Source organism: Cupressus sempervirens, chromosome 5 (assembly GCF_028749045.1).
Source record: "Cupressus sempervirens isolate cs-2001-9-10 chromosome 5, ASM2874904v1, whole genome shotgun sequence".
In the NCBI taxonomy this organism is placed as follows: domain Eukaryota; kingdom Viridiplantae; phylum Streptophyta; class Pinopsida; order Cupressales; family Cupressaceae; genus Cupressus; species Cupressus sempervirens.
In genome coordinates this window covers 923,198,975-923,271,063 of record NC_143122.1, presented here as the reverse complement: position 1 = coordinate 923,271,063, position 72,089 = coordinate 923,198,975, and the positions used below count along the sequence as shown (strand labels likewise).

At 36.5% G+C, this 72,089-nt stretch overlaps 1 protein-coding gene across 1 annotated transcript; it reads left to right on the top strand.

The window, feature by feature from the left end:
- The first annotated feature begins 28,600 nt into the window (after positions 1–28,600).
- Positions 28,601–65,318, top strand: LOC149558980 (adagio protein 1-like). Its single transcript, XM_089832923.1, has 2 exons — positions 28,601–29,535; positions 62,553–65,318. The coding sequence occupies exons 1-2, from the start codon at positions 29,285–29,287 to the stop codon at positions 64,168–64,170; spliced, it is 1,869 nt and encodes a 622-aa protein (XP_089689049.1). The 5' UTR covers positions 28,601–29,284; the 3' UTR covers positions 64,171–65,318.
- The last annotated feature ends 6,771 nt before the right edge of the window (positions 65,319–72,089 follow it).

Below are 72,089 nucleotides of genomic sequence, written 5' to 3'. Positions count from 1 at the left end.
TTCCTAAAAATGTAATTTATCCTCATCCTAAGAAGTTCTAGACTCTTCTAGAAAGTCTTTATCCTCACCCTAGGAAATTCTAGACTATTCTAGAAAGTCTTTATCCTCATCCAAAATCTAGACTCTTCTAGAAGATGTCTTTAAACCTAATCCTAATCCCTTCCTAACCTTGTCACATTCCCTAAACATGGGTTAAAACTTACTAACCCAAGACAAAGTTAACAAATATCTCCTCCTTCACCCACCCTCATTAAATGCCATCCACTTGCCTATCCCTAAGCTAATCCTAAACCATCCTAATCCATCCTCTAATCATTTGCACAAGCCTAAGCAAGCTTAAAACCTTCCTAATCAAGTCCAAGTCGAATTTGCTCTCATCACCCTCAAAATATCTCAACCATAAAACTTTATGAAGTCCACTAGGTCATAAATGACTCTTACAAGCCCTTTTATTGCTCTTACAAGTCATTATGAGGGTCTTTATGAAGATTTTATCCCTTGAGCCTCCTTTGTTGACTCATCCTTCCCCTTTCCTCCATCCTCTCACCATGTGACATGTGTCATTCCTTGATTGGTTGTAAGGAAGCACAATCCATGTGCTCTCCTCTCATGCAATCTGAGCCCTCCATAAGCTTTTTCCCATCCTTGCATCTTAGCCCTCAATCCCTCAAGCCTCTTGCCTATAAATTGGATCCTTCCCCTTTGCAAAACAACACAATCCATAAAGTAAAGTTATAATGCTATTTCGAGAGCCAAATCCATACTAAAGCCATCTATCCACACCAAAAATCCACAATCATCCATTGAAGCCTTTGGAAGCATATTGAGCATACATCCTATCCATTTAGATAAAGCTACTCAACAAGAGAGCTTCTTATTGAGAGAGTCCATTAATGGCTCATATTCTCAATTGAGAGCTCATCTTAGTCTATCTTGAAGTTTATGAATTTTGTTTAGTTTGTAGAAGCTTTATTTAAATTTGGTTTCTATTAGCATACTAACATTGCTCATATACATTTTGGCACGCCCGGTGGGACCCCACATGGGTCATCTTCATTAGCTTTTTTAGTCAAGTTTTGTATGTTATTTGCTGATTTTGGCTAATTTTGCTTGTTTTTGTGATTGGTAGGATTGTATAAATTGGTTTTGTAGGTCCACATGAGCATGAAGAAGACAAAGGAACTTATAATCTATCTCATAGTGTTTGCAAATTTTTCAAGCTTATAGGTGGACAAAGAACTTGAAATTCTTCTTCCTCTTCTTGTCTATATTCTTCTTATTCCATCTACTTCTTCTTCTTCTTCTTGTGGGAGATCTTGGCCATTTTTTTTAAGGAAGCAAAATCATACACACTTCTTTTTAGTGCTTAAAATGAACCCCCAAATCATACTTAAATCTATTAAAAAATTAAAAATTTGCAAGAAAGAAAAAATCTTTTAACAAGTGAAACTAAACCAATCTAATCATTTGCATCCTTGCAACATCAAGGTTTTAGATGCATTCATGCAAAATTAGGAACACTTCATTTTTGGGAATTTAAAAAGAACTTCAAATTTTCATTTCAAAAGGTTCAAAATCAACACTAAGTGCACACTAAAGTTCTTTTAAAAAAATCTCATGAAAACTAAGAGTCCTAAATGGTTGCCAAAAATTGTCCTAAAAGCTTTGTTATTTGTTCCAAACAAATGTCTTATTGCAAAATCTTGAATGTTTCTTAGGATTTTCATGCATCAAAACAATCTAGGAATATCATTTTTGGGCTTAAAATATGCAAACTAGAACACAAAATCTTGAATGAAAACCAAAGTCCAAAGAGTCATTTTCACTTTTGAGTCCAAAACAATCTTGAATGATCTACGGTTAAAACAAAGCACTTCAAAGTTCTTAAAACAACACACAAAATCTCAATCTTGAATGCTCAAAAGAAAACACTTGAATGTTTAACCACTTTTCTTTGAATGCATGTTGCTAAAATCACTCTTGAATGCCATGGATTAAAATCAAATTTTCCTTGAATGCATGATTAAAACAACAAATCCAATCTTGAATTCTAAGGATCAATTAACCATTGCAATATCAAACACTTCATTTGGAGCTTCTAAAAATTGAACAAAACAAATCTCTTTTCCACATGAAATCTAGGTAAAGTTTGATTTTTGGACATTTAAGAAACCTTGTTAAGTTAAAATACAAATTTGCAAAAATCAATTTGAGTAGTTCCTTGGACTCACCTCTTTTCTAATCACCCATCAAATATTAACCATTGGTTGCAATCTCAGCGCCATTTATGGGGATGGGTCTACTTGAAAAAGGTGTTAAATGTTCCACAATCTAACTCACTCACTTGGTCTTTGAATGTTTGCTTTAACTTTATCAAAATTCTTAAATGATCAAAACTCTAGATTAAATCGATCACACTTCAAGTTTGGGCACTAAAATTGAACAACAACTGACGTGGAGAGCCTCCAGGCGCGCGCTTGAAAATCGAATCTCACACACTTTTGTTTTGGGCTTAAAACAAACTCACACTCAATCTTGAATGCTTTAAAGAAAATTAATCGATACTTGACGTGGAGGGCCTCTGGGCGCGCGAGTTTGCTTTTGTTGACCCTAACTCTTCTTATTGTTTGCATTCTTCGATCGATTTACTTTTGTTGGCGCTTCAAGTTGGAATTGAACATTGTCTCTTAAACATGAGTGCTTGCAAAGTCTAGATTAGCACACATAAGAGTCAGTTGGTAAAAGAACAAGCGTGTTTTTTAGCCCAAGGTCATCCAAGTATTCTCTCCCCTTGTCGTCTTTCGAGGCCATCTTGGGTGCATAAGATTAGGATCCAAAACCTTGTTTCTTTTTAGGAAGCTTGCTTGGGGATTTCATCACCCCTTGGACGACCTCAACTCCAGCGTTCTGGCAGAGTATAAGAATTGGGAGGTGAATCGAAAGACACCTCTCTTGGGATCAAGATTTTGTCACTCGGGCTAAGCCTCAAGGAACTTTATACCCTTGAGAAGTGAAAGAGGAGAAGTGGGTTACCGCTCCTCTCGGCTGTGTGACATCTTTTTGGTCTCATCTACAGATTTGGGCCTCACGTACCTTGGGTATATCGAGGACTCTTTAGCTAAACCAACTGTCAACCTTGTAGACAACCATCTAGGATGTTAATGTGTTTGAGGTGACTGATCGAAACATTTGTAGAACATACACACTCCTTGGCACAAGTATCACTTTCTGAGAATCAAAAACTTCTATCTGGTTGTTTCTATCTATTGCTTGATCTTTTATTTGTTGAATGAATGTTTGCCAAACTTGTTCAATCCTAGCTTAGGGCATACTTAGCGTAGTCACTGCCTATTCCAGAAGTTGAACGAGTTGAAACAAAACAACCAAAATCTCTCAAAGCCAAGCAGATTCAGAAATTGATGTCAGAGCAACCCAAACCCAAACAGAAGTTCCACAAAGTTAAACTCAAACCATCTCTAGCATACCAAGAACTTTCAACCAAGAGAAAAGAAATAAAACCAAGCCCATGAATTGCCAAACTCCACAAAGCAGAGGACAAAGCTACCGACGAAGCACTTCAAGAGGCTTGGTTAGAGCGCACCATCAAATTTAGCCAACATCCAGGAGTTAATCCTGCTTATGCCTTACCAACTAGGCATGATTTCTATGATTAGACACCCTTGTTTCTCCACATCTTCTTGGATGAGCTTCACTTTAGAGTCATCTTTGTAGAAAAGCCAGCCATCTTAGGTTATCCCCTTAAGCATTATTAGCTCATCCATCTCATTTAGAATCAAACCATCTAGCCAGCAATCAAAACCTCACATCCAAGCCTTCAAAATTGTTGTCACTTTTGCCAAAAGTTTGCCACTCCTAAAATCTTCCAAATCCATCAATCTCACCAAGGTTATCCCTTTGACAGAGCTTTGTCTAGGGTAATCCAGCTTTGTCACTTGTTATCCCTCATCACCTTGAGCTAAAGGTTAGGATCCACAAGTGGTCAATCTTGTGTTCTTCTTAAAGGATCATCAGTCTATCCTTAAGTTGACACAATCACCACCAAGCTTGCACATAGGAAAGCAGACCTTTCGTGCTTTGGCAACATATCTTTGAAGTTAGAATCTCCAACCCAATCCTCCTTAGGTTTTGTCATATAGCTTTGCCTTAACCTAGGAAATCATTTGCATAGAGAAGACTTCCCCCTTTTGCATCCATCAGCATTATTGCATCTCATCCCTAGGAGCATTTTTCATGCCACCCGTCACTCGCTTAGCCAAGAAGAAAGAAACAATGGAGCCCTATCATTTGGATCGAACAGCCTCACCCCCCTTGAGCACTCAGCCATCCTTCAGCCCAGAGAAAGCTATGCCATCATGTATTGACATTGAAGCTTTCATGAACCAACTAGGAAATGCAGTATTGGTAAATGCCATTATAGACAAGAACAAAGAGACAATCATGGCTAATTTTCGAAGGGAAAATGTAGGAACCTTTGACTTTGGAAGACCCCCTCCATTATCAGATCCATCTCACCCATTGTTTGGGCAGCTACCACCACCCATAGGCTCTTATGATCCAAATTATCCTCAATATATGCCAAAAGAAGAGCCTCCAGCCAATCCATATGATCCAACAGACCCAAACATACCATCATCCACCCAAGTTGAAATCTCCATGCCGCAAGCCAACCCAGCCACCACCACTCCATCCTTGGTTCATACCTCTCCGCTCCAAACCCCCTTTACCCAAAACAGCTCACCGTTCACCCCCTTCACTATTGCTGCTGCTGCTCCCCAACCCAGCCTTCCAAATCCACCCATCTCCCAAATCAGTGCTAGCATCTTTGGCCAACCTCAACAATATACAACAGGGATGCCACCCATGGGGCCAAGTAATCAACCTTTCATCACCCCCAGCTTGTTCACTGTAGCCCAACACACAATCCCATCATTTCCATTAGGTCTTGGGAGCTCAATACCATTAGCCACAAATCTACAAGCTACTACCCTCACTCCACAAAGCTATCAAATCCCACAAGCTACTACCAATTTTCTACCAAGCTCCCAAGTGACCCCAGCCCCTGCCACCACTCTACCAAGCTTCCAAATCCAACCACAAAGCTATCAAACCCCATCAGTTCCATTCCCAAGCTTTCAATTCCCACCACCTCCACCACCAACTAATCCATTACCTCCAATTACCAACTACTTTTCAATGCCACTTCTAGGAGGTAATCCACCACCCCCGCCAACCACCAATTATTTGTAGATACCATCCCAAATGGGGGCACAACCCACATATATTGGTCAAACCCCACAAGCCCCTCGATCCTTTCCCCAAGCCTCTCAACCATCTTATACCTTACCTCCACAAAGCAATCCATTTATCCCACAGCCAGCTTATGTTCCTCAATCCCAACCTCAAATCCCATATCAACAGCAAGCCTCGCAGCACATGCAGCAATATGCGCCACCTCCCCCTCAGCAACCTGTCATCCACCATACAGCTGCCCAAACAATGTACAATCCCTATCAGCAAATCCCTCATAGCCATCCATATTCAGTGGCCCCATCCAGCACATACCTACCTCAAGGCACTCCTACATTGGGGGCACCCCAGCCATCACCTATCAATTCAGAATGGGAGCAAATGAAGATAGCTCTGAAAGCCATCCAAGAAGGGAATGATCCGAAGACATTCAAGTTTGAGAATGTGTGTCCTTACCCATTTGACAGAGCCATTACCATGACACCATTTCCCAAACACTTTGAGGTACCCAAATTTGACAAATTCAGAGGAAAAGGAGACCCTGTCACACATATCAAAGAATTTTACATGCACTGCCAGGACGTAGCATACAATGATGTCTTCCTCTTGCGCATTTTTCCCAAAAGCTTAGCTGGACCAGCTCTTGAATGGTTTTATAGAATCCCCTATGGCACAATTAAAAACTTTGCTGAATTATCTGAGGCATTTGTAGCCCAATATGCCCATCTTGTTGAAACAGAGCTATCAATAGTTGATCTTGTCCACACCAAGAAAAAAGGTGGAGAAAGCCTTGCCGAATACCTGCAAAGATGGCAAACCCTTACCACCCGCATATCCTGCACCTTGCCAGAACGCCATGTGGTGAAAATGTTTATTGATAATGCCCATCCTAGCTTGGCTCACCACATGACCATGAACTGTTTGCAAACCTACAAAGATATCAAAGAGAAAGGAATGATCCTTGAGCAAGGACTCATTAAAGATGGTGTGGTCAAGCTTTACAAGGAAGCCAACCAAAATCAATCACATTCCAATGACAAGTCTAGGTATTGGAACAAAAACAAGCACGTTGCAACAGATGGCGTCACTGACACCAGACATGTGAATATTGTTGGTCCTTCTCACAACCAATCCAACCCACCATATCAACCAAAAAATCAACAAGCTATCAACTACCAACAACAGAATAACCAAAGCTATCAAAACCACAATCCAAGACCCAACTTCCAAGGGTCTAGCAATCAAGCTAATGCCATCAATGTAGCTGCAGGACAAAAGCCTAGATTCCAACCTACACCTAGAAACTATACACCCCTTGGTGAGCCATTGGATGTCATTTTTGAGAAATTAGTCAAAGAAAACCTCATCAAATTTCCTCCTTCCCAGCAAATTGACCCAAGCCAATCCAAAGTTGCATGGTACAAAGATAATGAGTACTGCAAATTTCATAGGGTAAAAGGTCACACTACCCTCAGATGCATGAAACTGAAAGACTATGTGCAAGATCTCATTGATCGGAAGGAAATCACTGTTGGTGCCGAAACCTCTCCCAATGCAGGCTTACAGATCTATCAAAATGCTTTTCCTCCACACCACAACCAAAATCCTGCAAAAGCACCTATCCAAACCAACAACAACAACACCAACAACCGTCAGCCAAACCAACAACATGGGAAGAACAATGACCACACTTCATCCTATATAGACTATGGTAGCCTTATAGGTTGTATATCCGAGAAAGAGCCTTCCGTCAATGTTATCAATATCCAAGGACCAAACAATGAGTGTGCAGTCACCACTCGAAGAGCGCGATTTAACATCGCAGGCCCACCTGTTACACCAACACCATCAGCTCCATCAAAAAGCCAATACAATATCTTGGAACACCTTGGGAACATGCCAGCCCAAATCTCCATTTTAGACCTTCTTCGCACTAGTCCTGTGTACAAGAACATCCTTGACAGTGCTCTCATAGAATCTCGTGTCCCTTCTGATATCAATGCCACTGATTTTCATAATCTTGTTGGACACCTCTCATCCTCATGTGCCCTATCATTCAAACCTACCGACATACCCGTGGTCGAGCCAGATCACACCCTTCCGCTTCGCATAGCCATCATGGTATCCAACTTTGCTGTAAAAAGAGTAATGATAGATAATGGATCAGCCTTGAATATTTGCACCCTAAAATTCATAAAACAAGCTGGGTATACTGAGGCAGATATCATCAGTGAGGTTATCACCATCAAAGCTTATGACAACTTGGAAAGAACCACAGAAGGAACTATTTTGCTGCCAATCAAGGTTGGGCTAGTCATCCAAGAGACACTCTGCCATGTTATTGATCTAAACCTACCATTTAACATCCTCCTCGGTCGCCCATGGATTCATGCCATGAAAGCCGTTCCATCCACTTACCATCAGTGCATCAAATTTCTGCATCAAGGCACTGAGGTAACCATCCATGCCGATCCAGAACCCTTTGCTTACTGCAATGCGGTTGAAGCTTCATATACAAACCATTGCCCTGGAATTGATATTGGCACATCCATCGCCAGCTCATCCCACACTTATAATGACCCAGAAACCATCCTCGCCTCTACCCTGTCTACCGTGAAGATCAATAACAAAGGTTGTGGAGAGTATAGTCTGTCAGATGCATTTGCTGTCGGGGCACTCCCACTTGATCCACATGCCCATGGACGACCGACATATCACAAAGCTAAGGAGGTTCCACCTCCTCGATACAAACAGTTTGGCCCAACAACCTTTGTATCCTCGAAAATCCCTCTTCATGAGGAGCTCACTCCAGATATCAACAAATGGTTACATAAGGATGCACCTCAAAGAAATCAAGCATGCCTTGATCACTTCAGCCAAAAGTATCCCCAAGAACATAAGCTCATCACTGACAAATGGAACTATCAAGGTGGTGGTCTAGGACCAGAAGAAAGAGGCATGCAGTGCCCCATCGACGCACACAAGTGGGAATCGAAGTCAGGTCTTGACTTTGGCATACCCACAATTGGGGGCACCAATGAGAACGGTCACGCTTTTTCAAACATTCACCGCAACCTTGTCGAAACCGAAGACATTCTTGAGGAAGTTGAAAAGAGAGCCTACGACGATATCCTAGACCAAATCTCCCTCGGAGACTCTGTTCTCCAAGAACTATCCATCCACCTCATTGACCTACCACTCGCCCATCCACAACTCATAGATTGGGACCAACCAAGTGTCATACACATCGATGAGTTCACATCAGAGGAGGCACTTCTAAGATTCATGGGAGCTGAAAGTCCTCACAAGAAAACAAAGCCAGATTCTGCCTATATCTACAAGCTAGATCCCAAGGGGTATTTTGGAGAAAATCCCCAACCTAGTTTCGATACACCCAAAACTGGAACTAAGGTGAATCTAGGACTAGCTAAGGCAACGAAGAGAACCCCTCAGTAAGAAAATCCAGAAGAACATGAGGATTTAGCATTGCCTCCTCAAGATAATCGACCAGAGGTGTCTTCTATTCTAATTGAGGATACTCGAGAAGTCAACATTGGTTCATCAGAGATCCCCAAACTTGTTCACATTGCTACATCCCTATCACAAGACCAAGCTGACCTCCTCTTTGAGGTCTTAAGAGAGAACATTGGCCGATTTGCATGGTCATATCAGGACATGCCAGGACTTGATCCAAAGCTTGTAGTTCATCATCTTGCAGTTGATCCAAAGATCAAGCCCGTCAGACAAAAGCTTAGAAAAATGCACCCCAAGGTGGCATTATTGGTCAAAGTTGAATTAGAAAGAATGTTAGCTGCTAAGGTTATCCGACCTATCGACTACTCAGAGTGGATCTCCAACATGGTCCCTGTCACTGAACCTTCCGGTGACATCAGAATCTGCACTGATTTTAGAGATCTTAACAAAGCTTGTCCAAAAGATGATTTTCCCTTGCCCAACATAGATATGATTGTAGATCTTACAGCTGGACATGAAATTTTGTCCCTCATGGATGGATTTTCTGGGTATAATCAAATCAAGATTGCAGAAGAGGATCAGCATAAGACAGCATTCACTACCCCTTGGGGAACCTTTTGCTACAACATGATGCCTTTTGGCCTAAAGAATGCTGGGGCTACCTATCAAAGAGCTATGACAGCCATTTTTCATGATCTCATCCATAGCATTTTGGAGGATTATGTGGATGATATCTTGGTCAAGTCTCATACCTTCATGGATCATCTTGCTGACCTGGAGAAAGTCTTTGATAGGTTAGCCAAATATCATCTCATGCTGAATCCCAAGAAATGTGTCTTTGGGGTCACATCTGGCAAGCTTCTAGGCTTCATAGTTTCTAAACGAGGTATAGAGATCGACCCCAAGAAGGTCAAGGCTATCTTAGACATGCCTCCTCCCCAGACACTACGACAGCTTCGCTCTCTTCAAGGAAAGCTCCAATCTGTTCGGCACTTCATCTCCCAGCTTGCAGATAAGTGTACACCATTTTCACATTTACTAAAGAAGGATGAGAACTTCAAGTGGGATCCTTTATGTCAGCGCAGCTTCGACCATCTCAAGAAGTATCTCATCAATCCCCCTATCTTGGTTCCACCAGTTCCTGGTCGTCCCCTGATTTTGTACATATCAGCAACACCTACTGCTCTAGGGGCACTTCTAGCACAGCTTGATGACTACAACAGAGAAAGAGCCATCTACTACAACAGTAGAACCCTAGTTGGTTATGAACTCAATTACACTCCTATGGAAAAAGCTTGTTTAGCAGTTGTTTTCTCAACTCAAAAACTTCGCCATTACATGCTAAGTCATACCATCCAACTAGTCTCCAAGATTGACCCTCTCAAGTATATGCTCTCTAGAACAGCACTTACAGGCCATTTGGCCAAATGGGTTATGCTCCTTAGTGAATTTGACATCCAGTATGTGGATAGAAAGGCAATCAAAGGGCAAGCTATAGCAGATCACCTAGCTAATGCACCTCTAATAGATGCTTATCCATTGATCACAGAATTTCCAGATGAGCATATCTGTCTAATTGAAGAACAACCCCCATGGAAACTTTATTTTGATGGCTCATACACATCTCATGGATCAGGGGCAGGAATATTGTTGGTCACACTTCAAGGAGATTACATTCCAAAAGCCTTCAAGCTACAATTCCCTAGCACCAACAATATAGCTGAATATGAGGCCCTCATAGCAGGATTAAAGATAGCTGAAGAATGGAACATTGTTGAGCTACAAATCTTTGGCGATTCTCAGCTCATCATCAAGAAGGCCCTAAATGAATATCAAACCAAAGATGAAAAGCTATTACCCTACAAAGAGCTAGTTGATCAGCTAACCCAACATTTTACGAAGCTTCAGTTTACACAAGTGCCTCGAATACAGAACAAAGCAGCAGATGCTATGGCTACTATAGGCTCGCTCTTGGAAATTCCCCAAGCAGCTACACAGTATGAGTTTTTAGTGGAGCAGCTCCTCACACCCGCCTATGCGAATGAGGATTCAAACCGTGTTTGTATCTTGGTTGGTCCCCAATCCCCTTGGTACCATGAGATTCACGCTTACCTTAATGATGGTATCATATCCCCTCACCTCACACGTACCCAACGCCAAAACCTCATCCGAAAATCATCCCGCTATGTTATCATAGCCAATACCCTATATCGTCGGGGTTATCATGATACTCTCTCTCAATGTTTAGACCAAAATGAGGCCGCGATGGTGTTAAAGGAAGTACACTCTGGACTTTGCGGTGCCCACACAAGTGGTATTGTCCTAGCACGACAAATCCTTAGAGCAGGCTACTATTGGCCTACCATTGAAGAAGATTCCTGTGACTTTGTCAGAAAGTGTCTCCCATGTCAGCAGCATGCAAATCTTGTGCACGCTCCAGCACAGGATCTACAGCCTATTGCACCACCTTGGCCTTTCGCTTGTTGCGGCCTTGATCTAGTTGGAACTATCACACCCCTCTCATCTGATGGACATAAATGGATAATAACGGCTACAGATTATTTCACTAAATGGGTGGAAGCAGTCCCCCTAGTCTCAGCTACAGGAGTTCAGGTCTCCAAGTTCATCTTGTACCACATTGTTTGCCGCTTCGGCATCCCATCCACCATCTTCACCGAACACGGAGGTAACTTTGAAAATCTCAACATGGAAGAATTATGCACTTCCCTCCGCATCCATCACCGCTTTTCTAGCCCATATTTCCCACAAGGTAACGGCCAGGCAGAGGCAACTAACAAAACCCTCCTCAAAATTCTAAAGAAAGTTGTCAATGATTCCGGCCGTGATTGGCACCTACAAATAAATCCAGCCTTATGGGCCTATCGAACTTCCTTCCGTACATCCACAAGCACAACTCCATACTCCCTAGTCTATGGTGCCGAAGCGGTACTACCTATAGAGGTTGAACTTCCCTCCTTGCGCATATCTTTGCAAGGGCAAATATCAGATGAAGAATATAGAGTAGCTCGACTCACCCAGCTAGATCTCTTAGACAAGAAGCGGCAACAAGCCTATGATCATCTCACAGTCTATCAAACTCGTCTCAAAAGAAATTTCAACAAAAAGGTGCTTCCACGACACTTTCAGCCAGGTGACATGGTCCTCAAAGAAAACATGAAAGTCCAAGTAGATCGAGAAAAGAAAGGCAAGTTTGAACCTACATGGCTTGGTCCTTATGTTGTCACTGCTTCCTTTGGCTGTGGAGCTTATCAGCTATCTACACCAGAAGGAGAACTCTTGAATGATCCTACCAACATCATTCATCTCAAGAAGTTCTATGCTTGAAGATCCTTGGTATACCAAGCTTTTGAAAAATACAAAAGAAAAAAATAGTAAAGAGAAATAAGCGTCCAATGGTGAAAACTTGGCAATTCAAGCACCTTGGATAGGTACCTTGGTGAAAACCTGGCAATTCAGGCGCCTGGTGTACTAAAGACTAATCCATTATCTATCACTATCCTATCCCTCATCCATTTACCCACCATCCCATAAGACACACTTGCTTGTTCCCTTGGTGTTCCAACCAAATATCCAAAATCTGATGAAGCTTGTAAATACCTCCTATACAGCTTGTAAATCTTGTACCAAAGCTTGTATTATACCTTGTAAATCTTGTACCATACCTTGTCTATCCGAATCTTGTCCAAGGTTTGTACCATATTCCAGCCTATAAATAATCCTGTATCCTAGCTTGTATACTATCACGTGCACACACAAAACCCCATTTTCACTTAATCTTTTCGCAAACCATCTACCTATCCACCTATCACCTATTATAGACATCCCATCCTTCACAAACATTTCCATCTCACAAAAACCAAAACATGAAAAAACGTGTACATTTGTAACATATCTTGGTCCATCAGCTTGTACATCCTCTTTAGCTTAGTACCATTGTATCTATCCAGCGTTCGTGTCAGTTCGTCCTTGATCAACATCTTGCACACATCGCACAACCCTTGGTTAGCTATTCCAATGCATCCTTTAGCTAGATCTCCTGTCACCAAAGTGTTATCTTTCTTAGTTCAGCTTGCCAGACGCATCACTCATCCAAATCCACCAGCTTAGGTGCTCTCCGATAGGTCCTTGTAGGATATAGCTTTCCTCATGTCTAATCTTGGTCCGTTAGTACCTCGTCCTACCCATCTCGTTGGCAAATGGCTCTCTTTTGGATTTTCACTTTCTTTTGATTTGGGATCTTCCCTTTTGGGTCTTGAAATATCTTTTCCAAGCAATATCCTTGTTCCCTCCTCAAGGTTGCCACGATCTTCCATATCATGGTATGCTGCGAATGGGGCAATTAGAGTGTAAGGTCTTGATCAGGTCTTTCGTTTGTTTTTCTTTTCTGCTTGTGGGTTCTCCAGTGTCATTTCCACGCTGCTTCCTCTAGGATTCATGTGTGATGCTGGGGCAATCCTTGTGTGTTTGTTTTGAGTTAGTTTGTCAGTCCTTTGGACGGTTGGTGAAAAGGCCTTGATGTTCTTGGTAACCTTGGCAATTAACCAATAGTCCTATAGCAAATCTAGTGCTCAACTACATGGTGGTACTTCTCTTTGAAGTATCCCCCCGCTCAAAAAGCTTCAATGGTTTTCCTTCATCTCCATTATCCCCCATCCATATCCAGCATCTGTCTCTCCTACCCCAGCTGATGCATCAGTATCTCTTTGAATCACTCATCACTCTTAGCTTTAGGGATCCACAATCCTAGTCTTAGGGATCCACCAATCCAAATCAACCCACCAAGCCTCATCTTTTGAGATCCACAATCCTAGTCCTAGGGATCTCCGAAACCCATCTTCCACCAATCTGACTCTTTGAAATCCTGTTGCATCAGCTTTATAATCCCCTCATCCATCTCCCTATCCTGGATTCCTTTCTATAGCGCTCTGCTCCTTCATCCTCCACCTTCCCTAAGGTCTTAAGCTTGCTTCCTCTTGTGCATCTGATTCTCCTTTATCATTCTCCCATAGTGAGAGTTTGAGCTAATTCAGCCTCTTCTCTTAATCCAATTTGAGTCTCCTTGCTCATCTCAGATTCTTGTATTTTTCAAGAAGCCACCAAGCCTCGCTTTCTCTCCCCGCTGCCTTCTTGAGGGGGCATCTCACAGTCCATTCTCTCCTCTTCTGCTCTAGCCTTGGGCATCTTATTTTCTTATCTTTGATGCCATGCCACTTGCGGCATCACATCAAAGAGGGGCAAAATGTAGACACCTAAAAACCTTTAGAAAATAAAGTATTTTTATTTTCTGAAAAAGTTCTGATGACATCATCATTTATTAATTAATTAATTTTTATGCCATTAAATCCCTTTATCTTAATTAAAAATATTTAATTAAGGAATCCCTCCCAAAAATGTTTAAATCTTATTTAAACATTATTTCCTTATTTATTAATTATTTAATTAATAAATTGACCAAAAATCCTAAAATAAATAAAAAATTTATTTTTTGCCCAAAACTTGGCCAATTTCCTTATGACCAATAACCTCTTCCAAAATCTTCTAATCCTTCTTTAATTTTGATTAAAGGCTAATCTCATCATTTCCTACCCCTAACCCCAACTCAAAATATTTAATTAAAATTAAATATTAATCCTCATGTTTATTAAAAAAGTTTTAATAAATATCTCCTCAACCCAAACCCTTGAAATTAATAAAACTTTATTTATTTCCTAAAAATCTAATTTATCCTCATCCTAAGAAGTTCTAGACTCTTCTAGAAAGTCTTTATCCTCACCCTAGGAAATTCTAGACTATTCTAGAAAGTCTTTATCCTCATCCAAAATCTAGACTCTTCTAGAAGATGTCTTTAAACCTAATCCTAATCCCTTCCTAACCTTGTCACATTCCCTAAACATGGGTTAAAACTTACTAACCCAAGACAAAGTTAACAAATATCTCCTCCTTCACCCACCCTCATTAAATGCCATCCACTTGCCTATCCCTAAGCTAATCCTAAACCATCCTAATCCATCCTCTAATCATTTGCACAAGCCTAAGCAAGCTTAAAACCTTCCTAATCAAGTCCAAGTCGAATTTGCTCTCATCACCCTCAAAATATCTCAACCATAAAACTTTATGAAGTCCACTAGGTCATAAATGACTCTTACAAGCCCTTTTATTGCTCTTACAAGTCATTATGAGGGTCTTTATGAAGATTTTATCCCTTGAGCCTCTTTTGTTGACTCATCCTTCCCCTTTCCTCCATCCTCTCACCATGTGACATGTGTCATTCCTTGATTGGTTGTAAGGAAGCACAATCCATGTGCTCTCCTCTCATGCAATCTGAGCCCTCCATAAGCTTTTTCCCATCCTTGCATCTTAGCCCTCAATCCCTCAAGCCTCTTGCCTATAAATTGGATCCTTCCCCTTTGCAAAACAACACAATCCATGAAGTAAAGTTATAATGCTATTTCGAGAGCCAAATCCATACTAAAGCCATCTATCCACACCAAAAATCCACAATCATCCATTGAAGCCTTTGGAAGCATATTGAGCATACATCCTATCCATTTAGATAAAGCTACTCAACAAGAGAGCTTCTTATTGAGAGAGTCCATTAATGGCTCATATTCTCAATTGAGAGCTCATCTTAGTCTATCTTGAAGTTTATGAATTTTGTTTAGTTTGTAGAAGCTTTATTTAAATTTGGTTTCTATTAGCATACTAACATTGCTCATATACACTAGGTATTTAATGTTTTTAGCCAAGCGACTTGTGACTTGATGGTGTATTGAATGTGAGTGTTTATTTAATGTCTTTTATGCTAGGTTGACTTGTGGCTTGGTTTAGTATAAGTAAAGGGTTTTGTGGAGTCTAGAGTCAATATATCATCCAACATGGAGGAAGCAAGGAGTAGTTGAGAAGAGTGAAGTTTGTTAGTGAAGTTAGTAACTGTGGCTTGGGAAACAAGGAGGTTGCTTGGTGGCTTGCAAGCACAAGTTTTGATTCTTCTTGGAGTTTTCTACCAAATTATAGATCTGGACTAGCTAGTGGTTGGATCTTGCAATGTTTTGCAAAATTACTATTATAATTACTTTGTATTTTACCATAACTCGGAAGGCCTTATAGTCGAGCATGTTGGATGCAAATCTTATGATTATATTATGAAAATTGGTGTTATTTTGGATCTAAATCTCTATGTTATTGTGTTTATTTCATTGTGTGCTTATTTTCTAGGGGCTAGGACATCTCCTTTGGGGATTCTCTTGCCTTGCACTACATCAATTATCAAAGTTACTCAACTCAAATGCAGTCAATCTATAGACCAAGACATCAAGACTAAGAACACTACCATATATTACTCTAAATTCTTAAATAGTAGATACTCTAATAACATAAATAGGTAGTAAGGTTCTTAGTATTTTACTTACAACTTCTTCATCACTAATGACTCCTCCAATAGCTTTGATGACACTTACAACTTCCTTGATTTGTTTACGGTGTTGAGCAATGTTTTCTCCTTCTTTGATCCTCATGTCATCATACTTTCCTCTTAGGATTTCAGCTTTGTCTCTCAATACATTATGATCTCCTCTGCGCACAAGTGTAAGCTTATCCCGCATTTCTTTTGTAGTGTCACGGTCTTTGATAGTGTCAAAATCAATCTCAGTAAGAGAGAAGAAATTTCTATCATCAAGATGTTGTGATCTTGTTTTGCCATCATCTAATCAACAATCATAGGTGGGGTAGGAGGTACATACTGATTATCCAGATAGAGTAATACATTGTCTCCAATGCCTGATAGGTACAATTTAATTTAGCTTTTCTACAATTTAAAGTTCTCCTTGTTTAGCTTAAGAACCTTCCTCTTACACATCTTCAAATCATTAGCTCAAGTCCCTTTAAACTTTCTCCCTCAAGAACTTAGCTTTGATACCAAGTGTTAGATAAATAAGGAAGACAAGGGGTGAATTAGTTATAACTAGTTATCCTATAAGCCTTAAAATACTTTTCCATAAACTTAGGCTCTTAAAACTTTTAGATCTCTAGCTCGATAACTATATCAACAAACAATTAACCTCATATACCAAGTATTAGAGTAAATTTTTTGTATATACTGAGTTGCAGGAATAAACTATAAACATGAGATAATATTCAACATAAATAGACATTAACATAATTTGACACAAGTATTTAATGTGGAAACCCTATTAAGGGAAAATCCACCTGGGATTGACAACCCAAAAATTTCACTCTTCTGAAGTGACCTTCGTTAGGAGACAACCCTGTTAAAGGTTTCAAACACATTGTTAATGTGACCTTGGTGAGGAATTTTACCTAAGATAATATATAACTAATCACTCCTAAAATACATATAGAGTGACCTATTCTAAAATGTAGACACCTAAATCTGATTACATCATTCACTAATCTTATTTAGTCATCTCCTAAGATATTATAGATTAAGTATTTAATATTTAATTAATTAATCATCATCCCCTAGTTAATTAATTAATTTAATTAAACATAGCCTAGTTGATAAGATTAAATGACAACCCAAAGTCTAAATTATCAATTAAATCCCTATTCTTCTAGTAAATAAAATAATTGCACTATACCTATTTTTTTAATCCCACATCCCCTTTTATGAAACAAACAAACCCCCAACCCCTAACTATTCCTAAACCCTATCATTAGCCAAATCCAACCCATTCACCCATGATAACCTCACTTAGCCAACTAATTAACCCACCTCATTAATGCAAACCCACTTGCATCCTAATGGGACTCAAAATTGCATTCCCGTTTTGAGTACCATTCTAAAATTGAGTCACCTTTGAGCCCTATATACATATTTTCATGCTCGTGTACCCAACTATATTTTTAGGGCCTAAGAGGTGTTTTATGTCTCTAAAACCTTGCATTCAACATATCCATGTGTTTTATAATGATAAACTAACATTCTGAGTCATTTTGTAAAGTCCTATTTTGAGCAGTGTTCATTTCTACATTTTTTGCCTATGTCAAACAACGATAGGAGGCCCCATTTGCATTCAAACATCTTGTACCTAGTAAATGTTTCATGACTCACTATTTTAGGGTTGTTTAGTATGTATATCAGTGAACCTATGTTCCAAATTTTGAGTCATTTTGATATGTCTTGACTAGGTTTTGAATCCCTCGAAGTTGGCTACTTATCTTTGTCATGTTGATGCATATTTCTCAGAAATTTGAGAAGCCTTGTTTGACCGATTATAACTTTGACCCAATTGACCCTATAGAGAAAATTCCTTTTGCATTACATTCTAGAGGTCACATACTTGCTATGCTATGAATTTGAGCTTATGATGAATCCATTTGATCAGTTTGCAAATGTGATTCTGAATGTAATTTATAACTTTTTACTAGTGTCATAAAATGTAGATTGGTTGATACCCTTGTTTGGGATGACATAACTCTGATTCCATAATAGAAAAGATCAAATGGTTTGTACCACTACATTCCACTCCAAAAATACTTCAAGCATGCCAGTTTGTAAACCTTGATGAATCCATCTGCACACTTTACCATGGCCTTTCCATTTGCAAAAAACACTTTTCTACTGATGTTTCCAGTCCTGCAGTTTTGAGTAGTCCACTTTGTGCGCTCGCCAAACATGTCCTATTATTCATCATGAGCCCAAATCATAGAATTACTATTTTCTCATGACAATGAACTATTTCCCCAGTTTTCAAACCTTCATGTATCCGTTTGCCCTATTTTCAAAGCCAAAACCAAACACACTTTCCAGTTTTCTAACTTGTTTATTTAAAGGTAGTTTTGATTGGGCAACTTTGAATATCAATATCTTTTGACTGAGTGGTTGTCATGTGATGAGATCTAGTAGGGTGCAAGATTATGAAACAAATTATTGGCATGTTAGCTCTTAGAGCCTTGTCATTTGTTTATGTCAGTTTTTAAAGGCATCCAACAGGCCATGTTAGCAGAAAATCATAGTTTGCAAATAGGTGATAAAATGAGTTTTAAATAATGATTCAGTGCTCAATTTTGAATTCAAATAGTTCAAGAAGGTGAATGGATCAATTTGGAATGTCAGTTGTTCAAAAATAAAATAAATTTAGCCAAACGAACTTAGGGGCCCAACTGATTCCATCAGATTAACAACATGATATGATCTTTTCCATTAAATCAGGATTCAATGAGTATGAAGAACAAATGTACAAGGATGCAAAGATCAATACTATTGATACTCTAGACCAAGCGGACTTCGAGAGAAATGGAGATTGTTAAAATTTGGGAATGGACATTTCTATTTTCATTTTAAAGAACAATTAGCATCATATGTGTGAGTATAGGGGATCCATATTTCTATTGTGGGGTAGGTTATAGTTTTGACATATTAACCTAGCTTCAAACTTATAAATCCTTATGACACACCTTCAATGGTGGACCATCACTTTTTTTATTTCAAAGAAAGGATATGGGTCAAGTTTAGCTATTGATTTAATTAGTTTGAGGGGAGGAGATGACACATTTGGAAGGGAGGGCTCCATGGTAAAATGCCTCCACCCAAGAGCACAAAGTCCATGGCTTAGGTAATCCACAATAGAGAGCATGGTGTGTCAGACCAGACAATCATGACACGAAGGAGGAACAACAATCCACAACAGTTTGAAATTGGAATGGAGCACATGCCCGAAGAACAAATCTGAGGGAAAACGCTACAATCTGTGGCAAAATATAGAGTGATCACAATGTGAAATGGAGGAGGACAACATGAGTAATAGAGATTCCCTCAAAAAAATTCCAAGTTGGTAGCCGGGGCATGGAGAAAGTCCACGACATCTACAGGAGCTCCACAACCAAAAGAGGGAGTGAGAAATTTTTTAAAGTGGCTTGCATGGGTTGTGTATAGGTTCCTAGTGAATTAGTTGAGCCATGGAAGCAAGTATTATGGAGGCAAAATTCACGGCATGGAAGAGAATGCCCATATCCCACTCTAAGGTGTAAAGTTTTATCGCAGTAGGGGAAGCATGTGGGAGGAAAGTAGAATAAGGTAGAGTTTCCCATAGTAGCAAGAGGATGACATCAACAACCCTTGTCCCATGACATTGAATGAGGAGACCAGACCATCACAAGCAAGGATGTTTAGCCATAGCATGAAAGGCTCTCCACATCTAAGGCACGATGATCACCCTCCCATGTTGAAGAAGCAATCCATGTAAGGGAGAGCACCCCACGTAAAAGAGTGGGGAGATCAAGTGGCAATACCAATGGTTGAAGCAGGGTCTCCACAATGCAAAAGGAAGCTATAATACGTAAGAATGGAGCCCCACATTAAAACAAAACCACAAGCAAAAGCACCAGAGGAGCAGTTCATTTTGAAAACTACCTTCAATGCTTTATCCCACATTGGGTGCAAAACGGGTTAGTAAGATATTTAAAATCCACATTGCTTAGTTGATGAAGTGTCTTCAAGACACACAAGGCTTATGAAAGTTACTGCTCATGTCGAGGGGCCCATCATAGCTAGTCGAATGCAAAGTCAAACAAAGTTTTGACTTGGATTTCCAAGTGCCTCGTTGTGAGATCGTGAAGCAAAAAATGGAGGCTTCCAATGTTACATAAATCATGGTATAGCGAGAGGTAAAGTTTGGAGCCCTGATACTACAATTAGCTTATGGTCGCCAGATAAATTTTGATGTGCTATGATGTTACGAAACCTCGTAAGATCACAAGAGAAATTTCAAAAATTCACGATGCTATGATGGGAATGGTGAATCGTAAGGTCAAGAAAGGTTAAATTTAGAGCTATGAGACTATGATGGAATCATTATATTATAAAGATTAAGATTAAGATGTTTTAAATGTAATTTGAAGGTGGGGCCCACTTGGGCATTTCAACTAGTGGAGATTCGACAAGTGACAGAAGGGAATGGAAAGTAATAGAAAATTAAAATTCAGATATTCTAAACACATGTAAATTTAAAAGTTGAGAAATTTGAATAAATTTAATGTTTTATATAGTTTTAACTATGTAAGATTTTAAATTTTTCATTTTTTAACTCTATTCAGAGCCTGGGGGCTGGAATTTGAATGCACCTTAGAGGCATGATTTTTATCCAAAATGTAGACTATAATATACTGACAGAACTAAGAAGAGATGAATTTTTCATTTCTAAAATTGGTTTTTGCACAAGTATTCACTAGAAGCATCTATAAGAGGATTTGTAATTTTGGGGCATCCTTAGTGCAAAGGCAGATTTGATGTTTTCAGATGAAGTGATAGCAGGATTAGATCAAATTTTGATGTGATCAAGTGCCTTGAGCAATTGTAAAGGTAAAATTGAATGTTTTAGAGGCAATTGAAAGTAATGAAGTGTTTGCTGACAGTACAGTTGAATTTCATGGCAAAAGCAGAAGTGACAAACCAAGATCAAATTTGAAGCTCCAACACATTCTATGATGTGTATCTAATATTTCTTCAATAGATATTTTGTTGATTACTTTAAAGGGATATATCAGATATTTCTACACAACAATTAATGATTTTTGATTACTGATAGATGAAGAAGATCAATTTCAACATCAATCCAGATGAAGACAATTTTAGCATAACAGATGTCAAAATCAGATGTCAATTCCAAAAATGTCTTCTCCTCTATAAATTCTTCTTCTCTGCTCATTCTAAGGGTTCCAATTTTTGGATATCTTTCATTACAGTGTGACCACTCTGTGGTTCCAATCTGGTTGAAATCATTTCTTATTACTGTGATACCATTTTTCTCAATATTCCTTTGCTATAAACAACAACAATGTATTTATTTTGAAGCATTTTACACTACACAGTCATTCCTTGGTGTTGTTTTCTAAGTTTTGATATACAAATGATGTGTTGGTTTCAATGAGATTAATACAAGAGCTTCATTTTTCTTAGTTTCATTCTAATTCTCCTCTCCTTCCTCTGTTATCTGCAATCTTTTGTGTTTAAGAAAAAAGAGCTTAAACTCAATTATAATCTCTTAAGATTGTATGTCTAGATAGGTTTGCTATTGGAATAAAGAGCCAAGTAGATGCTTATTTACCTTGATAGGGTTGCAGTTTTTCACCAGGAGGATATTACAATAAGTATGAGAGTTTTTATGAAGATAGATGTCTATTTGCAAGCCATATAGATGGATCAGATGTTTGAGTATACAAGTATATCAAGATATCCATCTGTATGTTAATGCCCAATAGATAAGGGACTGGTTAGCTTAGAGGTTACACGTTCTTGTTGTTGCATACCGGGGTTATGTTGAGATCTAAATCTTTAATCAAATATCAATTTACCTTTTTATGTATTCAAAAACTAGAAGGGTTGGTCGTTACTTATTTGCATCTACTTTCCCTTTGGTTATAGTTAGCTACTATAATCTGGAAGTTTGTCAACAAATTATAGATGATTATTGACCATTTTTGCTATAGGGGATAGTCTTGTAGAGAAGAGTATCAAGCTAATAAGATCAATCCCTAAGGTTTTCCCACCTTGGCCCTACAGAGCCTAAAGTGAAGTGAGTCCTGATGACTTTGTTAATGTTGGCCTAGAACCAAGATTTAGCCTTATTGAATATAGGATTTAGCTAATCCTTAGGCCTGTCCTTGTCTTTGTTTCCTGGTATCAGGTTTAAATCCACTTGATATATTCCTTACTAGAAAGAAATCCAACACATCCCTCTAACATGCCACTTGCATCTTAATCCCCTCCTAAGAAAAGCCTAATTCCCTTCCTAAAAATGTGCTCAACTTTAACCAAAGGTTAAGACTTCCTAACCCAAACAAAAGTCAAACTTCCATCCCATCCCTCTTACATCTCTATCCAAAGGCACTAATGTATATTTAAAGCCTCTCACATCCCTCTTCCACACTCCTTCATCATCATAACTCCCTTTGACCAGCCATCTTGACCTCTTCTCCCATCCAATCCCCTTGTGACACTTGTCTCAAGGCTATGGATTTGTGAAAGCACAATCCATGTGCTTCCCCTTCCTTCAATCCTAGCCTTCCTTCACCTTTCATCCATTATTGCATCCTAACCATCCATCTCATGACCCCTTGACCTATAATTTGGACCCTTCCCCTCTCACAAATATCATCAACCCGTATACAAACTTATAATGCTCTTTTGGAGAAAAAATCATTGAACCATACTCTTACCATGCAATAATCCTCACTCATCCCACACACGATATTTTCATCCATTGAAGGTCCTCCTCCATTGAAGGCTTGAAGCAAGCTTGAGCACACATCCACCATCATTTTGGACACATCTAAGTATCAAGGTCACACTTGGGGAGCTCACCATACTTGGTTTGCTTTCTGCTTATGTGTCTCCATCCTCTCATGACATTTGTTGCATTTCTTTAGTTTGTGGTTGTTAGATTATTTTTAATATTCTTTACACGCTAAGATATCACATCATACATAAAGGACATACAAAATAATCAACAAAATGTCACCATGCAATGAATTTACAAATAAGACTTGTTAGGTCCATTTGGTTAACAAATTTCTGTTGTAATAGATAGAGAGTAACAATGAAATGATATATTTAATTCAACACTACCTTTGCTTGTTTAGATCTTTTTTTTGCTCCATCTCTTTCCTCTGTTCATCTTCTCTCTTCATTTTTCTCCCTTCTAGCTGATCCACACACTAACACATCAGCTTAGCACTTCTCTTGCTTGATCTTCACAATGCAATTCTGGGTGGTTATCCTCTAGCTATCAATCTTCTTCTTTATCAACTCGATCAACAACAATGAATAATGCGTTCATCCCTCAAAATGATTTTTTTTCCAAATCACCATATTTTTCCACTTAATCACAATCATCCAATCTTCATCCAGCTTAGATTCATTGAATCTAGACAATCAGTTATCACGCCTTCACCTTGAACTTTGTGCTTTAATTAAAATCATCAAATATCCTTCATAAGATCTTCTTTGAATTTTTCCTTCTATTGATCTCATAACTAACTCCATCCTTATCTTCAAAACTTATTGAACAATCTTTATTTTCATCAAATGTCAACCTCAGATTAATTCTTTTAAAAAATATTCTTCCTTTCCATTGCTCCGTTAATATTACACATCTTCTCAGTCAACACTAGTCTTGTTTAACATTACATTTGCTCAGTCAATACTAGGCTCAGTTAACATTACATCCACTTGGTCAATACTAGGCTTAGTTAACACTGATCTTTCTTGGTCAATACTACACATTCTTCTCTTCTTCATCAGGTGCTCGGTGACAACTATAGTATCTCGGTTAACACTTAAGATTCTTCATTCATCCACCAAACTACCTTGCTTATACATGATCTCAACACTTAATCAAATCATGTAGAATAATCAAACCGACATTATACTATCATATTCTAACTCATTTAAGCACCCATTGAATACCATACACTTATTAACACTTACATCATGATTATACTTTCTATGGCACTCTATTGAATTATCATATTGTCTTACTAATTAAGACTTGAAATCAATGACAACATAACAACTGATATGACTCTTTCACATACATTAACATTATTATCAATTAGGGCTAACAAATTGGTACTATGAGTTTGATCTTCATTGCTAAATGGAATTGGTTGCTCAGAGGTGAGATTGACATGGTTAAGAATATTGTTATTAGGTTCCTTCTCATTATTATGAGTATTACTAGTATCTTCCTTAACATCCACAATTTATTCTTTTTTTGTTTTTTTGATGGGATAAGTACCTAGTGTGTTAGTTTCATCAAAGAAGTGATGAATGGTAAATTTCTCACTATCATATTTTAGTTTGATGGCTAGATTATTGTTTACCTCTGGCTGAATAGTAGCCAAATTTGCAATTTTATCTTGAATATTGGGGTTTTTGAAAAGAAATCTACTTTTTTTTTGCTTGAATAAAATTAAGGTTTTAGAGTATATAAAGAATCGTTTAAAATGATTTCAACCGGTTTTAGATCCCTAGAAGTGCAATAATCAACCAAAATTGGAATATTAGTAGAAGATATGAAATTTTCCTCCAACCCTTCTAAGCTTCCTAATTTTTGTAAGAATATGACTATGAAGGAATTCTATCAGAAATAGATAAATATTGATCCATTTATAAACAGTTGAGAATTTAACCCTAGAAGGATTAAGGTTAGGTACCATTTGAAAAATTTAACGTAAAAATCTTTACAAAATATTATCAACCCTTTCAAAAACCTACCTTTTAGAGAAATATCATTGCAGTCAATGAAGAAAAACCATCATTAATGGAAATAATACTTACTTGGTCCTAATAAGACTTTTGAAACCATTTGGATATCAAAATCATAGATGTTGTGACCAACTCAAAAATCATAAGCCCCATAATCTTTGTAATAATCCTAGAGGCCATTTGAGTACTCATTGCTCACAATTGTGGTGTCATATTCAATCTTAGGGTTAGGGCATTTCTCATTCCCAATTCTCTAGATGAAGAAACTGCGAGATTTTTAGGGTTTTGAGATATAGTATATAGATTACCCTTATCCATTATCTCTGAGGATTTTTGCAAACAAAGTTTATCAATTTTGTTTACATCATTATAAAAAAAACCTAAGATCTAGGGTTGTCAATACTGACCCCTTGACAATGTGAAACCTTATTTTGTGTAGGCTTATTCTGCTTCACCTCCCAATTGTTCTTCAGTTTGGGTTCAAATAAATCTTGGGATTTGATGGGTGGATACAAGCCATAGTCGTGGTGTTTGAATCCCTTATAGGGTTTCCTAATGGAACTCTATAAGAGGGTTTGGAGAGTAGAGCAGACATATCTCAGAGTTCACAAATTTGCATTTACTGCTAAGTTTGCCATTTTTTTTAGCTCAATTATAAATGTAAACATAAACATTATTATTCATGATTATAGGGTGCACATTTTTTGATATTATATGTTATTGTTCAATTTATACATGCTTACTATTATGTTCTTTATTTATTTTTGATTGGGTTATATACTTTATTTTATTCATATATTTATTTTAAAATTAATATTACATTTAAGTTTAACATTTATTATATAGCTTAATTTAATATGTATTGTATATATTTGTTAGAAGACATTACATATATAATTAATATATAATATATATTTTAATGTAATTTTATTTTCTATGGATAAGTTTTATAATAGACTAGACAATAGCCTACAACACAATGCTAAGTTGTGAGTCTCTCAATTGGGAGCCTTATGATGACTTAAATTTCATTTCTTTCTCTTCAACATACACATTCACTTCATCCTCTGGTGTTTAGTGAAGATTTCTTCGAAGAGATAACAACAAGAAATATGAAGTTGAAAGTTGCTCTTTTTGTAAATTTAATTCTTCGAAGAGATAGCAACAAGAAATATGAAGCTGAAAATTATTGTTTTTGTAAGTTTATAAAGTACCATTTTTGTGAGTTTGAACAATTTTTAAAGAAGGTTATACCCAATCTCCTTGTGAAAGTTGCAATATGATTATGAAGCTTATTTTATTCAATTTATGTAATGTAGGCTCACATATTTTTTTTCCAAAAATAAAATAAAATAAACAAGGTATATAATCGTCATGTTGAACATAACTTAAGCAAGGACGCATAGCATCAAGTTCCTATCAAAAACTTATTTTGTTGTTTGTATTTTACAATTGTTGTATGATTGCTTCTATGCTATGTTCCCAAGTAATATTTATATTATTCTAATCAAAGTATTAAGAATGAATGCAATATAGCTATGTTAGTAGAATGTCAATTGGTTTTTGTTTACTTGTGTATGTTTAGCTTAAGCCTTGTACAATTCAAATGTTCATATTCTCCTTTAAGCAAAATTAAATTGTAATCTAGAATGTTCAATTTGGTACTTTTACAAAAGAATTTCAAACATAATTTTGTTTATCAGCTATCAAATACTCTGCTTAAAGATGGGTAATTTGAATTATCTTAAAAATATATAATTCTACTAAAGAGCTTCATGGTTGAGGCAAGAACATAAATTAAGTGCTGGGAACATAAATATCTTAGACCCTCATAGACAAGCTTCTCCAATGTCATTTAAAATTCTCAGCAACTTGACTCCATTAAGTAAGAAACGAATTGCACTTTGTTCAAAGGCTGCGAAATACTTGCTTGAAACATGACAGATGTAATCTAATGGTAATGGTGAACTCAAAATTAAGATTGATTCCATCGAATGTTGCAACTTCAACAATAGAAAACCTATGAGCATATTTGAATTTTCCAGTTCCTCCAACATTTAGGGTGACCAAAGTGTAATCTTGGTTGAGGTGAAACATATAATCCAGTGTTTACAAAACATAATCCAAGATATACCAAAAACCAAAACGACAATATGATCATAGAAATTCTGAGTATTTGATGTACAACCATAACCATATTCCATAGGTTACAATCTCTTAGTTCGAACTAGTGTCTGTAAATTTTTAGAAGCTAAAGCTTAAATGACGAGAGCCCCCAAACAACAACAAGATATTCCACTTTATCCCGTTTAATGCACAAATGACACCTTTTCCCATGGCAAGAAATAATTGTAAGATATTCAGTCAGATACATTGTGCATTTGTTGAAACTAAGTAAAATTAGTAAGCATCCACATTTTCCAACAACAAAATAACTCGTGAATTGAGATGGAGAACATACCTACCACTACCCTTATTCAAAAATATCATTGAAACTTAATTTTTTTAAAGATTTTTTTTTAATCTCATCAAGCGAGAAAGTGTTTTCCCTCTATGAGAAACAACATTCATCTAACTCATCAAAAAAATCTCTATGCAAGGCAAATAAAAATGTCAAACCTGCATATGCCATAGTGAACAAATGGAAATAAGAAATATTGGTTTGAAGAGTGCACATAGGTTCCCCATATGCAGGAAGAGACAACATAAATAATTATCTACTGAGAGATAGATTTGTATATATGGAGCATATAATTTAGTTGCCATGGCTTGGCTTGTTATTGTACGTATGAATGCGAGAGGAAAACACTCTCATGCTACCCATTATCATTGATTGAAGCGATTAATTTGCATAGCAAATGTGTATCCACTATAAGAGTTTACTCGATTTTCTAGAATGGTTGGCTTTTTCCAAAAGAAACTAGATTTTCCAATATTTACACAGTACAAAAGCCTAAAGTTAAGGAGAACTATATTTTAATTTAATTTTTCAAGATACCGTATGTGACAACATATTGTCAAACTTGTTTTTTTTTTTTTTTTGTCTTATCATATTAATAGTAGCTATAAAGTTTGGACAAAAAAGAAAATTAAAGCAAAAAAATAAAAGCTAACTCATGACTTTAGCAAGGATGCAATCAATAAGATTTAAAATAAATACTTTGTTTGGAAATTAATAAAATATCAATAGATTTTAGAACTATGTAAAGTTAAAAGTTTTTGAAAAATAAAAGAATCTGATTGAACATTGGAGAAGTAGCATTTCACTTAATGAATGCTATAGTATTATTGTATCCTGTAGGAACTTAAAAACTGAAAAAAAATCCCTGATTAATATATTCACCGGTGAACACCAACCATAGCTTTTTCTAGACCATGTATAAATATCTCTCAAGATTGTAAATATCTTGGGCCTTGAAAAGGCGAAAATATCTGGACATCATCTTCGTACGATACTGAAAGTCCATGTCATTCGAAATTCCCTCTTCTTATTCATGATTTTTAACAGATAAGTAGAAAGGAACGAATAGCAAGCCTTAAAAAAAACAATAGCCGAAAGGAGGACTTACGGTTAAAGTATTTATCGAAGTTAGCGAAAGGTTTCTCGAGAGTAGTGCCAGTGTTGCGCAGGGAAACTATTTCTTGCGGAGACGCAAGCTTGTCGTGGATATTTGCCTGTGTCGCATCTGTCAGATGTGAAGATACACGAATCTGGGAGTTACAGATCTATCAGACGTTTTGCGATTATGTTTGCTGCTTTGAATTTCGTTGAAGGTTGTGAAAGGTTGCAGATCAGAGGCTACTAGATGGGTCTTTAGCCTTGGAAGAACACATAAAAGGGCATCTGGTAAGGAAAGTCTATTCAGGTATTTACAGGAAGGTTCTGAATGGAGAATCTTGCGGATAGTTTATCTCAAAATTCATCAAAGAACAGTGGTGTTTAGCGTTTGGTTAAGGACTGCTGGAATTTTCTGTTGGCCGGGTTTTGAATTGGATTTCGAGGATGGGTTTTCAAGACGGTGGCTAGGAGAAGCGGTTATCGCAAAGTTGAGGAAATTAGGGGTTAGGAAAAAAAATTACCTCACAGGGCTTAGAATTGGAGGTTTCAGGACATATTGATGACGATTGCCAAATTCCGGCAAAATACAGAGAAATATTAAGTGATTTAAGAGTTTTGGGTCTGCGGGGCAGCTCAATTGGGGATTACCACGTGGTATTTTGGTTGTTTATGGGACATGGGTTTTGGGATACAAATTTGGAGCTAAACGGGTTTGGTGCAGAGGAAGGAAATATATTATGGAGTGGGACAGCGAGTCTGATGTAAGCATAGGGGAGGAGGAAGATTCCATGCAAATATGCGAGGACAAAGGGTTTTTGCTGAGTGATGGAGGGCCGGTTCCCATTGGGATAGACAATCTGCTGCATTCTACCCCGTGTGGATTCGTTGTAACGGATGCCCTTGAGCCGGATCAACCCATTATTTATGTCAATACGGTCTTTGAGTATGTCACTGGTTACAAGGCCGAGGAGATTCTTGGAAGGAATTGGTAAGTCCTTCACTGACCCTTCGGTTGAGTAAACTGTTTTCACACAGATTAGGCATAAATGTATTTTTCAAAGAAATTATTTCTTGTTTTCGAGTCTCAGAAAAAATAACATAAGTCACTTTGCATCTCTAATGACATCTTCATGGAATATTGTATCCCCACAGCAAGTGACATTACAACGAACGCAAAATTCTACGAATGCCCATGAGTAGAATTATTCAATTAAGTAATTCGAAAGCTAGTGAGCAACCTTGAAAAGATTCCAATAACCTAAGACAAAATTCTAGAGCACCATAAAAAAAATGAATGAGTACATATTCATTGGTCGATTTGGTAATTTCTGTGTGCAATGAAACATTAGTCCTGTTAGACGTTTCACTGCACAGTGCGCAAAGGTTCTGCTTGTCAAATACAAATTTACAACTGATGCGAACAAATTAAAGCAAATAAAAACTTTCTGTATATCTTATCTACAAATATTTTGCCACTAATAACCAACTTTAATAATCTATCTTTGTAAAGCCTCCAAAATCTCTATACAGAAGCACATGTAGAAAGATTTTTTTACTACGGTACTGTAATCTTGTCTAGCAAAAGAGGTACTTCTTCTAGGGCCCGTTTGGTTGCAACCATAGGAATTAGGAATTAGAATAGAAAATGTGAACGTGAATGGAAAATGGAGAATGAGAATGGGAAATTGTAATCAAATTCTGTTTATCCCTTGTTTGGTTATAAAAAACTGGATTGGAATAGGGTTAAATTTATCCCAAGCTTTGACACTCCTATCCAGGCTCTCGCAGTAGACCAAAAACTCCCCATCAGAGGCAACAATACTAATGCAGGTAACTGGTCCCCTGTGACTGGCAATGACCACCAAACATGAATGAAGATGAATCCCTCTTTCCCTCCACCAAATCTGAATACTTGTCTTTAGAACTACTAATATCCCACCTCTCAGAAGAGCCCGAGTAGAGAATCCCCTCGTCTCTACCCAGAACGAGAGCATTGATTGGAGAGCTCTGAAATTGTAGCGTCACGGTCAAGGTATGCGAGTACTGTGTCCTGAGAATGTTTCTCCACGCTTTTATTGTCCCATCGGCAGAGGCGCTGAACAAAAGGGCATCATTTTGCAATACTGGAAGCACATTGACGGGCTCTTGATGAGCCGCAAAAGAATCAACACAGGTTAGATCAGAGAGCCATCATGTCTTGATGCTCTTGTCCCACGACCCCGAGTACAGCAACCCCTCTTTGCTGTTGCACACAAGGAACGAGATCACATCACTGTGCTGCTTCAATTTCTCACCATGGAAATCTCTGTAGGCAAAGAAAATGCTATTGATGCCGTTTGGAAATCACAAAAACTATTGAAAAGATTGAAAATCCTTACCTGCGTGTAACTACGGACTCAAAAAATTATTAATTTTGGAAAAGTCAAATAGAGAATAGAAATGGCCTATTCCAATTACAGGTATTTTTTGGAATGGATAAATGCTCATTTTGGGGCTAAAATGGGAATACGTATTCTTATTCCTCATTCCAATTCTGTGCACCAAACGAAGAATAAAAAACATATTGTAATTTTCAATGACTATTCTGGTTGTATTCTAGCAACCAAACGGGCCCCTAAAGAACATGTATTTATGGTATCATTCAAAGCCATTCTCCCCACTAAAGTTCTGGAGTATTATCCTGATGCATTGCTTCAGATACCAATTATGGGCATGGTTTAGTAAGCCATGTTTCCTCCATGAATGTAAAAAGTTTGTCTAATCAGTATGTCGTATTCAAATGGCAAAAAATTGGCATCCTATTAGAGTTTCAGGACTTTCGGTATGACCATTGTTTGAGTAGCCCTTGCAAAGCTAAATAATTGTCCAATCAAAAGTCAACTCCAATGCAAGAACATAGTGGTTGTTTGAAACCAGGAACAATGAATAATCTCAACCTAAAGTAACGTTGCAATTTAAGATAAAGAAACCACTATTATTGAACAATTTAGAGATGACCTCAAGAATGCAAATTAATACATAAGAAGCTATTACAATTCTGCGTGTACTCATTAAGATTTGGGTTTGATATTTTGTGATAGGCTCCAATCTAATTCTGCATAGAGGTGGTTGGGTTTGACGATGGATGGTATGGTTTTCAAAATACTGTTTACTGGAAGCTATTGATAAATTTGAGTCTCAGATTTGTATGGGTTTGAGTTAGTTGTATAGCCTATGCTTATTGTGTTTCAAGGGAACTACATAACATGATAACCACATGGCAAAATTGTATTTTGTGGTATTTTTGTAGGACGAATGAGTATTTTTTTTTCAGAAATCTAGTTAATCATCATATATTTTTTGTATTAAGATAGTTTAACAAGCCATAACATCATAAAGAAACCAGAGAACTGAAAGATACAACCAACCCCCATAAATATAAACACTTACAAAATTGGGGGAGGTGGCCTATAAAGTAAAGTATCTTAGCATCTACCTACTGTCATCTGCATTTAGCATGAGTATTTTATACAGTGAACTCTAGGTACCATTACAAAGCAAAATAAGATAGATTCCATAATAAACTGAAGTATTAAGGAGCTCTGTTCCAAAGGGTTTGCAGATCATCATGTGTTAGGATACTTGGAGCAGCTGTATCATATATTGCCCCACCTGGGCTATTCCTTACAGTGGTACCATCCTCCTCTGATTACTGGGCCTTCCATTGTTGCCATCTGACTCTGTCAGTTCTCCATTAGGTTGCTGAGATCATCAATTTGTGATTGTGTAAGAAAACTTTGATAGTTATTAATATATCTGGAAGCTTTCACTTCATCTCTATGGATCAGCAGGGTTCCTTATTAAACCAGCCTCATAAACCTGCTCTTGGGGATTTCCAAGCATATAGACAACTGTGACATTATGTAAAAATGTAGATTAAACTCAGTAGGACATCTTCTAATTATCATATTTTTTAAGAAACATTTTAGTAGGAAATATGAGGCCCCAAATTATGGTTTAATTTGGTAGGCAACTAGCATGTATTAACTTTCTGAACAGCACTATGTAAAACAATTTGAGATATTACACTCTTATAGGAAGACATCATTTTTTGAATTTCTCTTGTATAGTTTTAACTACTTGTTGAATTAGGGTGTTGTTAAAACAATTTGTAACAAATGGATAACAAGCTGAGCGCTAGCAATAAACTTTAATGTTTCTCCTCTAGCATGATCACTGTAAAAGCTTTTACACTTTCCGCTGCGATAAGACCAACTCTTGTGGTTCATGATCTTGATTAAACAAAAGACACCTCTCTTCGTGGTTTTCATGCAGATTTACCACAAACCTGCATGCTAATAGGAACCCTCTGTCCGTTCACCTCATATGTTTTTCTGGATCACCATTAACCTTTTCAAGATCCATGAACTGCATTACAGTAGTGTTCTTGCTCACCGCATTATTTTACTAGAATGTTACATAAGGAAATAGCCCATCCATGACTAGAAATAGCAACTATTGATGATGGTGCTACTTGATCTCCACTATCATAGGAATTTTTGGCTGCAATTGGAGATGGATATTGATGTTATATTCCCCCTCACATTGCGAAATTTCCTATGATTAGAAGTATAGAAATAAAAAAACACATCACACCAAAATACCACCAAAGTTGGTAAGCTCGTTGACGGTGATTGACAACAGGACTGACTTCCTTTGTTGCCACCTACCTCCGAGTTCAAATTAGTTAAAATATATATTACTTATAACTAGGACAAGATAGCTGTTCATCATTGACATATTCTTTCTTTCCATTTTGTTTCTTCTGTAATGTCTGTTGATGGCATATACTTAATCTTTCCCTAAAATCTCAAGTTCAATAAAAATAAGAGATATCTCATTAAAATACAATCTTACCAATTAGCAATTGTCTTTCCAACATAAAATTTTGCTTAAACCCTGCAATAATGTTAGTCAGCATGTGAAATACAATGTATAAGATCAATTATTTCCATAAGCATCAGTGTTCTAATAATTTATAAATGCATATAAATAAATTGCACTAATAATTAAATTGTATTCTATATCCAAATCATGTAATATCAATTGAACTCTCTAATTTTTCTTCCAGTAATCAACCATACTATGGATTGGGAAAACATGATGGGGTGTCCGAAGACTAGTTGCCATATCTAAACCGGTTAGTAATCTAATACTATGGATTACAGGCCTTACAAGTGGTAGGAATACCAACCAAGACAATTCTATTCAACACAGGGTGGAGTGCTTACATTGTGGAAACTGTTCTGCTACACTTCTAATAGTGGTTGCTTATTAATCCATATATATATGTGCAGGAAAAATAGAAATGTTAAATTAGTAATTTAACGTAGTCAAAATAGATTAATAGTTCTAGTAGTATTTTAATTCAAAATACACTATAGAATACATATTAGATAATCATGTTGCATATCAAGTACTTCCTATATCACTGGTTTATTGAATGCAGATTGTGTGTGTGCATGTATCAGACCTGATCTTCTTAATTTCTTGTTTTAAGGTGTTGGTGAGTGGTGATTAAGTGATTGTTGATTAGGTGATAGAAGAGTGATGATGTAATGAACCTGGTTGCATACATTGGTGAATGATGATTGAGTGAATGCTTGTTTGATAAAGAGATTTTTGATTGCTTACGTTGTGAAAATTTGGTCTGCTACACTTCCAATACTGCTTACTTATTAATCCATATATGATTCTGCAGGAAAAGTAGAAATATTAAACTAGTAATGACATAGTCAAAATAGATTAATGTTTCTAGTGGTCTCTTAAATCAAAACACATAAAGAATGCATCTTAGAAAATATAGCAGATCCGATCTTATTAATTTCTTTGCTTTGAAGTATTGGTGAGCAATGATTAAGTGATTGTTGATTGGATGATTGATGGTTGATGATGGATTTAATCCTGGTTTGATACACTAGTGAATGATGATTGAATGAATGCTTGTTTGATAGAAAGATGTTTGATTGCTAATTTTGATCCCGAAATGAAGTGATGATTGATGTAAATTTGATGATTGTTTGCTTGATCTCGCTGACTGTTTGTTTGCTTGATTTTTTGAGGGCTTAATGATTGGTGGATGAATGGAGGATATGTTTTTATGGATTTATTAGTGTGATTGATTAGTGTTCCTTCAATGCTTGGAATGAATTCTCCTTTATTGGTGTAAGGATCACGACCTTTTTAAAGAATTGAGTTAGTACTCATTGTTGCCTTTGAGAGTGATATATTATCTCCTAATTGATCTCCCTTGGATGTTCTCAGATGAAGCCTTCACTTTCAATGTGAAGTAGAGTCTCTACTTTTCATCGTGCTTGCTCTTTATAATGATCACATGCTTTAACAATCACTGCTGTTTGAAAAAGGCAAAACTCATTATTTTTGCCCTTTGAAGGTTTACAACTCTTAACTATTATTGTGTTTTGGGAGTTGCAATCTTTCATTATGACCACCTTTTGAAAGATTAGCAACCCTTTATCATTTGTGCCCTTCGAGTGATTCACAATTGTTAATAATTACCATCCTTTAAAAAAGTCAAAACTCTATCAATTCTAACCTCTATTACCTAAGGTTGCGTGCCCAAGATTTTTGAAGTTGTCCCTGTCTTGAAGATGTCCAGGGATAGGGGATGCCTAGGGGACTTTGACTTCTAATTGTGGAGGAAATTTGCCTTTGACTCTCAAAATAACACAAGTTTGACAAAGAATTCTGCTAATTCTTATATTTTAAAGTTCTATAATGTATAAGTGCGCGCTTTGTCCATGTTCATATGAATATTTTGAATTTCTTTTCATATTTTAATTTTCCATAATTTTATATTGTTAAAGATAGAGCCCAGAAATCAATGATGATAAACAGCAATAAGGAAGAGCCAAAATTCAAACAATAAAAATCAGACATATCTTGGGAAAGCCCTTCTAGAATGAAGGAAGAAACCTAGTCACAAAAAAAATATTTTTTATTGATCATAAAAGTTCAAGTCTACAACCCTTTCACTTGAAGCGAAACATATAACAAATAAAGAGACCCTTCACATAACAATCGAAAGTCTCTTTAGTTTCCCATACCTCCCATAATTAAGTACAAACTCTTCAAATATTCATGCCTTAATGCATGTGAATGACACGTGTCATTTACAGTTAATATTACAATAAATATTCTTTTCAGCTGAAGGTGACCATAACAGTAATAAGGTCTAGATTTTGAGAGATAAAGATCTTTATCACAGCTACAATCCTTAACACTCTCTCTTAGCAAGAGAGACACCTTTAGCTGAACAGTCACACAAAGCCACAACAAAAAATGTCAATGATAAGTTCTGATAATATAGGTTCAAAATATAATTCATGGAATCACTCAATATGAAAACTCCCATAAGAAACATAATCAGTTTTCATCACAGAATCTCTCAATGTAATATTGTCATGGATTCTCTCAACATGATAGATTTTTAAGACTCACAGCTAAGCTTTTAATCACATACTCTCAATTTGAATTGTCATGGAACCTCTCAACATGACATCCAACTCCCATCATGAAATCTCTCAACGTGATGACATCATGGACTCTTTCAATATGATGTTCATTGTCGCATAGTGAAAGAGTTAAAATCTCATTATTCACACAAGAATAGAAATAGGCATAACAAAATAAGACTTAGTTCCATTTAAGTCAAGTTTTACAAATACCACAAGCATCACAAGCATATATGATAATGAATGGAATTCCATAAGCACTCTCTCTTAATGATGAAGCCTCCCTCTAAAGCTAAAATCTCCCTCAACATATCCCTCTTAATGCAAAACAACATAATCTCATCGCTTCATCCTGTAACAAAGAGAGATCATAAAATCAAACGATCATATAGATTAATTGTAAAAGCATAAACTATTATAAATGATATAATAACTATACATCATCAATAATTCTTATCTCCAAGTTATCTGGTTTCCTTAGCAACTTGGTTTCCTTAACAACTCAATTATATCTACTGGTTGCTCCAAACAATGCATCCAATTTGTTCCTTTATAGAATAATACCATCAACTGTAAAAATTGGTCCAAATATGTCTATGACTCAATCAAGGTTCTAGACCATTACTCATTCACCTTTTGCAGAAATTGATTCTCCTTTTGAATAAAGAGATGAACCATACTTTGTATGGAAAGAATTTACTATGGACAAAAGATTTTAATTGAAACAATCCATACTTGGTTGCTTCATACTCTTCCAGCAAAAATATCTTTGTGTCTGAGAAAGCTGAAGGAGCTCGACAGAGTAACCTTTCCATTAGCAATCCACTAGTATATTAAAAATTGAGATATTATAAAGGCTTTCTGCTTCTGCCATGCTTGCGGGTCTCCCTGTAGAATGTTGTATCATCTTGATGGAATCCCTTCTTTGTTTCTATTCTGCAGACGATTCTCATTTAAAAAAATACTTGACATAATTTAGTTTTCTCCTGAGAGATAGACACAAGGCATCGTTGCAATATATTTATGGCACATGCCAAGAAAGTTTCAACACTTTCTACTCTAATTCTTTTAACACTGTATTTTTGTTCGATACAATCATCCTAGATCCTTGCACACGCACAGAGTTGAACAATGATCTTGGTGTTCTTGTCTTCCTCAATAATACCCAACGGGTGACATTTAGAGTGACAATGTAAAGAAAAATGGATGTTCATCTTTAATTGACATGGGAATCATAATAATCCCAACGTCTTGAATGGTGAAAGCTCCAACAGTTACAAAGGGAGCTATGTTGGATGTCCATGTTGGAAATTGCTTAAGATGAGAGACGATTATGCAATGATAAAGTAGCTGGCAAAAACATGGCTCCACCCTTTTGGGTGAATCTTGTGATCGTGTCCACAACAACAATTACAAGAGGTAAATAAACAAATGTGTTAGAAGCACAGGGACTGACTGACGAAAATGAAGAGATGTCAACAGACATGAAGATTATAGAAAATGACAGGTGGTAATTCATCATCACAAAGATGTGCGATGATTGAAAGAAGACGATTCATCTTCAGATTTTTAATTATGACTACTCCTGCACTCGAATGACACTTCATATTATAATCACAACCATGATAGACCTTTCATCATAAATTGAATTTAATCCTTCATGAGCTTTTTACGCACTGATATTGTTTGTCTCCGTTAAATGTGAATAGAACCGATTATGAAAGGAAATAAATCACAACATTATTATTACATGGAGCATCGCACTGAAATATGGTCGATTGTGTAAATGAAGCCAAATAAAGTCTCAGTTTGAACATCCACTCATAACGTAGCTTCTCCAAAAGGGAATTGAACATTATGTAAATATCTGCTCAAGAGAAACACAAAACAACAAGATGAAAACATGATATGAAGAACAAAAAAATTATGCCTTTTATGCCTAAAGAAAACATATCAATCTTTTATACATGGTATCAGAGCCAGGTTAGATAGCAACAATAAATGAGCCTATTTTTATTCATTAGTTTGATCATACCAGTGTTAGTGCATTGGATCCCATGAGAACTCTAGGAGCTACAAAGGGAGCTATGTTGGATGTCCACGTTGGCAACTGGTTAAGATGAGAGATGATTATGCAATGATAAAGTAGCTGGCAAAACGTGGCAACACCCATTTGGTGTGAATCTTTCGATGGTGTCCACAACGATGGTTGTAGGAGGTAAATGAATGGATGTGGTGTTAGAAGAATGAGGACTAATCACCAAAAATGAAGACATGTCAACAGACATGAAGATTATAGAAAATGACAAGTGATAATTCATCATTACATGTGGAATGATTGGAAGAGGATGATTCATCTTCAGAGATTAATTAAGACGACTCCTGCACTCGGACAACACTTCATAAAATAATTGCAGCCATGAATAGACCTTTCACTGTAAATTGAATTGAATCCGAAAAGAAGAAAGACTTAAGCAAGATCAAGTGCTTTGTTTGCCATAAGCAAGGTCACTATGCTTCTCAATGTCCAGAGAAGAAGAAAGGCATAGGAAAGACACAACAAGTAGCTGCAACAACAACAATAGAGACTTAATTGAGTGAATTTGCAACAAAGTTCGGGAATGATTTTTCCCTTGTAGCTTGTCTTTCTACCAACCCTACAGTTAGAAGTGCTCGGTACTTGGACAGTGGCACCTCTCGTCATATGATTGAAGCACGATAGTTGTTTAGTCAACTTTCTAAATATGAATCAGGGATCATTGTGGAGCTTGGCAGTGATGCCTTGTATGCAGTTAAGGGACAAGGAATCCCGTAATTTCAGCTTGAGTCAGGGGGATCAATTGATGCTCAGAAAGTGTTGTATATACTTGGTTTGAAGAAGAACTTGTTGTCCATCTCAATTATGGAGGACAAAGGTTATACAATTACCTTCTAGAAAGGGCAAGTGTTTATATGCCCAGAGGGAGCCAATCCGGACACAGCTGTAAGGATTGGAGTTAGGGAAGGTAACTTATATAGGCTACAAGGTAACTTCATTCAGGCACTGGTGCATAATAGTGAGCACTAGTGTGAGTTGTGGCACAAGAGGATGGGGCACTTGCATCACAAGCACTACCTATGTTATGAGAGATGGTCATTGGATTTCCAAACTTTAGTTTGGAGCAAGAAGGGGTATGTAAAGGTTGTGCTCTTGGCAAAAATGTCAAAGCTTCATTTCCCAATAGCGAAACTTGATCCAAAGAGATTGTGGATCTAATACATTCCAATGTTTGTGGGCCTATGTCAGTGGCATCAATGAATGGTGCATCCTATTATGTCACCTTTATTCATGATTTCTCCGGGAAGACTTGGATCTATTGCATGAAGACCAAAGTTGAGGCCTTCACTCTATTCAAGGATTTCAAAGCTCAAGTGGAGAATTTGGTAGGGAAGAAGATCAAGGTGTTGAGATTAGACAACGGGGGTGAGTATACCTCAAATGAGTTCAGAGATTTCTGCAAGGATGTAGGATTCAAGAGGGAGAAGACAATTGCCTACAATCCACAACAAGATGGGATTGCAGAGAGGAAGAACATATCTATCATTAGTTTTGTAAAGGCCACGATCCGTGATTAGAGTTCGTCATTGATTCTGTGGGCAGAAGCATGCAACACAATTGTATATTTACAAAACAGGAGTCCTCACAAGGTTTTAGAGGACAAGACCCCAGAGGATATAGTAAAGAGTCAAAAGCCTATAGGGTCCTTATACTATCACAATAGAGGATAGTTGTGAGTAGGGATGTCAAGTTTGAAGAAAATTTGGCCTCCAAAAAATCTCATGATCCTTTGACAGTTGCAGAGGATATTTTGCAAGAGGATTCAGAAGGTGAGAAGAGTTTACAAACGTCTAGTACAAAGGGCCAAACTTCAAGAGAGGGACAATTAAACCTTCTGAATTAGTTACAAGGCCCAGATGGTTTGAGTAGACCTTGAGAGATGCACGGGAACATGTTGAGGCTCCCAGAACCACATTGAGGGAGAGTAGGCCTCCATAGAAGTTCCAGATGTATATGGCCTTGATAACCAACATCATAGACTTAGAGCCTTCCAGCTTTTAGGAAGTAACTAGCCAACAGGTGTGGAGAGATGCCATGGCGGAGGAGCATAGCTTCATCATGAAGAATGATGTTTGGGAATGCATGCAAAGACCAGTGGGGAAGTTAGTAGTGACTTCTAGATGGTTGTTCAAAATCAAACATGTGAAAAATGGCAGTGTGGAGAAGTATAAAGCAAGAAAGAGGGAGTAGACTATGCGGAGACCTTTTCTCCTGTTGCTAGATATTCTTTTATGCGAGCTATTATATCCAATGCTTCAAAGTTAGGGTGGAGGATTCAGGGGATGGATGTGAAGCCAACATTCCATTGAGGAAGAAGTATATATAGAGCAGCCACTAGTGTTTGAGGTACATGATAGAGAGTCGCATGTATGCAGGCTTAACAAAGCCTTGTATGGACCCAAACAAGCTTCGAGGGCATGGTACTTCAAGATTGACAATTATTTGTTGAGCATAGGTTTTACTAGGATTTAGGCAGATTCCAACCTATACTTCATACTTGTTGGATTTGAGATCCTAATCTTGGTGCTCTATGTGGATGGCTTAATTCTTATAGGGGTAGATAAGTTGATCGCTGAGTGCAAGTTAGATTTGGTAAGAGAATTTGAGATGGACATTGGTTTGATGCATTGCTTTCTAGGACTTGAGGTTTGGCAAAGATCGAGAGAGATCTTTCTTGGACAAGGGAAGTATACACTATAGATCCTTAAGAGATTCAAGATGGAGAACAATAGATCGATGGCTACTCCAATGGTAACCAACTTGAAGAAGGTTGATTCTTCGAAGTTAGAATTGGTAGATTCTAGACAATATAGGCAATTAATTGGCTCATTGATGTATCTCATCAACACTCGACCAGACATTTGTTTTGTTATAAACACCTTGAGTCAATATATGGTAGAGCCAAGGCAGGTTCATTAGATTGCAGCAAAGCATGTGCTTAGATATCTGCAGGGCACAGTGTAGTATGGTTTCAATACCTTTGTGGATATGGGGTAAAGTTGCAAAGGTATTCTGATTCAGATTGGGCAGGGAGTGATACAGATTGGAAGAGTACTTTAGGGTGTTGTTTCAGTTTAGGGTCAGCCATGATTTCTTGGTTCAGTAGGAAGCAAACCTCAATAGCACTCAGTTCAGGTAAAGCTGAGTACATGGCAGCGAATTTGGCAAGTTGTGAAGCAATTTGGCTTTGTAAGTTGCTTACAAGTTTATTTGATTAGAGTTTGGAGCCTACTGTGATTAATTGTGACAATCAAAGTTACATAAAACTCTCAGAGAATCTAGTGTTCCATGATAGGTCAAAACACATCGAGATTAGATATCATTTCATCAGAGACAAGGTCTTGAAGGGAGCAAATCTTTAGTATATTTCAACGGATGAACAAGACTCACTAGACCCTTGGTAAAGGGGAAGTTTGTTTTCTTTCGAGACGAGCTTGGAGTGGTGGTGAATACCTTCCTCGCTAAGAGGGAATGTTGATAATTTTAGCTCATAATGGTAAGTTAGAAGTAGAGTTCAAGTAGACTTGGACTCTACGTTGAGGAAGTAGAGTTCTACTTGAACTCTACTTTATCCACCTAACTAATTAAAGTAGTCACTTAAGAAGAGTTCAAGTACGACTCTACTTTATGGAAGTATACTTCAAGTAGGACTCTACTTTATAGAAGTATGCTTCAAGTAGGACTCTACTTTTCCCAACTGCTATATAAAAGGAAGCTAAGTGTTAAATAGAAAATAATCTTTCTCAAGGACATTGGGAGATAGAGGGAAAATTAGAGAAGACATTTCTGATTTTCAGTAGGGCAGAAAGAATAAAGTTTACAACAGTTAACAACAAAGGAGAAGGTAGCAATACCAAGTATATTCCAAGTTTTCTGTTTTGTTTGCAACTTGTTTTAGAGCCATTTCCCATGTATTAGGAGTTCTTGTAAGTTTTGAAGTTATTTTGAATGATGAACTGATTGAAGAGCATATGAATAGTGTTTGGCTTTCCTAAGTTTTCCACTGCTTTATTTCGTTAAAAAATTCTATTGTAAATCTAGATCTGATCTATTTACCTAGATACTAGATTTAAGAAATTAACATTTTCTAGCCTTTGAAAGAGCCACTTTCTTGTTTTCTTCCATTCCTTTCTTATTCCGTTAATCCTTAATTCCTATGCTCCCTTCTTTACAAGGGTTAAGGATCAAAGAAGTGCATATTTATCAATAATCTTTTTAATCCATTTAGATAAATTTTGTAATACCTATAATTCATTTTAGAATTGAACCATAAATAAAGGTTAAACGAGGGAAGCACAAAAGGGTGCCCAAAGCATACCTCACAATAAGCTCAAGGGTAAGATCCCCTTAGCTCACATGTGGTAGGAGTCCATCTATCCTACATGGGTTGCCCTACTTAGTATCTTGATTTTTCTTGTTTTGTTGTCTATGCTCTATCCATAGAGTATTTGCGATGCTATCATCCTGTATTGTTATTGTAGTCCTAGATTTGTGGTTGTGTCAAAGATAATGAACTCACAAAGCCAGACAATTTATCTTGGCAATTAGCTCTTTCATTTTTAGTAATTTAAATATTCTTGTTTGTTAGCATAGCCTAGTTAATTTATGTTTTTATTATATATTGTATTATTTTCACTTGCATAGCCTAGTTAACTTGCCATTTTCGCAATTTTATCAATTTTTAAAATGTGTCTTTTAATTTTTTTATTTTTTATGGGGACAACCAATTCTTCTTGTGATTGTTAGTTTGTATCTTAAATGTCCTTTCTCATCTCAACAATGACAAGCCATCCCTTTTAAATTCTTGAAACTTCCCTTAGCTCCAAACATACTCTAGGTGTCCTTGTTTCTTGAAAACATCCCAATAGTGAGGACATCCACAAAACTGCTGTAGATGCATCCTCATGTTTTCTTGATTCATCCTCATCAACATTGTACAAAAAAATACGCTTTTGATAGAAAACTATGTAGTTAAGAAGAGTAAAGAATTTTACATTGGACAAGAAGTTTTTATAAAGCAAAAAACGAAAGATGCAAGAAGCAATAGTTGAAGTTTAAGACACAATTTAGGACATACTTTTTGAAAATTTTGGACTCTTCTTAGAGATAAATATAGAGTTTAGGGCATCATTTTTTTGGTTTCAAATTGGTATGAGTATTGGCCAGTCCAAAATTACAGAATCTATATAGTTTTCATCTTGAAGTGGTCATGTATATCGTATAGAGTAATAAATAAGCATAATCTTGTTGATGTCAATTTTGTTCCACTACAACGTACATAATCAAATATTCAATGTTTTAAGGTGAAACAATAAAATACTCAATCCTCTCTTGACTAAGGTCACTTCTTATGCTAATCTTGGGAAGTAAGATTATGAAATGACTTAAAGGGTCCTTTAGTCTTGCGTACTCGCTCAGTGAAATAATATGATTTGCTAGGATTACTAAGGGTACTTACTCTATTCTTTCAAGACTCATCAAGTTCTATGAATTTGGCTTTACAATGTGGAATGATTTTTATTTTTATTTTTGATTTTTAAATCTTGATGGGAAGTAAGATTATGAAATGACTTATAGGGTCCTTCAGTCTTGCATACTCGCTTAGTGAAATAATATGATTTGCTAGGATTACTAAGGGTACTTACTCTATTCTTTCAAGACTCATCAAGTTCTATGAATTTGGCTTTACAATGTGCAATGATTTTTATTTTTATTTTTGATTTTTAAATCTTGAACTCTCAACTTAAACTTCTTCTACTTCTAAGCATGGATGAACTTAGACTCTACTAGATGCAATCTTGTCAATGACTCCACACAAGCTTCTAAGGTATACTTAAATGATTTTCAAATCAATATCTTTTCATCAATTTCTTTAATGGATGCAGATTAAAGATTGAACATTAGTTGAAGTTATGTACTTTCACTAGCTAACCACACAATGTACACTTACATTCAACAAAAGGCTAGTATCCTAGTTTATATTTGAGTCAAGCAAGTTACCATCCACAATTTCTTTCATCCAACTAATTTGCTTCTAAACAATATGAAATGGAATCTACTACAAGTGAGGTGTTGATGAAATCATGCAACACTTTTTTTTGATTTTCCAAGATCATTACAAATGTAATAGCACTGGCATTTAATTTTGGTATATGTTTTTCAAATGGCAGCAATCACTTTGTATTTGTATGAGGAATAAACCAAGAGGAGACATGTCCCTTCATTGGACATGTCTATTCATTAATGTAATTAATATATCTTAATTATACTTGTGTGTGTGTGTGTATATATATATCATTTTTATTATATTAATTAATCTCATAGGTTTATCCTACTAAAGCTGCCAAACATCAACACTCCCTCTTAGCTAGGGAGGATAAACACATGCATTACCTCAAAGTACTATCAAGTTAGCAAGATTATGGATATCTTTGATTAGAAGATATTGATCGCTTTGATATCACATTTGATATCATGAGTATTGGTCTTCCATAGCATCAAAACATGATATTCATCAAATAATCCAAGTAATGGTCTGCAGAATATCAACATACGATATTCACCATGTACTCAAATAAGATAATGGTTTGCAGAATATCAACATATGATATTCACCATTTTGATATCATGAGTATTGGTCTCCCAGAATATCAACATATGATATTCACCAAATACTTTGAGTAATGGCCTGCTTAATATCAACACTTAATATTCACCATGTACTCAATAAAGTGATATCACATTTGTTATTATGAGTATTGGTCTTCCAGAATATCAACACATGATATTCACCCAATACTCAAAATGTTTATAAGGTATGTGCATATACATTCTCATAATGTGTGCCATATAAACATCCACCACGCAAAATATAATCTATCATAATCTGCATAGACATCGTAAGATATCCATCATAATAGAAAATTAAGTAATTGTAAGATTGTCACCTTTACAAGTGATGATCATTTAGAAGTTGTCACTTATGATTTACACGCATGATACCAAAGGTTTATATGAATTCAAAAACTCCCTCTGATTCTGATATGATTAAGTTCTTCAAGGATCAATTGAACATATCCTCTATTTGCTCCTTTAGACGAATGTTTCAGACTCCTTCTGAACATCTATCTTTTGAGTTACTCATCCAATGTTGCCTTTGATGAAGTGTCAGACTCCCGCTGAGTCTGAAATCAATCACCCTTCTCTTGCAATAACATTCTCGGGGGAAACGATTAAGGCACATAACTCTTATAGTATGTATTGAAATTAAAAATAAGAGAGAGACCTATATAGTACTCAATATAAGATCTTTCCAACAAATTGTAGATAATCAGAAACTAATGTCATTCCCTTTTACTTTGAGAATGATCCCCATTATTCCAATAGAATAAATATCTAATTAAATATATACATTGAACATAAATGCATATATTCCATCTTCTATATGCATACTATAATCTATATTTCCAACATATTATTTTCTAAGATGATCAATATCACAATCTATATTGACTTATATTAATAAGAAATTAATTAGAACACTTTATATATATATATATATAATCACTATAGATATATTATCCTTATAAATTTATGTACGAGCATTTACATCTATATATAAAAATGAACATAAATTCATAAACTTACCTCTTTATATCCTTCCATGAGAACTTTAGCTCTATTCCTTAGAACAATTAAATTGCATATATTTTCTTCCTTCAATGTAAGGGATCTTCTTACTATTGTTTTAGAGCTTTCACCTTTTAGTCTTTGATTTCCACCATAAGATCTTCCCTCCTCTTCAGTGAAAATGATGTAACCTTTGCTTAATTATGAAATCTCATCCTTGTGGCTCATGATTGGTTCAAGCACTAGCGATACCCTTGTCATATCGGTATGTGGGACCATGATGTTACCTTAGGCCATCGTACTAAATTCTAATGGTTGCATATTGTAAATAATCAATTTCAATTTGTTCCTCCAATGTTATTTGTATTATAGAGTAATTGGTAAATATTTGCTTGATATTAATAGAGACCAAGAGGTCAATATATACAGAAGAATAGAATGATGTTTCCTTAGGAAATGATCGTAAAGAACAAAAAGATTCTATTCTAGCTAAAAGAAAGCTAAAGAAAGCTATAACAAATAAGCACAGACTAACTAATATTATAAACATTCTAATATTTACAATAGATTACAAATAGATAACCATTAACTAATAATAGAAGCTTATTTATTATCGTAATACCCTCTCTTAATGGTTAATCTATCCACAACACCAAGCTGTCCTATGAATTTGACAAACTTATTAGGACCAAGAGGTTTGGTGAGAGTGTCTCTAGTCTGATCTGTAGTAGAAACATATTGCAAATCAATTGGCTCGTCTTTAACAAGCTGATGTATGTAGTGACAGTGAACATCCTCATGCTTGGTTCGTTCACGTAATACTGGATTTCGTGCTAACTTGATAATGCCTTTGTTATCAACAAACAAAGTGGTCAGTCCTGCTGGTGACATCAACATATCCCCAAGCATCCAACGAAGCCAAATAACTTCACAACCTGCTTTGACTATCACTTTGTATTTGGCCTTTGTAGAGGAGAGAGAAACTACTTGCTGCTTCTTACTGGTCCATTTGACGGCACCTCATTTCAAATTGAACACATATCCAGAAGTTAACTTATTATCGTCAAAAGAGCTTGCCTAATATGAATCTGTGAACCCACTGAGACTAGGATTAGAACTTCGAGAGTAAAGAAGTTGATAATCTAAAGTGCCCTTCACATAACGAAGCACATGCTTTGTTGCCATCCAATGATTAGCCTTGGGAGCTATTGTATAGTGTGAGATGTAGCTGATTGCAAAGCTGATATCAGGCCTAGTAGCAGATAGGTAGATGAGGTTGCCTACTAGTTGCCTTTATGTAGTATCATCAACAGGAGGAGAATTAGACTTTGCTGATAACTTGATACCTTTCTCCATGGGTGTAGATGTTGGCTTGCAATCCTGCATGCGGAATTTGTCTAACAAAGCCTTGTATATTTGGACTGAGAGATGAATATACTAGAAGACTATTGCCAAACCTCAACACTTAGGCAATGATGCATGAGCCCAAGGTCAGTTATATCAAAAGACTGGCATAAATTTTGCTTGATTCAAAGATGTTGAAATGCCAGTGATGATCAAATAATCTACATAAATAACCATAAGGATGATGTTACTATCAGTAGTCTTGATGTACAAAGTTGAGTCTGAAGAACTTCTCTTAAGGCCTTGATCTCTGAGGTACTCATCAATTTTTATGTACCATGCCCTAGGGGCCTGCTTCAAGCCATTGAGAGCTTTCACTAATTTGAGACCCTGATGTTCTTTACCGACAACCTTGACACCAAGAGGTTGTGTTATGTAGACCTCTTTGTGGAGATTACCATTTAGGAAAGTACTCTTGACGTCCATTTAATGGACCTTCCAACCAAACTGTGCTACCATGGCCAGGACTAATATGATTGTGCTCATCTTTGCAGTAAGAGCAAAGGTCTCCTCATAATCAATGCCCTGACACTGAGAAAGGCCCTTGGCAACTAAATGAGCTTTTGTACTTATCCAAAGTACCGTCAGATTTTTATTTGATTTTGTAAACCCATTTGCAGCCAATGGGTTTCTTCCCTAGTGGAAGATTAGAGAGGACCTAGATGTTATTCTTCAGTAGGCTTTGGTGTTTAGATGTCATGGCTTGTTCCCACTCTGGAATTCCTTTAGCCTTGGAATATGTTTGAGGTTCAAACACATTGTGAATGTTGGCCATGACAGACAGACTTCGTAGGTTTGCTCTTTTTTCTTAGCAGTTCTCCCATCAATGAGCTCATCATCATGAATATCAGCTAGTGTCTTAGCCCACCGCTTAGGCCGGAGAGGAGAATGACCAATATTAGTATCAAGAGATGCATGGCGATCAGGTTCTTCATCAGAAGAATCATGATAAAACTCAAGTGAAGCATCTACATATCTAGGTGATCCTGTAGGAGAAGTTGGAGGTGCCTATATAGGGATCACTGGTATAATTGGAGCTGTAGGAGCTACTGGAGTTCTCGCATCAGGTGAACCTAATGGAAGCCTAACTCCCAAATCATGAGCCTTCATAGGTTGGTCTATTGGATTGGGAATAGGAGAAACATGCATGAATGGTCCTTGCTGTTTATCAAAGACTACATCGCGACTGTACGGGAGACAAGATGTCTCAATGCTGATCAAGCGTTAGGCTTTGTGAAGACTACTGTATCCATCAAGTATGAGTTTCTGACTCTTGGCATCCAACTTGGTGCGTGACGCATCAGGGATTCAAACAAAAGCAAGGGAGCCAAAAACTTTCAGGTGACTGATTCTGGGCCTGCAACTTGACCAGGCCTCTTTCGAATTTTTACCTTTAATCGCCACTGTGGCTGACCAGTTCAAAAGATAAACTATAGTGTTAACTGCTTCTGCCTAGAACTTCTTTGGAACATGTCTGTGTTCAAGTGTGGATTGAGCCACTCGGTGATTGTTTTGTTCCGACGTTCAACTACACTCCTTTGTTGTGGTGTGTGGGGTGTGGTTAATTGGCGTTTGATGCCATTTCTTTCTCTCTTTCTTTGCCATTGTGTTTTGAATTCTCTCATAATTCGTAGCATGTCATTCTGAAGGGCTTGTATTTTCTTATTAGATTCTTTGTCATTTCTCTCACCCTAAGAATTGTTGTTGTCAGATTATTAGTTTATCTTTTTCTTTGCCGTTTTACTTACACTTTCCAAGTCCATTGCCCTATTGTATGCATTAGCAAACAATGGTTGTGGTACGATCTTCATCTTTCTACCGAGGTGAGGTTTGAATCCTTTAATAAACAAACACTTTTTCACCCATCTACCAGCTGGCTCTCCTTTCACACCTCTCTATCTTTCCTACCAACTCCTTCAGTGGTTGGCCGTACCCTCAGATGGTTTCTTCCTTCGCTTGTTTAGTATTGTAGATATCAGAAACAATCTCATCATCATCTTAGAGCAACTAGAATTCAATTTGGAATTCTTTTTTAAGGGTTGCCCATGTAGAGATTTTTGTGTAATCGATGTCAGTGTACCAATTGATGACCACTCTATACAATGTCGTTAGAAATTGTTTTGTCCACCCATTGTGGTTTGTTACGTTGTTGGCTGTCCATATTGTTTCACATGTTTTACAGTGTCATACAAGATCCTCCTTCTTGTCATTTGTATACATAGGTAACTTTTGCTTCTGTGCTATTATAATTGTTTTGGTTACTAGCTTTGTTGGTATCCTCGAGCTTGGTGTTCCTGAATTGGAAGTATTCGAGCCTGGCATATTGCTTTGATATTCGTGCGCTTGTGTCCCTTCGATACTCGAGGTTGCACTAGTAGCTCCCACACCTCTACCCTTTACCTCTTCCCCCTCCTTCCTACAATCCCTTGCTTCTGATCGCGGGATGAGAGTTAATTTCCTGAACTAACTTCTTGTTTTCTCGATGAAATCTTCCCCTTTGTTTACCTCACAGTTTCCTCATTGACAAACTCTTCACAATGGTCCTCCCTACCAAACTCCTCTCGGTGTTCGCCACCCATGACCTTGCCTTCACCAACCCCCTCCTTCGGTAGTCCCTTTGCAAGTCTCCTCAACCCTTTGCCTTTGTTTTGCTTCTTGTTGTACTGATAGTGCTTTCTGGATAGCCTCCTACTCCTCTACGTGTTCCTTTCGGTTTTTATCTTTATTTCACTGGTTTGGAATAAATTCATTCTTTGTGTATGCAAAAGAAAACAACACATGATATAAGTAAGAACACTTTATTAATTTATTTGTTGTGTACAATTCATGTCACTACACATACATGATCGTTACACTTCGTCTGTTTTATATGTATTTCCCTTTAGGAGTTCAGTTCATGTTTCACTTTTGACGGGTTTCATCCCTTCCTTCTTACTCCTTTCGGCAATGGTAGTCTTGTAGGATTTGTTGCCTTCGGTTATCTGTGTTGACCTCCTCTCAATGCTTTTGGAGGGCAAGGAATGTTTGTGCCAACAATAGAGGGAGATGGCACATCAATTGATCCATTGCAAAACTCACTCTGAGGGCATTCCACACACACTCTCTGGTAGTTCCTCTCGTGTGCTTTCCCTCCTAAAGTGAGTTTCGATGGATGCGTGTCGTAATGTGATGAAGTTCGATGCTAATGCCCAATCGCCTTCAAAGAGTTTTGGGTTTTTGTTTTCTTGCTCATGGCGACTACTATTACCATAATCTATTGGCTGCCCCATTGCTTTCCATTTGCCATCCACACTCCGTCGCTTCCCCAAGGTTGTATTGGCAATGACGTTGAATGTTTACTAATATGAGTAAAGTGAATTAATGCGTACTACAGGCAAAAGAATTATAATAGGTACAAATAAGTGGAATGTAATAGCAAAGAACTACCGCTTGGCTCATTAATGTAAATCCAATTTTACATCTGATTATGATTTTCACACTCAGCGACAATGAAGACTCATAATGATATCAATGATGATCTCTTTCATTAGAGAGTGCACATATAAACCTCGAGGGGGTGTGATGTGAATCATTGTGACCATAACGACCTACCCTTTGGCCATACTAATGACCAATGACATAGTTAACACTTAATACCTTATCGGACAACAACATATCATTATATTCGAGAACAAATATGATTGTGGGTAGGAGAAAATTCTCGACCCGCAAACCCATGAAATTCTTTTAAAAAAAAAAATACTATAAATATATCCAAAGGAAATACTTTAGAAACAAAAAAAATTAAAAATCCTGCTTAGATAAACATTTGGTAAAAATATTGGATGATTACAAAAGAGATGTTATTAGAAATATTCCATTAACAAAAGAATAAAAGAATATTAGAAACATTCTAATATTTACAAGATACATAGTAATGACCACTATATATATATAGGGAATTTTTAAAATATACACAAAAATTTGCAAATATACATGTCATTCATATGAAACTAAGCACAAAGCATGTCATTTAAACACTATAGAACCTTAACATACACCATTTAAATGCCATCTAGGAAATAATAATTGATTTTAGTACTTAATTGTCAATATGCATATCAATGTGAACAAAAATATTTAAATATAAGTTAACTAGTGAACAATATCATAAAAATCTGGAAATCTAAATATGCCCAAAGGTTAGAGAGCTGACATAAATTTTCATCATCATGTTCAAGTTCGACATAGAAAGCAAAATATAGAAAAATGAAATAGTCTGCTGTTCAAGCTCTTGGAAGCAAAAAAAATCACCTCCTCTTCTTGCAAAGTGGAAACCCCAGCCAGCTGCAACACACTCCAACTTCACAGGCAAAACCAAACAAATGACAAAACAACCACAATGTGGTCTTTTTTGACCTTTTAGGGCATTTGGTGGGGTAGAGCCCACCGGACAACCAAGTCGGGACAAACAAAATAAAGTTCTTTGTTTTAATTTTTTTTTAAGCTTCACAAAAAACAGGGACGACTGACTGTCCTCTTTTTTTCTCCTAGAAGTCCCCAAGTACTGGGGATCTCCCTTGCATGTTTTGCCTAATTGGGGACATCCCTTACCCGTCCCCTGTGTCTCAAAAACCTTGGCTTTTCGAGCGTTTGACGGTTGGCCGTCCCCTTTTTTTTTTCCCAAATTTCCCCAAGTATTGGGGATGTCCCCTGCATGTTTTGCCTAATTGGGGACGTCCCTTACCCGTCCCCCGTGTCTCGGAAACCTTGGCTTTTCGGGCGGGGATGTGTCTCCAAGGGTAATAGAAAATATGAAATCACCAAGTCATCCATCAAAACATAATTTGAAACATATCTAGATCAAACATTCTTGCAGTGGGGACAAATGAAAAGTGGACAAGATTGACAAAATTAGGATTTTCATGATCCCTTTTTGGCATTTTAGGTTCAAACCATCCATGAACAAAATCAGAAATTTTATTAAAAATTAGTCTTTACCTTTAGGGAACTTATTTGGGGATGTCAAGATCTTCATTGTTTTCTTGTTTTCATGCTAAAGGAGCCATCGTAGGTAGCTGATGGATATAAATTGCCAAATGGAGCTATTGAAGAGGGCCTACCTAGGTTGTTGTAGGGACAAGGCACATATTTAAAAAGCCCTAGCTCTGTGTTTATGCTTCCTGAGCAGACTAGAGGGCATGTTGGATCGAGACTCCTCTTTGATTTGTGGAGAAACAATTTGCATAGGCAAGGAATATGAAACCTTTTTGGTAGAGGGCACTAATGACCAAAGTGTGCTGGAAGCAATAGTTGACATTGGCTGGTTGAGGAGTAGGAGCAGTCACAATAATTTTCCTCAAAGCAAGTAATGATGTTACACATCTGTATTTCCATGTTTACATCCTTGCATCTCTTAGCAAAATGCTGTTTACTTGGTTTTATGGTCAACCTCCCATTTTTTCTACAAGGGAAAACATTCATTAATAGAAATCAATCTATGTTGCTGTTTGGGTTCTGTTTTGGTGGTTTTACATTTTCTTTTTCACTTGGGGTTGAGCTACAGTATTCAATTGCCTATAATCATAGTATACTCAAAATGTACAAAACTGAATACATGATTGCGAACACAACTGATATTTGATAATTAATGTCAATTGTCAAATCATAAATGTAAAATCAAACTGTTTTATGTCACAGTGGCAATTATCTAATAAATGATTGACTTGGAAAACCAAAGCAAAAATAGGATTTAATTACTTGCAATTTAGTTGCATGAAAAACACTGCTATTCCATTTGGAATTAGTTAAATTATAAAAATATTTATAACATTTTAAAACATAGAGCGGAGTTTGAGTTTGAAATGAGGTTGAGGAGAAGCACCCTGTGCGGGCTCTTGGGGCAGCCTCAATTTATGCTTTTGAGATTACAAGACCTTGATTTTATGGTCAACCTCCCATTGTTTCTACAAGGGAAAACACTCATAGTATACTCAAAATGTACAAAACTGAATACATGATTGCGAACACAACTGATATTTGATAATGAATGTCAATTGTCTAATCATAAATGTTAAATCAAACTGTTTTATATCACAGTGGCAATTCTCTAATTAATGATTGACTTGGAAAACCAAAGCAAAAATGGGATTTAATTACTTGCGATTTAGTTGCATGAAAAACACTGCTATTCCATTTAGAATTAGTTAAATTATAAAAATATTTATAACATATTAAAACATAGAGTGGAGTTCTAGTTTGAAATGAGGTTGAGGAGAAGCACCCTATGTGGGCTCTTGGAGCAGCCTCAATTTATGCTTTTGAGGTTACAAGACCTTGATGGCATATGCTGATTTTAATTGCCTTAAAGTTTTAATGAAGCTTCAATTGTTAATAGAAAAATAAGTTTAATGTTTAGGTATCCAAAAACTGCAAAGAAAATTCCTTAGGTTATCAACTCATGGAATTAATATAAAGTGAATTGTGGAAGCAATTAACTTGATAACGTTTTTTAGAAATATTGGATTGCAATAGAGAACCATACTCGAGAGATAACAGCATTACAACTATGGAAACTGAAGAAATAACACGGAGAAACCTCATGTTTGTAATTTTTTCACCAAAATGTCATCCACACTTAAGTACTCCAAAATGTTATTATGCAAATGATCAGCCCTTAGGTTATCTTAAAGGCCTAATGAACAATTGAAAACTCTCCAATGGACCAGATTGTAATTCTTCAATGAGCCGTCTCTCCCCGATATAGTAAAAAAAATGAGAACATACAAATAACTGTAAATGAAAGATGTGCAATGGTGTACAAATCCATCTATGCTCTATGTGACTTCATACACCTTGTTTCTAGATTCTCATGCTCACAGGGAACTAAAGCAATAGCCAAGTGAGAATAGGAAGTTAAAAATTAAAATATGGAATTCCAAGGATGGTCATGGTTGTTTGATGAAATTTTTTCTGTCACTGGCATGAGGTTGCAATTGTCTTTTTAGAGAATTGCTAGGGTGGAAACAAATTTCCCACTTCTAAGATGAATTTATTGCTCCCTATGATGGACTTGTGGCTTCATCAACCTTCTTTGACCTCATTCTTCCAGGAGACAACAAGGTGTCATTTTTTGAAATTGCACTACTTTTTGAGAGGAATCAAAATATGCACTCATATTTCGTTTTTGATTTGAATTAAATATTGATTTGCCCTTGTAATACAGTTGTATTTATAAAGTTAACTATGAGCGAAATCATGACCAAAATGAAATCTCCTCTACAATTATAGCCCTAATTAATTGTCAAAGAATAGGCCACTATCCAGAAACAGAAACATGCCATGAAGTACAAAATTAGATCTATTTTTGGATCAGATTGGTCTTCAAAAGCTATTGGGACTCGGAACAAAAGAAATACTCACTTTGACAGATGACACTGTTGCCATCTCACCTTGCTGTGCTCTAAGAGAGCGTTGGAAAGTGTGGTTTTCAAATGTTTGAATGATTTGTTATTAGGAATCTTGAACTTGAGGAAATTGATGAATGGAGCTTCTCATATATAAGAGGAATGCATAGAGTACAACCGCTCGTCAATTTTTTTGCTACACAAATGAGGACCTTTTGATGCGTCTTTCTCTTAAAAGGGATCAATGTGAATCTTTGCCCTCTTTTGGGTAAGTGGTATCTCTTGCCCTTCTGAGCAAGTAGTGTCTTCGTCAAACATGCCAGAGCTTGCCAGGCCTAACTACAGATACATCCATTTGCACATCTAAAACCACTTCATTAACAAACATTTGAGAAATAGCATAGTTTATGTTGCCTATTAAATGACAAATCATCACTATATTGGATTCAATCCAGAGCAGATGTCTTGGAATGTTGATAATTTTTTTTATCAAGCTTCCAATTAAATCTTAAGAAATAAGGTTAACTTGTGAGGAAGAATAAAGAAGTGCACCAATTATAACACCCTTAATTTGAATTTGATGTTAAAAACAATTTTGATATTAGATTTCTTATTGAGGAAAATGAAAACCTTGTCTATAGTGCAACTAATCTTAGAATCCAAACTTGAAATGTAATTTATCTTGTGAACCTTGTATTCTTCAGAGAGAGAGAGAGATGAGAAGATTTCTTATAGTTCTTAACCAATATTCTGAATTTTCTTCTCTGGATGCATCTTCCAACAAAAGGGTTCTTTATGACCATTTTTTCTACAATGATCACAAACTTCCCTAAATACCTTAACTTGGATATCATGCTGTTAATTTTCTAAACAAGAAAAATTGCATAGATTCTATTTGGACTGCATAAAATTGTAGAATGATTTTGTAACTGTATACAACTGTAGGATGGGGACAGAGCTGTACAATAACGTGCAATAACAAATGTAATATCCTACCAAATTGTTTGTCTATCTTCATTCTACAATTGTATGCCATTACATGCTTATGAACAATAGCTCTGTAGAGCTGTATGGTCTCTTTACACAGCTATATGTAGGCTCACATCCACTGCCACTAAATTTGTATGCTCTCCTACAGGTGTATGCATTCATAACTGGCTCATTAATGAAAAAGGGTTACTGTATGCTCTTAGAATCCAAACTTGAAATGTAATCTATCTTGTGAACTTTATTCTTCAGAGAGAGATGATAAAAATTTCTTATAGTTCTTACCATTCTTCTGAGTTTTCTTCTTTGGATGCATCTGCCATCAAAAGGGTTCTTTATGACCATGTTTTCTACAATAATCACAAACTTTCTCAAATATCTTATCATGGATATCATGCTGATAATTTTCTAAACAAGAAAGATTGCATAAATTCTATTTGGACTGCATACAATTGTAGAATGATTGTGTAAGTATACAACTGTAGGACGGGGACAGAGTTGTACAATAACTTGCAATAATAAATGTAATATTCTACCAACTTGTTTGTCTGTCTTCATTCTACAACTATATGCCATCACACGCTTGTGAACAATAATTCTGTACAGCTGTACTGTCTCGTTCCATAGCTATATGCAGGCTCACACCCACTGCTTCTATAGTTGTATGCTCTTCTACAGATGTATGCATGCATACACTTGCTCATCAATGAACAAGGGTTACCGCATGCTCTTATTCCACAACTCTCGTCTTCTTTCTACAATTGTATGCTTTCATTCTACTGTTGTACACGGTCTGAAAGTATGCAATTTCTATGCTACGGACAGTCATCAGTACTGAATCAATAATTAATATAGGTAGGGGAGCTCATCATAATCATCTGCTTATCAGTCGCAGGTCAAGTTTTATATACTAACTGTCCTCCTTTCCTTTTGGTTTTTTGGGTTGTTAGAGTGTGGGGATATCAATGTAACACACTACAACAAAAAATAAACGTCACTATCTCTCAGTCCAGTCCACACAGCTGATTATTTTAACTATATATATTTTTCAGCTTACTCTCATAGTTTTATCCAACTGAAGCTATCAAACATCAACATTCCCTCCTGCCTCTTAGCTAGGGAGGATAAACACAATATATTACTTTAATATAAAAACAGGAATGACAAATTTTAAGATTATTGATCATAAAATATCCACCATTTAGATATCATCTCATGATATCAAGAGTAATGGCCTCTTGAATGTTAAGTCACATGATATTCACCAAGTACTCTAAGAAATGATATTAAGAGTAATGGCCTCCTGAATTTCAAGTCACAAATTTCAAGTCACATGACATTCACCAAGTACTCTTTGAGTAATGGCCTCTTGAATGTCAAGTTGCAAGATATTCACCAAGTACTCTTGAATAATGGCCTCCTGAACATCAAGTTGCATGATATTCACCAGGTACTCTTAAGCATTGGCCTCTTGAACATCAAGTTGCATAACATTCACCAAGTACTCAAAAAATGTCCATAAGGTCTGTGTGCATGTATCCTCAATGATACTTACCATCAACCATGGTCTATTTAAGGAACCTAATCCACCATGCAAGATATAATCTATCATGATTTGTTTTAGCCATCATAAGATGTCTATCACAATAGAAGGCCATGGTCTATTTAAGGAACTTAATCTACCATGCAAGTTGTTATCTATCATGATTTGTCTCATCCATCATAAGATGTCCATCACTATAGAAGGCCATGGTATGTTTTAAGGAATTTAATCCACCATGCAAGTTATCATCTATCGCAATCTGTTTCAACCATCGTAAGATGCCTATCATAATAGAAGATTAAGTTATTGAAAGATTGTCACCTTCCAATAACTTTTACAAGTGATAATCATTTGGAGGTCATCACTTCCTCATGATGTATGCAAGGGTAGGCCCATCAAAATCATGTAGTCACACTCATGCATTTTTAGACTCCCTTAGAATATCGATCTTTTGAGCTGCGCATCCAATGTTGCCTTTGAAGAAGTGTCGAATTCCCTTTGAATCTGATAGAAATCTCCCTTTTTCTGCAAGAACATACTTGGAGAGACGAGATGAAGGCAAATAGCTCTTATAATATGTTATAGAAATACAAATAAGAGAGAGACTACGTGAGTACATAAATGAAATACTTAGGATAATAACTACTTATCTTGACATCAACATCTATAATGCAATCTTTTATACATCTTGATTCGTCCTCTTGATGCTAATATCATTCTAAACTATTTATATCTTTAATATTTTGCACACTTATTAAATCTATCACATTATTCTGACATTTTAGAGAATCCTTAATCTTAGACACGGTCAAATGGAGATCATTAATCTTAGATACCAAGATTATAGAGATTGTAGTAAACATAGTCGTTTCAGTCAATGGGGATTAATGATCTCTCGCACTGACACTAACAAAGTTTTGGATCAATCTTTCCACCCATAATATTTTATAATAATTACACATAAAATATCTCTTCATTTGTTGTTAATGAATATAATATCAAATTATATTACCTCATATATTAATTAATGAAAATTTATATATATAAGTTACCATATTCGCCCCTCAGCATGCAAATTCAACATTCTATTCGTAGCCAATTCAAAGTTGGTTCCAATTCTTGTCAAATTCATCATTTGTTTGATGAATTCCTTGTGGATTCTCTTTTTCAGACCTTGGATGAATTTGGGTCAATGTCGAGTAAATTTTGTAGTTGATGGAAGAGATCGGGAGGAATTTGGAGCGAATTTGGGCATGCAACAAAAAATGTTTCGACTTTTTAATTTTTTTATTGTTTTGAAAAGGCATTTTTTTGGTTTAAGTATAATCTGATTTATTATCCAACTGACCCAACCCTAAAGCATGTGCACACTTCATACAGTGGTGTATGAACCTATTTGCTGCAGCATATTTTTACATATATGTATGTATGTATGTATGTATGTATGTATACCTTGTATATATAAATAATATAGTATACCTTGTGGGGTCCGATGACTTCCCACCCATCAAATTATATATGGGAGGAAAGAAAAAAAAGAAAAAAAGAAAAAAAAAAATAAAAAAAAATAAAAAAAAATATATATATATATAAAATTCGTTAATTGAAGGAAAATATTAATAATATAGTATACCTTATGGGTCCCAATTACTCCCCACCTTGAAGCTTGTTCCACATACCCTGCCATTGATCACTTCATACACTGTGACTCATTCCACATTTGAAGGGATGACAATTTTTTATTACATTCCCTTATCACACGGACATAAGTATTCAGAGATTTGCTTCATTTATTAGTGGCCACCAATGTATGTGCATGACACCATATATTTGATCCTCTTTCCATGTGGATGATTGTTGTTGAATGCAGCCAATGTACTACTGAGTTAAAGGGGGGTCCGCCTTGTTTGGACTTTATCTGTGTTCCATATATTTTCCCTTATTTTACGCAATTTTACTTGTTTGATCCTCCTTATTCGATAATATCATGAAGGGCATGGCCATTTTGCAGTTGATTGATTCGCAGACCTCTCTGTTATTTGTTTTCTAACATTTATTTCAGTTTGCAATAACTGTTTCCCTGTGTTTTTTGGTGACGTGGGCTGTTTGTCCTCTTCAATCACTCGTGGGTTTGGCGGTACCCACCACCTTGGATATACATGCCCTCCTTTCATGCAATGGGTATGTTCCTTCTTTATGCGTATATGCAAATCTCTGTGTAACGCTCCCTAACGGAAGAGTTTATGTATCCTCAGTGTGTTATCATTAATTTAGAATAATGATATTTTGTTCTTATCTACGAAATATGCGCACACAACTGACTGGTTCAAATGTCGGCAAATCAATAGAAATGCTCAGTAGCCATTCTCTTCCCTTTGATGTTTAATCTTTTCTCTCCTTAATTGGTATGCTTAAGAGGATATTTCCTCTCTCTGTCACTGCTGAATCAGATCCCCATTCCCAGATATCCCTGACACATTTGGAACCCATCTCTCGTGTATTTAGAACCCAAAATCAAAGACATATACACGGTAAATATCATTAATCCACAAGCATATAGAATATATATAATTTTCTGCCATCAAGCAGTCTGTTGATTTAAAGCGATAGTCATCTACTTTTCCTATCAATCACATTTTATTTTTATTTGATTTAAAAAGAAATGTTTGAAGCCCAAAATGGTCAAAATAGCTCTCATGTGGTAGCAAATTTCCAAGCTTTAATTATGCTAAAGTTTGTACTCAATGCAGCATCATGACACCCACTTTCAAGCTCCATACTTAAAAACACGGTAAAGAAATTGTCTTTCGATCGGAAAAGCACATGATTATTGGTAGAAGAAAGATTATAACATTACATTCAATAAGCTCGAAATCTTTCTGCCTTGTCTTTGACTGCTTTTTACACATTTGCAGTCTAGCTTTGATACCATGTGGTTTGCTGCAAATGTAATAGCACTGCCTGTTTAGTATGTGTTTTTCAATGGCAGTGATCTCTCAGTTATATTGTGGATGAGAGATGTCTCTTCATGGGACATGTCTATTCATTATTATATAATTAATATAACAATTGGTTATTCTAACTTATATATATATATATATATATATATATATATATATATATATATATATATTCAGGTATGTCTCATGGGCTTATCCAACTGAAGCTACCAAACATCAACATGCTCAAATCAATTATTCAAAAAGTCATGGCCTCTTGATGCGGGTGTTCTCGTCCTTTTAACTAGAATATATATAGGTTTATCCAACTGAAACTACCAAACATCAACATGCTCAAATCAGTTATTCAAAAAGACATGGCCTCTTGATGCAGGTGTTCTTTTCCTTTTTATCTTTTCCAGTTGCTTCTCCTCTTTGAACCATTCTACAGCTTTGCTGACACTGCACTGAAACTTTGCTTTTTTCAACATCAGCATTGACAACATAAGTCATGAATGATTTCAGTCTGAGAATCTAGAGAACAAAACTTAAAGAGTATGCAAAATGTTTATCTGGGTGTGATTGTGTTCCAATTTTTTACCTCCAACATTTTGGAGCATACTCAATGATCCATCATCAGGATGAAAGGATGATAACCACTGCTAACAAAGACTTAACAAAAAGGTGGGAAGAGAGGGAAATATGGGACACACGAACCAAGAGCAAGAAGATACCAAAAGAGGAGAAAAAAGAAATATCTCAATAAAGAGCACAACAAAAATAATAAGAAAAGAAACGAAGGATGTAGATCATTGAGTATATGCCTATATCCATATAATTTCTTCTTTTGTTCTTTTCCTTACTCTATATATATATATATATATATATATATATATATATAATATTTTATGTTTAATTTTCATGTTTCTCTTATTTGGTTTGATGTCCTCTCATATATATATATATATATATATATATATATTATCACTTATTCTAATTTTTAATTTTTCTAATTTATCAACTGTTATTATTTTTATTCTTCCTTGCATTTCATTTTATTGTCGTGTTTGTTCATTTTTTTAATCTCTTTTTCTCTTTGTAATCTCTCCTCTGTATCTTTTCTTATTATTTTTTTGTGCTCTTTATTGAGATCTTTCTTTTTTCTCGTCTCCTTTGGTATATTCTTGCTCTTAGTTTGCGTGTCCCATATTTCCCTCTCTTCTCACCTTTTTATTAAGTCTTTGTCTGCAGTGGTTATTATATACATCTAGGGATTCTTTCATCCTTTCATCCTGATGATAGATCATTGAGTATGTTCCGAAACGTTGATGGTAAAAAATTGGAGCACTACAACACCCAGATAAGCTTTTTGCATAGATCATGGATTGTGCAAATCTGCTTACATTAACTTATAGTAATCAATCAATCCGAGTGCACAGCATAATATGGTAATATGTGAACTCATGCACGCAATGATTATTTCTTGTATATTCATTGAAGTTATTATTGTGTGATTCCTCTTTAATTTCTCAGTTTTCATGAAGTTGTCTCAAATTGGTAATTGATTAATTGTCGTCTTGTGCAGATTTGTTGGTTTGATGGGTTGAGGCCTCAAATTGTTATTTATGCCCTTGTAATTGTTGTCGATTTGATTGTCTTTAACCATAAAATTTTGAGATCAGAATGCTTGGATACTATGGCTTCAACTTAGTCTTGTTGGATAGGCAATCATGTTAGGATTCAAAGTTTTACCGGACTGTTTTATTTGTTCTTTCTATGTTTAACTTGAGTTTTAAAATTAAGATCTGGGATGGGTATGGTATACATTGCGAATGGTCTCTCTTGATCTGTGTTATTATGTGAACTATTTCCAAATTTGCCATTCCTTACCAAAATATGGTGGTCATCTCCAGCTTTCACCATTTTAAGTTCCTAACTTATGGACATTGCATCATTCCTTTTAAGACGAGGAAAACTTGGCAACAACTGGATAACTGAAAAAAATAGAACGTTATAATCATAAAACTAGAAAGCTTTGATTTTATTATTTTGTGTCAAATATAAAACAAGATATAAAGAAAATTCCAAATGTTAAAAGAAAGTAGGATTTCTAAACACAACTCTTTTTCCTTTGTCTAAAAGTGCAACATTTATCACAGCCTACAATTTTTAGAGGTGATCAAATGTTTAATGCCAAAACCTCATATAAGGATACAATTTAAAGAAAAATCCTGATTGATGCTTCATAATTTTCTCTCTTTTTGAAATTCTTGGGAAACAACACAACAAACAAAGTGGATGGTGATTACTCGGTGCTTATCAAAATATTTTGGTGTATAATGCTCCTATGGTACTGTTATTTGTTTCTAAAGTACTTTTTCTTGTTTTGAAAGTTATTGTCTGGCTTTGTGGATAAAAATAATCTTCAGTAAGAGAGAACTATATTTTATTTATCCCTAAGAATCTTAGTGGGATTATATTGATCATTGCTGCTGTTCTATTTCAGCCGTTTTCTCCAATACAGAGGTCCATTTGCACAGAGAAGACATCCTTTGGTTGACATTATGGTAGTTTCAGAAATCAGGAGGTGTATGGATGAAGGCATTGAATTTCAGGGCGAACTGTTGAATTTTAGAAAGGATGGAACACCTTTGCTGAATAGGTTACGCTTGAGTCCAATTCATGGGGATGATGGGATAGTTACCCACATTATTGGCATTCAGTTGTTTACAGAAGCAAAAATCGAGTTGGGTCCTCTGCCATCTCCTTCAATCAAAGAGGCTTCTGCCCGATATTTTGATCGGTCGCTGTTGGATCCTTTTGTGTACAGGCCAGCTCCAATTGTTCAAGGTCATTTCTGTCGGGAAATCTGTGGGATTCTCCAGCTTAGTGATGAAGTCTTAGCCCAAAAGATTTTGTCACGGTTAACTCCGAGGGATGTGGCATCTATTGGATCTGTTTGCAAGCGACTTTATCAGTTGACAAAAAATGAGGATTTGTGGCGTATGGTTTGCCAAAATGCATGGGGAAGGGAGACAACACTCGTGTTGGAAACGGTTGCTGGTGCAAAGAGGCTAGGATGGAGTCGCCTTGCTAGGGAACTTACTACTCTTGAAGCTGCTGCATGGAGGAAACTAACAGTTGGAGGTGCAGTTGAGCCTTCTCGATGTAACTTCAGTGCATGTGCTGCTGGAAACAGGCTTGTTTTATTTGGGGGGGAAGGGATTAACATGACAGGCTTGAATGACACATTTGTTCTGGATCTGAATGCTGCTAAACCAGAATGGCGACATGTAAAGGTGAGTTCCCCACCTCCAGGTCGGTGGGGACACACCTTATCATGCTTGAGTGGATCTTCGTTAGTGGTTTTTGGAGGATGCAACAGACATGGCTTACTTAATGATGTCTTCACAATGGATTTGGATGCCCAACATCCTACTTGGCGTGAAGTAGCGGGTTCAGCACCTCCTCTTCCTCGAACATGGCATAGTTCTTGTACTCTGGATGGCACAAAATTGATAGTTTCAGGGGGGTGTGCGGACTCTGGAGTGATGCTGAGTGATACCTTTTTACTGGATCTCACCATGGAAAAGCCTATGTGGAGAGAGATACCTGTTTCATGGAGTCCTCCTTCTAGGTTGGGTCACACTCTCACTGCCTATGAAGGCCGAAAGATTCTCATGTTTGGTGGCCTTGCCAAAAGTGGACCATTAAAGCTGAGGTCAAGTGATGTCTATACAATTGATATCAGTGAAGAAGAGCCGAAGTGGAGATACTTAACTGGAAGTGAGATGCCAGGTGCAGGAAATCCAGGGGGAATAGCTCCTCCCCCTAGGCTTGATCATGTGGCTGTTAGTCTCCCTGGTGGTAGAGTTCTTATTTTTGGTGGATCTGTTGCTGGTTTACATTCAGCTTCACAACTGTATCTTTTGGACCCAACAGAGGAGAAACCAACTTGGAAAATGTTGAATGTCCCTGGACAACCACCGCAATTTGCTTGGGGTCATAGTACCTGTGTAGTTGGAGGAACTAGAGCATTAGTTCTAGGAGGCCAAACAGGAGAAGAATGGATACTAAATGATATTCATGAATTGTCCTGGGCAAGCAAACTTGAATCAGAGTAGGAGGCCAATGTATCTTTACCAGATCATCTACAAGATGGAAAGCAATTGATTTGGATACTTCTGGCTTACTACGGATCAGCTTTTCTAGTTCTAATCTTTAGAGCACAAGCAAAATTCTTATGGTTGATGTCTCATATGATGTGCAATCAGGGAATGGTGTGTTGTATACTCTGCTTGTTGATCTCTTCTTTTGGTTAAGGCATTTTAGGATTCATTATCCAACATTAAGCTAAAAAATAGTAGTCATTTCTGCCTACTTAGCTGGCATGTGAGGATTGTTCAAGAGTTCAACCTAGGCTGTCTGAATGTTTGTCTTCTTATTTTTTATTCCTGATAGTTCGTGGGGGATATGTAAGATTGTATATATATGCCATCTGGATTATATCTTTGCTAGCAACTATCATTTCAACTTGTATTTTCTAAGATCCTAGATTAGAAAAGTAGTAGCAGCATGTGCTGTAGGGTATAAACATTTTAAATTTGAAATATAGGTGTAGAACCACACTGATGCATCACAGCACTCTTGAGTCGAATGCCTTAAACCACAGTTAGATTTTTGTTTCTTCTCTCTTCAATTCTATTCACATTTAATGAGTCGTTATTTCCTAATTCCAAGTTCAAGATGACCCATATCCGTTAAATGGGGACTGAATATAGGCTATATGCTTCACTTTTTTGTGGTGTATCCAACCAAGATACATCGTTTGAAATCTAGAGCATTTATTGGCTGTCTAAGATGCATAAGTGAAAATTTATCGGCACTCTTAACCATGAGAGGAATTTGTCTCCACAGAATGCATATGGAAGTTGGCCATTGGGAATCAGAAACATGGGGCAGAGGGTCAATCAATATTTAGTACATGGGCCTATCTACATTTGGACATGTGGGCCAGCTCAATCGTAAAGATTAATGACTCGAGCTGTCTTGGATGTCTTTTCTTGACCTTTTCAATAAAACGTTGTTATGAAGGAAGCGGGAAGCATTTCTCTGGAAGTTTCTGTTTTGTATAGGCTTATGCACATTAGCCTTGAAAATTGTTGTACCAAAAAAACCGTGAATTTGTGATGGGAACTGTTCTGTAGTTTTTTTCGTTGTTGCTTTCAGACTAACCAATGCATAGAGATGACTGATATTGATTTTAGCATTATTTGGTTGCATATGATAGTTGAATTAGAATTTTTTTCCCGCATTTTTCATTCATTCATAAATACCTCACTTGAAACAAGCTTAGGATACAGGTTAGTTTATGTTGCTTCCTTGTTAGGTTGGATGTAAAGACAATTCATTATTTTCTTTTCAGGTACACCATGGTCTGGTGTATTTTGATGCTTTGGAGTTTGGAATGACTACTGTAAATATGAATGATTCATCAGATCATATGAACCCGTAGATGTGTTACATGTGTCTTGTTGCAACCTTAGTTACTTGATTTCACACTTAAGTGGTCCGAGAACCACCCAAATGTTTTTTTCCCTCCTTGCTTTGTCCGGAACTATTCATATTTTTCTTTTCTTTCTTGCATTGTCCAAGAAATATTCAATTTTAAGATATACTCATTTGTTAAGACAGGTTTTGTCCAATAATTTTCTCAGAACCTATCACTTATTTCTGCTCGTCTGAAACTGAACTTGGGTGATTTAGATCATGATTTCAATGTAGGTGATGTTCGTTTCTCGATTCAGATAATGTGTCTGCAATTTTGATAATCTAGAACTGGATTTTTCTTCAGAAGAAATCCATGGCTTATTGCATGGGGCTGGGGAAATCAGTCAGAGAGTATCCTGCCAAATGCCCACACTTTGGGATCGAAAGCAATATGGTAAACCAGGGTGAAATAAAAAAAATCAATCAAGACTCTTGTGAAGCAAACAGCAAGATGAAAAAGGTGCAATTATACTTGTAACTATTACACAAACAGATTCAAAGGAAATTGGAACATTATAGATGCTAAAAAATTCTACATGAACTGTAAACCTCTGCGACTCCACCACCCTCTTCCTTTTCTTTTTATACTCAAATATATTATTATTATTTTTTTTTATACAAAAAACTCTTTTCTCTATGATTTCACTAATCTCGACTTTGTTGGATTGTCAACCTCAGCAGTCTGGAAATGTTTTAGATAGTACAGGATTGTCAACCTCAGCAAATATGACCGCAGATTGTACTAGAATAATACCAAACGTGCAGGCATAACTGAAAAATGCAAATGCACACCCGCAAATCAATTCTCCACGGAAAAAACTAAAATTGGTAACTGTCTGTAAAGGGCAACAAGGTCAATCCATTTTTTGGTGTGTTAGCCTTCAAAGGATTTTTTGGTGGCTTGTGATAGTGTTGTTTAGAAAGTTATGGAGGCTTCCCTTAAATCATTTGTTCACGATGATTGGTTGTTCATCCTGGGATATTGTACTACAACTACTACTAGGTTTCTTGAATCTTTATTTTTTTCCAATAAAAAATAAATCCAAATCTCTAAATTGATACTGTTATTTATATTTGGGGAGTAGGATAAAGGATTCCATGGCTAGGACTTTTTAAAATTGTGTAAGTTTTTAATTTTTTTAAAATCATTTCTAATATTCACTGTTATAACTACACTTTTTAGATTACATCATGAAATATGCCATCACATCAATTTCTTTTATTAGGTTGTCTCACTACCTGAAAACTTTTAACTCACTATTGCACTGCCATCTTTTGTTGGTGCACTAATGTGGTATCAAATTCCAGAGATCTAAAAAAATATAGACTGTTAAGGACATTTATTTATTTATTTTCATTTTAATAAAGAATGATAGAGTATGCATTTAAAAATAATAACAAATTGTTTGACTTGGTTTGCTTAGTTGCTTAGTTTTGTTTAAGTAAATTTTAAATATGATTTTAAAAATAAATATTTTTATGTGATCTACTGAATGTAATACGATTCTTGTTTCTATACCTCTTAAGAATAGATTAGTATTTCTATACCTCTTAAGAATAAATAAGTATATAATAATAAGAATAAAATAATTTCTATTAGCTATTTTTTTTGACAAAAATGTGCAGTAAAGGTAGAACGAGGAAACTATAATATAAACTACTCTAGAGAGAGAATTGAATTGCAACTATTTTTTATTTTTTATTTTGAAATCATGGTATTAAATGTGGTGACTATTGGAAATGGCTATGTTCGCAATTGGGGTGGGTATCAACATTTGCAAGAACTATAATAGATGTGCTACATGCTTGGTCCCTCTTTAAAAAGGATAGTATTTATAGTTCTTTATGGATATTTGCACTTTACATAGCCCTATGAGAATTATGAAAAGAATGCAACCGAAGAATTTTTTAGAATAAGAAGGTGAATGTAAAACTTCTATTTAAAATAGAGGCTTCTATCATTGAACTTACCAAAAATTGGATTTTTAATAAACAAAAGGAGGCGATAATGTCTCATTGTGATGAGAAAATGAAAGGAAGTGGATAGGTCTAAAATTACCCCTTTTGTAGGTGTGGGGTGGGAGGGGGAGAGATTCAAAAAGTAGACGAGAGATGTGCCAATGGTAACCATCCTAGGAGAGATGGTTTAAACTCAATTTTGATAGACCTTTAAGAGGGGAATTTGCACAAAGTAGACATTAATTGGTAGTATCCATAACTCAAAAGGCATAGAGATATTAAAATTAGTAAAATTTATATGAATAGAAACTAATAATTGGGTATAATTAATGGCTTTAGTTGAAGGACTAGAACTGTGTAAAACTCTTGGTTGTAGGAATGTAGAGATTGAAGGATATTCTAATATTATAATAAATGCTACAAGGAAAGGATTCCTTATTAATTGGAGATTGAACTCAATTTTATCTAGAACTCTCTCGCTATGTTAGACCTTTGACAAGACCATAATCAATCATATAAATGCCGTGAGCGCAATCAAAGAGCTGATGAATTAGTTGATATAGGTATAGAAGAATGTCAGACATAAGAAGCCAAAATTTCAATATAGGGGCTCCTTCCAAATTAGGTATGTTGTGATACTGCTAACAGGATTTAATTGTGTAGTTTCTACTGTAGAAATTATCTCCTACTTATCAAATTAGGGATGGTTTAGATCTTTAAGAATTTCAACCATAGTTTATGTCTCATTATCCTAGAGAAGATTCAAGGGGCTTTCTTTGGCTTTAACCCACTGCATCCATCTTGCATCCCAAGACAATATGATTGGATAAACAAATCCATTGTGGAAGATGGTGTTGGAGCTTGGGAAAATGAGTTTGAAGTGAATTTGGAGGTTCATAAATCATCTAGTTTGGACTTGATGGACATTCATAATGATGGGGAGCCTCTTTTCCCATTTTATCCCAAGGGAGTAACATAGGTTTATTATTTTTGTATTTTTATGTAATTAAGCTAACAAAATACCCTTTGGTGTTACAAAATGATAACCACACTACATAAGATATGTTTTCTCATAATAAAACTATTATTATTGACGGCTATTATGAGGTTATATGAGACTGTGATTGGTAGACTCAGGACCACAGAGGGCCTCTTTGATCCTATCCAAAGCACCATTGGGGTGAAGCAGAGCTGCCCTCTCTCGCCCACCTTGTTTGGATCTACATTGATGAACTCAAGGCTTTTCTTAGTGACTCCTCGCTTTCAGGTGATGGTTGTCATCTACACCAGGTTTTGATCTCCATCCTTCTCTTTGCTGATGATGTGGTTCTTCTTGCTTCCTCTCCTGAGGGTCTTCAGAGGCTTTTAGATAGACTTTCATCTTTTTGTGATATGAGACAGCTCGTTGTGAACCTTGAGAAGACTCGTGTTATGCTCTTCAACGGTCTGAAGACTTCACATCTCCATTTTCACTTCTAGGGTCGAGAAGTTGAGATTACATCATCTTACACATACCTTGGGGTTAAGTTTACGGGTCTCGTTTCAGCTTGAGATCAGCTATTCAACCTCGGATTAGTAAAGGGTTGGGTTCCCTTACCATGCTCGAGAGACGGTGCTTCAGACACCACTTTCAAAGCTATCCTTCCTGGATTCCTTAGTAAGACCCAAAATGCTCTATGGTTCAGTGGTTTGGGGTCCTCTTTTAGACTCGAATTGGGCCAAGATCGAGAGTACCCAGATTATGCTCCTCCGTCGGATTATCAGATGTCACGGTTCTACCCCCCACAGTATTATTTTGGCCAAGTTCGGTGCTCACCCATTCAGACTTGCATCCATTTTTGACTTGATCTGGTTTCTTCACCGTCTTCGTGGCTTTGCTGACTCGGAGGAAGGCCAACACAGAGACCCTCATTTAGCCTACTACTCTTCAGTTGCTATTGCTGACTTCGATCCTGTCACTAGAGCCCGCGGTTGGTATGCTCAGGCTACTATCCTATTGAGTTAAGTGGGGATTGACATTGATCATCTTCCTCCCTACCAGTTCTCATTGGATGCCCCTGCTCATCTACTCCCTTCTCAGCAGGAGTTGAATGGGCATGTCAGACTTGACATTTACAGGAAGTATATCACACGGACATGGGTGGATCTTCCAGGGGGACTGCGTCCAAGGATGGCTTTCTATGCTGAGCACTTCTAGTTATCCAAGATGAGATTATTGTACGCCCTGAGTACTTACATAGATATTGGACTCGCCCTGCGTATCTCTCTTGGCTCCTTTAGGGTGGGCTCGCACAAACTCCAGATTGAGGTCGATCACCATATTGCTAGAGAGGATCAAGTGTGTACACTTTGTACCTTAGTAGAGGCAGAATCTGAGATTCATTTTCTTTTCAGATGCCCCATATACTACGAGATTAGAGGGAGATTTAACTGTCTGTTTAGAGATTGCAGATCCCTCTCGGATTTTTACAGGTACATCGATCAGCGTTGCATTGCACTCTATCTCCACGAGTCCTTACAGCTTCGTGACCATACTTTACAGCATTCATTTCCTAGGAGTCAGACCCAGGCACAGCTTATTACGACCTTCTCGCCCTTAGCTCCATCTCGGGGTGTGAAGCGACTGTACAGTTTCCCTAGCGCAAGCTGTTCTAGATTGGTGAGACCCCGCAGTGGATCTTTTTGCCAGCGACACTCCTCTCGTAGCACTCAGCTTCATCATAGGGCTTCTGGTAGCCGCACAGATCAGTCACTGTTGGACTTTTTCCCTATGAAGCCAAATACCTAATCTTTTCCGTGATGTTTCCTGCTTTCTTCTTCTTTTGTTGTGCTTGTTCTTTTTTGGACACCGTTTGGTCCTCCGTTTGTCTACTTTTTCCTTGTTGTAAGCTTCCAGTCCCATAGACCCACGTTGTGGTCTTTTGTTGGACATTAATAAATTTATCTGATCTTATCTTAGCTGAGGAACAACTACTTAACTCTATTAGATATGTATTTTTTGATGATTTAGATGTATATTTTATTTTTGTTTAAGAAATTTTTTTATCACTTATCTCATTGCTATGTCCTTTTGTTTTCATGTTTCGTGACTTTTCATAGTTTTATCCTTAAGTGCAATATGTAGCACATAGATTATATATAGATCCTGATTGAAGGAAAAAAGAGGAGGGAAAGACAAGGAACGACCTAGAAGGAAGGCATGAAATGTAAGTTGGGGCTAAAGTTGATTATTCGGATGTATCTATGTACTTTATGATGTATCAAGGCTTACACTATTTATCTATTAAAAAAAATGAAAAAAAGTGGTGACTATTTTTAGGAAGTGTTAGAATTTGTAATCTTTCTTTGGTTGTATCTATTAAATGGGATAAACCAAAGTATCCCTTATGTTGTTTGTCCTCTAGTCCACATGGCTTACACTATTTATCTATTAAAAAAAATGAAAAAAAGTGGTGACTATTTTTAGGAAGTGTTAGAATTTGTAATCTTTCTTTGGTTGTATCTATTAAATGGGATAAACCAAAGTATCCCTTATGTTGTTTGTCCTCTAGTCCACATGTGAGGACAAGTCTTTTTTGTAATTCCTTTATTAAGGAAAATAGTTTATTCCTCCTTAATAGGATTATGACACTTGTTATGCACACACTTATGAATGTGACAATCATTCACATGAGAGTTACAAACAACTCCTCTTCTCATCTCTTTATAAGAGATGTTTCTCTCTCATTCTAAAACACATAATCACTATGTAGTTTTTGTAATGAGCCTTTGGCTTCACTTTATCTCATTCTCTCTTTCATCATTCTTTAGGCTTTTGCCTCATTCATATAATGCACAAGGGGTTTTCTTTATTTTTCCCTTTCAAAATCTGTCTTTTCTATTGTGTTGATCTTGGAAAACTCTAATAAAGTATGGTAACTATTTTCATTACAAACTCTCTTGGATTAATTTATGATTTATGATTTTTGTTCATTTCAATTTCATTATTTCTAACATTGTATCAGAGCTTCTTAATCCTTGTTTTGAGTTTGTGTAAAGGTTAACACATCGAAGATCTTTTGAGAGGAGAAGAAAATGAAAACTTCATTCCATTTTTTTGTTGCAGATTTTTATTCAATCAATAAGTTAATTTTTTATTCTAACCCTCTTTGGATGGTTTAGTGTCAAAGAGTGAGTTCTTTTATCATCTAATTTTTTTTGTCTCTTGTTTTTGGAAGGCTTGCCGCCAAAAACAATAGAAAGAACTTGTTCTACTTTCATTGATCTAACATTGTTATTTGCAAGCTTTTTCTTTCATTTTCTTACAAATTTTTTTCTAAATCTAATCAATTTAGTTGCAGGTTTTGAAATTATAACTTTAAAAAAAATCATTTTTCCTATAAATGTATTTAGGATTAAAATCACCTTTTTTCCTTCTAACATCACAGGCTATAGCTGCGACCACGACCCAATGCAGTGTGATATATATGCTTTTATTGACCCACAAACAAACTAAGTACCTTGGTCCATTGGATAGTGCTAATTTGTTTGATTA

What these genes read in the sequence shown, in the direction of transcription:
- LOC149558980 (XM_089832923.1), top strand. Translation starts at nt 29,285, where the DNA reads ATGGAGTGGGACAGCGAGTCTGATGTAAGCATAGGGGAGGAGGAAGAT. An exon ending in GAGATTCTTGGAAGGAATTG is followed by an intron (nt 29,536 to 62,552) that starts GTAAGTCCTTCA and finishes GTTCTATTTCAG; the next exon opens with CCGTTTTCTCCAATACAGAG.